Below are 70,645 nucleotides of genomic sequence, written 5' to 3' on the forward strand. Positions count from 1 at the left end.
ATGAGGCGTTAGGAGAAGAGGGAAGCTGGTGAAAAGAGGCTTGGGTGGGGTGAGGGAGGAGACTGCCGTTCCCGGCAGCTCTCCCCCGCAGCATCCCGGGACACGTGAGCGTGGAAAGGGCCCTGGCCAAGGTCTGGGGAACACTCGCTTCCTTTCCCGTTCACACCAGTTTCTGCGAGCGTCGCTGGAGCCCGTGGAGGACAAGGCCTGGACCGTAGGCCTGAGCCAGGAGCTGAGCCAGCGGCTGGGCAGCTCTGCTGCCGGCTCCTGGGAGGAGGTGTGTGTCCTGCCCGGCACTGGGGCTGGAGCTGGCGCTGGTACTCTGCCCACGCAGGCAGATTTCACTGCTTTCCTTTCCCTCGTCCCCAAAAGGCGTTTCCCCTGGGCTGCCCCAGCGGCTGGCCACAGCCTGGCATCGTGGCCGGCTCTGCCTGCTCCCGGAGGTGGTGGGGTCCATCTGGGGCCAGCCCTCTCCTGACGGGTCGGGCCATGACTGCATCTCGGGCTCGGCTTCTTCTCTTTCAGCTTTTCCTGTACAAGGCTCTTGGGACGGTGCTGGCAGCTTGTCAGGACCTCAGACACGTCCAAGGGCAGGTGCTGAGGTTCCTCCAGGAGACAAACCCTGTGGAGCTGTCTGAGGCCAAGGTGAGGTGATGCTCCTGTCCTGAGCAGCCCCTGGATTTTCCTGGGGGAGAGGGAGGGCTGCTCCTGGCCCAGCTCCAGACCTCCTTCCTTTCCCCGTTGCTGCTGTTTCCGGCTTGCTGCAACGTCCTGCCCGGCCACGGTCGCTGGCCACGGCTGAATGCCTGGACTGGAACCGACTCCCCGTTTCTCCGTGGTTGCAGGGAATGATTTCTGTTGTGTCCCACGCTGCCGAGAGCCACTTCCACCTGGTCTTGGGCACGGTGACTATGTTCTCTGCCGCTTTCACCAGAGACTGGTCCCGCCAGGCTTCCACGGGCTGGGAGGTAAAGGAACGAGGGGCTTGCTGGTTGGCTTTCCTTTTTTGGCCTTCTTTCCACTTCTACACCTGCAGCAGCCACCCTGTGGCAGCTGCCTTGAGATTAACCTTCTTGGAAGAGCTACCCGAGACCTGTGTTTCAGAGGGGACATCCTGGCCTTGGGGCCCCTGAGGGGTCTCTGGAGAGGATGGGGTTTGGCACCTGGTGGATCAGAGCCACCCAGCTGGGGCAGCTGCAGCAGTTGCTTGCTTGCTTGCTTGCTCGCAGCCACATTGCCCTGACTTAACTTCAGCAGGAGCTGGTGACAAGGGGGTGGGCACAGTGTGACACTCTGCCCCTTCCTCAAAGCTGAGGGCTGGGAGCAGGAGCCTGGTGAGGTCTCGTTGGCTCTGCTCCCCACCTGGGGGCTGTGGGGAAGCCTTTCTGGGCAGGGCAGGGCCCTGCAGAGAGAGCAGTGCAGCCTGGCCTGGGGAGGTGAGCAGACCGGGCTCATCTGCGCCACTGACCCGCACAGGCTGCACGGCTCTGAGCAGGACCGTGACAGGCTATGTCGGGTACCTGTCCGCAGAAAGGTTCCAGACAGCTCCCCGGCCTCTCGAGTCAGTGGTATAACAGCCAGCAGCGTGTGTGATGCTGGCTGCACCTCCTCCCTCTCCGAGAGAGAGAACTCAAGCTGCGGGGTGGGAACAACTCCCAGCCCCAGCACTCGCAGCTCGGGGAGCTGCTGGGAGGTGCTGGGGGAAACAAAGAGCTGGCGAGGGTGCGGGGCAGGGCCTGCCGCAGGAGCCCGCCGCAGGAGTCCCGGGGCTGATGTCTCAGGGCATCTCTGTCGACACAGGTACAGCGGCGGCAGAAGATGGAGCGAACCCGGACCATTCGTGCTGCTCTCATGCGCACCTACAGCGGCATTGCGCTGCATGCCCCCAAGGAGCAGCTGCTCACCTGTGTGGATAAAGAAATCATGGGCAACATCCTGAGGCTCTCCAGAGATAAAGAGAGGGTAGGAGCACAGGGCGCGTAGGGTGGGGATGCCCGGGTGCCCCAGCTCCGGCCCCTCGGGGCTGGGGTGTACCGAGATGGGCGGTCTCTTCCTAAAGACCTCCCAAGGAGGGGTTTGTCCTCAGTGTCCAGATGCAAGCCCTCTGTGGCTTCTCCCTGCCCATGCTCCTCTTCCACCTCTCAGCCCTTCAAAGAGTTCAAGGGGTGCTTTGCTCTCTTTGGCCTCAGGACTTGCAGCTCAAGCTCGCCCTGGTGCAGAGCATCACCGAGGTCAGTTGTGCCATCCAGGCTGTGGGCGACTGCGGCAGCTTTGAGCTCTCCTTAAAGCAGGAGGCGATGCGGACCCTGCTGGTGAGTGTCCGTAGCTGGAGCCGTCACACGGGGGAGTTTTGGGCTGTGCCGTCAGCCTGGTTTCCCCAGAGGCATGATGGCCTCTCGGCTTCACGCGAGCTCCTGGAGCTGTGTCCGCAGCTGGTGGGGCCCTCGGGTGCTGGTACTGGGTGGCTGTGGCTGAGGAGCAGGGTCCCTCCTGCAGTGCCTTTGTGCCTTTGGGGTTCCGTGGGGGAGATGGGGCAGCGTCTGCCCAAGCCTGGCAGCAGAGCCTGTCCCCGGGGCGGCGGGAGGGCTGTCCCGTGTCCCTGCCCGCTGCCAACTCTGCACTTGTCTCTGGGACTTGCAGGACTGGATAAAGAGGGAGCCCTGGGACTCCCTGGTGTATGGAGTGTTTCAGGCCCTGGAGGAGTTGAGGTGAGGTCTGTTCCCCAGGCTCTGGGCACTCCCAGTGTGCCCCAGCCCAGCTTGAGCATGGGGCCAGGAGCTGCTGGGGCTGTGGAGTGGGAGGGTGTTCCCCATTCCAGGTGTCTCCCAGAAGAAGGGAGCCCCAGGGGTTCCTTAACCTGGGGGGGGTGGGGGGGTTGCCTGCTGCCTGGGAGGAGGTAGGAATTGCTGGAGCTGAAGGCAGTGCTCGCTGGCATGGGCTGGGGGGGTTGGATTTGGGGCCCTCGATTAGGAGGGACTCAGTTGTGGTTTAAACCACCCTGGAGAGGGCTAGTAAATCCCCTTTCTGTTTTGTCTCCCTTCTTCCTCTGGCCAGCAAGCTGAGGCCGCCTCTGAGCAGGAAGGAAAATGGCAACCTGCTGGCAGTGTGCTGCCAGAGTGTTTTGTCCCATCCTTCCGAGGAGCAGATGAAAAAGGGAAGGAAGAGTGTGAGGGCAGCTGTGAACATGGAGGTACCCACCGGCCAGTGCCTGCCCACCTCTGGGTCAGGATCCCACCTCAGCACGCCCTGGCAGCCCCCATGATGCATAGCCTCAGCTCTCCTTTGCTGCTTTTAGCTTCTGCACAGGAGAGGCATGGAAGATCTGGGCCACCTCATAGAAACCCTTCTGGAGGCTGAGGCGACCTCTGCCTGCTTTTGCAAAGTGTTCCACGTGAGTAGCCACGGGGCAACAGGGAAAGCGTTGCCAGGGCAGAGAATCGAGACCTTAGTGGGTGATAGGAGGTGGATACCTTTCCTCCAGACAAATGGGGCTTTGGCTCCTTGCTCTGGGGCTGTGCATCTGGCCGGGGCTGGGGGTCAGGAGTGCCTGGCCACTGCAGCCTCAGGACAGGCAGTGAAGTGGGCCCTGGTGGAGGGAAAGCCAAGAGCCAGCCCTGAGCTGGGCGAGAGCAGCCCTGGGGGGAAGGCCGGAGCAGGGAGACGCCAGCAGGGAAGCAAGACCTGACACAGGGCAGAGGCGGCTGCATAGCGCGAGGCGGTGAAGGCTGCAGGGCCGGTGCTTGGTGGGGCGGGGGATGCGCCAGGAAGGGGCCAGAGAAGAAGGGAGAGGGAGAGGGATCTCGGGGAGAGAAAGATTCCTGTTGCGAGAGAGATGCCCCCTGCCCCAGGTCCTGAAGGGCTGGCTCACCTCAGCCAAAGAATGGGAGCGGGAGAGAGCCCTGCGGGTTTGCACCCACGTGCTGGGCGCTTGCAAGGAGCGATGTGAGCTCACGGTGAGTAGGGACCCTCCGCGTGCCCTAGTGCCCCATTCCCACCATTCGTGGCCCTGGAAAGGAGCCCTGCCCAGCTGGGTGCTGGCTTTCGGGGCCCCTGGGATTATGGGGCAGCCCTTCTGCCTGGTCGCTGCCCAGGGAGCAGGCTGGGCAGTAGAGGCGAGCGGGCGCTGGGACTGCCTGCAACCTTTTTCCTGCTGCTGTCCCCTGCAGAGAGGATGTCCCTACAAGCAGTTCGGCTCCCTGGTGGGACTGCTGGGGTCTCTGACCAGCGACTGCCTGGACACGTGCCACCAGAGGGCATGGGTCTGCCTTGGCTACCTTCTCCAAATGCAAGGTGAGGAGAGCAGGCGCTTCCCAGCCTTGCTCAGCCCGATCCTCCCTCCCTCCCTTCCTGGCCTGGCGCCACCGGGGTCCCGTGGAGGGAAGGGGGAGGCAACGTGCTGGGCTGGTTTTGTGCCCCCACCCTGTTAGCCCTCTGCCCCCCTGCCCATCTCAGGAAGGATCCCTGAGAGAGTGTTGCCGAGTCCCACCTCCCCGGGGCGTGCGTGAGGTTGGGTGGTCAGGGCCATCCCTCACTGCTGTCTGAGAGCAGGACGTCGTCACCAATGCTGGGGACTGTCCCCCTCCACGTCTGTCCCTCTCCACGGTCCAGGCAGGAGAGACAGAGGGTGGTCAGACAACTCGCTCGGATGAGGTCCCCGACGTTTCAGAGGGTGCCTTCCCCCTCGCTCCCTGCCTTCAGCCTGGAGAGACAGGCAGCTACCCAGGCAGTCTCCAAAGTCATCCCTGGCAGGGAAGAAATCTCCTGGGGAGCACAAGAGAGGAAGCCAATTTGCTGCCCAGAGCAAACTGGGCAGGGAGGAGGGATCTGAGCTGCAGGCCCAGAGCGTGCTGCAAAGGGTTGAGTTTGCAGCCTTTCCTCTTCAGGCAGCAGGGTCTGCCTGTGCTGAGGAAGTCACAGGGAGGTTTCCTGCCTCCCAGAGACGATGGCGGCCTGTGTGGGAATAGGGGACGCAGCTGCTAGGAGCAGAGGCTGCTGAAACCCTGAAGCCCCAGCAAAAGGTTTAAGGAGGAAGAGGGCTCTTTCCAGCCCGGGGTTTGTCAGCCATTTATCAGGCTCAGGAAATCCCGCTGCCCCAAGTTCAGGAGGGCCCTGGCTTTCCCTGTGGCCTTCCCTGCCACCACGGGGGTTCTCCTTTATTGGTATCTGGGGGCAGAGGTTGGCTTTCTGTAGACGTGACTCCTCTTCTCTCCTGCTGTTTGTTCCAGCCAAGAGCATGAAGGTGCCGCAGGCAGATGAGATCCGGTGCCTTTGTGAGGAGCTGAACAGCCCGGACACCGAGACTTTTGCGGAGACCTGTACCCAAATAACAAAGGTAACTGGCCCCGAAACAGTGGGGTGGGGGCCCAGCTCCTGGGCTCCTGCACGTCTCCCTGCTCCCCTCCAGAGTCTCTGTCTCCAGAGCGGGCTGTCCAGGACAGCTGTTGTTAGCAAGTAGCAGGAGGCTCTGAGGCAAGACCGTCCTTTAAGGCACGCTGGAGCAGACACCGTGATGTGTGCGTTTGCACACACGTGTGCGTGCGTGAGTGCTCTTGTCAGAATACCAATTTGGTATATAAGCAAACAACAAGGGGGTAGACACTTCCAAATCGGTTAGCTGCACCAGATGTAAACAGCACTGTAGGCACAGCAGGAGGGCCAAGAGACTGGCCCCTCCATGACTGCTGAACTAACAGTCCCGTCAAGTTGCCTTTCCTTTCCGAATCGCTGGGGCAGAGCTGTGATGCGGGCTCTCCTGTTCCTGACTTCTCTCCAGGCTGTTTGCAGGTGCATCCCTGCAGCACAGGCTGTGGACTTTCTGACTGCCATCCTGGACAGCTTGCTGCATGTCATGCCCCCACGTGCAAGAGCAGTGAGAAAGTGGGTGTTCATCTTCCTGGTGGAATGCAGAGAGGAGATAGTCCAGGAGGTAAAGGAGAGCTTTTTTTCCATTAGACTTCGTCTTTTCTCCTGTTGGCTGTTGCACTGCACCCTGTGCAGTTGGCATGGGCTCAAGAAATGCCGCCTGTGTGCCGAGCCAAGGGGCTCCTGATGGTCCGAGTCGTGCATTAGCACCCGCTGCTGGCGCCTGCTCCGGCTGGTGACAAGGCTATGGGCACTTCTTGTCCAAAGGCTGCCATTGGTCCGGGTCCTTCCCATGAGTGAGGCACTGGGAGGCACCAGCCTTGCCATTCCTCCCCTTCCTCTGGGGTCACTGTCAGTCCTCCCTGCCCTGGGACCCACCTCACCCTTCTCTTTCTTCACTGGTCCCCAATTCCATCTACTCTGAGCTTTGCTGGGCACGCTAGGTTTTCCACAGGTTGCATAGTTGTTCATTGCTCTCACTGCTTTCCCCGACTGTGGTGTTACCCAGCCTGTGAGGTGCCCTTCCTTTAGCCACTAGTTGCTGCCCATCTGTAGCCTGGGAGCCTCTGGCCTCGTGCTGTGCCTGCCCTTTCAAGGCTCCTGTTCTCCTCCGCTCACGCTCTGCTGCGCTCCGCTTGGGCTCTAGGGCCACCAGTGGCTCAAGCAGTGCAGACTAACTCAGTCTCAGGAGGGTAGAGGCAAGGAAAAGCGTCCCTGGAGAACGGGGTTCCTCTGGAAGGAGACACGTGCGCTTGCAGAGGCCCTGCAAGGCATCTGCGGGGTCTCAAAGAGCGTGTTTGGTCGTGGTCTTGCATCGCTACAGACACATGGGGAGAGTTAGCCAAGCGCTGAGCGTGAAATGGGTCCGTGTCCTCTGTGTGCACACAGGGCACGCAGCCGCTCATGGGGTTGGGCCTGGGCACATGCAGCGACCGAGGCTGTGCATGTGAGCGTGTGCATGCGTGTGCGTGTGTGCATGCAGGTGCACGATTGCCAAGAGCACACTGGGCTCCAGATGTGAGCCAGGGTCAGGCAGGGTGGAAGGCGTGAGGTTTCGAGCTGGATCTGGACTCTGTGTCGAGGCAGCAGGCATCGCTCATGTGCCGAATGACTCTGCCTGGGCCCCACAGGAGGGGGTAAAGGAGCCCTTCTTTCTCCTCTTCTTCCATTCAGGTGCCAAAAATCCTGAACACCCTTTACAGCTACATGCAGCAGAGCACCCACAGGCCCTTCCTGCTCCGTGCAGTGTTTCTCCTCACCCGCTTTCACCAGGAGCCTGTAATCAGCAGTCTCCTCCAGAAGAGTCTGCTCATGGACAGGTACGGGCACTACCCACCTCCCCACTGTAGTCAAACAGGGACCCTGCAGCTTCCTTGCCCTGGGGGGGTCCGGTTGAGAAGCAGGTCTTTTTTTTCTGCCCAAGCAGTCTGGAGTGTTGCAAGACTGCGTGCTTGTGTCTCTGCTGTGAGTGGGGCATTGTAAGCCGCACTGCAGGTGAGGAGGTTTGAGGGCACCGCAGGACCGCAAGGATACGGGCTCAGGGGTGAACGTCTCTTCCCTTGCAGTGACACGGTGGAGCTGTGGAGGAGCCTGGGGAGAAGCATCCTTGGGATTCAGATCCTGAGGTGCTTAGTGGAGAAATTAAACAGAGCAGGAAACGACCGCCTGGGGACGGACTCCTCCCCTTGTGAGCAGCACAGCTGTCAGACTGCTCTGGAGACTCTGACGGTACGTTCAACGGCAGACACCTTTCTGCAGCTCGGCATCTGCTTGCTAACTCACGCTTGGGCGCAAGGGAGTCAGGTGCCCTTTGCGGGTGCCCGTGGAGATTCGCAGGGCGCTGTGCTGGGCCGGCCTCAAGGAGTGCGGGGAGCCAGGGCAGTTTGGTACTCCTGAGCCACAAGGCTGTCGCAGAAGTGACAAGTGCGGACAGTGACCCCCCACCCTGGGCAGGCGGGGGAACCAGGCTGGTGGGAAAAGGCCTTCCCTGAACAGGTGGTTCTTGGTCATGTTTCTCTGCAGATCACCCGTGCCATCTCCGAGGTGGTGTTTGCCCTGAGGAGCACGGAGGAGCTCAGGCGACTGCTTCCCCACCTCCTTCCCAGCCTGCTCAGGTGGGCCAGTGAAATGCTGGGTGGGGAGAGGCAGCTTTTGCTCATGACCAGCTGGAAACAACTGCATGTGGAGAAGCCGTGCAGGTAAAGAGCCGAAGGGGCAGATGGAGGGGCTGGCTTCAGTTCCCCGTGCCAAGGCATGTGCCTTTGTGGGGCTGAGGGAGGGCTTCGCCTGCCCCACTTCCTAGATGTGGAAAGCGGTCGTCGCGGTTGGTTTTACTTCTGTTCCTTCGTGGAGCAACTCCAGCTCCCAGGCAGGAAGGTCTTACGCAGCTCATACTGCGGATGGCCGTCCTCTTGCCTCCTGCATACCCTTGTGTGCACAATAGCATTGCACTCCCTCAACGGACCCCCGCTGGAGCAGTGACTCTTGCGGGCACTGGTGTCATTCTTGGCCAAAGGCTGGTGGGAAGAGGTATGAGGTGTTGGCCTTGGTTGACACCTAGCGTGGAGTCAGTCTAGAGGCGTGGGTTTTCTTCTGCTTCGGTGGGTCTGGGGCATGAAGAAAATGCCAGTGTCGTTAGCTGCAGTCTGGAAGGCTGTGAAGCATCATTCCAGGGGTATTTAGCTCTGCTGCAGATCAGTCTTCCCCGAACCTGCTGCGATTTGAGAGTTCTTGGGGTTTCTGGCGGTGGTGCTCTTTGGACTTGTTTTGTTTGATTGGGTTTGTTTATTTTGCACTTTGTTTCTTTTGCCAGGATTTTCCTTTCAGCTATAAAGTTGGTGCTGGGCAAATGCATGGCGCAGAAATGGACGCAGCTGCTCGAGATTTGGGGAGTGTGGGCTCGCCTGGAAGTCCCCGTGGCTCACCCTGAGGGGGTGCGTCTCCTGACCAGGTAAGAGCCCCAGGGATGCATCTGGCCAACTCCTGCAGGGCTGTGCCCAGGGAAATGGCCGCTGGGACCCTCCCGGCGTGCCCGGGAAGCCGTCGGGAGCTGAAGAGTAGTGTCTGCATCAGCGCAAGTGAATTTTGGAGGCCCGGCCTGTGGCCTTCCTGGGTAACTGTGTCCCTCGCTTGTGACCCCTGCGCAGTGTCCTGCTCAACGCTGGAGTCGTCTCCCCCTGTCTGGTGAAGAACCTCTTGCCGTGGCTGAATTCCTGCTCAGTTCAACTGCGGATGACAGCTACAGCTTTCTTTGCTGAGGTAAGGCAGGAGATGGGGAAGGAAGGGGTCAGAGGACTTTTACCGAGATACTGCTGCTTGGGATGTCTTTTTTTGTGGGAAGATCCCTGGCGAACGGGTCCCTGGAGCGGGGTGGCCAGGGGAGCACCTGGCCGGGACCAGGTCCCCACGGCGCTGCCTGTGGTGTTGTTCCAGATCTCTCGGGACCGCAGGACGACAGGGACCTCCGAGCGAGGCAGGCACTAGAGCAATCCCTCCGCAATACCTGGCCCCAGCCAGCACCACGGAGTTAATTAAAGCTCATCAAAAGACACCGAAAGGGGAGTGTATCTGTTCTTTCCCTAATAGCACCCTGGCAGCTGGTGAGACAACGTGTGGGTGACACCGAGGCTGGGGGCTGCCAGCTGTGGGGCCCCTCTCAGATCTTCCCGGGCTGGGGACAATGGAGTCATGCCAGGACAGAGCCCAGAGCAGGGGTCTCCCCGTGGGGTCCTGGGGCCTTGGCGTGCCCTCCCACTGCCCATGGGGATCCCCTCGCCACCCCTCCCACCGCGGCACGACCACCTCCAGCACCAGCCCGCGCTGGTGCAGGGAACAGCCCGCGAGAGCCCCGACCGTATCGCCACAGCAGGCTTCGCCCTCCCGGTGTCCCATCACGCTGGGACCCCCCACAGCACTGCCCAGTGACACACTGGGGGGAGTAGGGGGCACTGGGGGGAACCGAGGGGGTCACAGGAGGTTACAGGTGTGTGGGCAGAGGGCGGAAGGGGGGCACTGGGGGACGAGTGGGGAATGGCGGGGGGACCTTAAAGGGTCAGCAGCGGCACAGGGGCCGAGCAGAGGGACGGAGAGTAGCATCTGGCTGGCCCATCGGACCCCTGCCCGTTAACCCAGGCCCCACTGGTGCTGTTCCTCACCCCCAGCGAGCCTCCGCACATCTGCAGGGGGCAGGGGCAGCTCCACACAGGGAGGCCACCAGCAGAGACGTGGTTTTGTCCCTTGGGCTGCTGTGCACGCTGGCCCGGCTGCGAGCCCACGTGAGCCTCAGCCCCCTGTCCCGCGGGTCCCACCACACGCGCGTGACCCAAACGGAACGCTCTGCAAAGTTCGCTCAAAGGAAGCACGTGCTTCCGCCTTGCCCAGTCCTTCCTAAAGGTGTTCCTTGGTAAAGGTGAGGATGTAAGCGGGAACGGAGCCCCTTTCTGGGTTGAACAGCAGGCTGAGGGGGGCTCCTGCTGTGGCGGGGGCACCGGCAAGGGCCAAGCTGGCCAGTCTTCCTTCGTCCCGGTCTTCAGAGGTGGCAACCTCCTGCGTGCTCTGGGCTGGCACAGCCTTGCCCGTGACCCAGGGGAAGCTTCCCTCTCCCCGAGTCCAGAGTCCTGCCCCATACACGGCACCCTGGGGCAAAGGGCAGAGGAACCAAGAGGTTCCCCTCCTTCGCAGGGTCCCCAGCGTCAGCTGTAGCATCGCGCCTATCCTTTGTAGTGCCCAGAGCCTCCTGTTTCGGGCCGAAATCCTCGGTTTTCGGGTCCAAACCCGCCTTTGATGACCCCCAGCCTTTCCTCAGGGCCCACAGCTCCATGCTGAGGCTCTCAGCCCTAAAGGTGGAGTTCGTTGCCTGGCAACCTCCACCCAGCAGTCCCTGGGGAGTCAGTGGGCCCAGGACAGCCAATCGCATTTGAGGAGGCGGGGGCAAGGCATGTGATCGATAGGTAACCCACCAGTCAAGCTTCGAGGCCTGCAGGAGAGGTGGCAAGAGGGGAAAAAGCCGGGCTCCCTGCCGGGTGTGTGTGTGGGGGGGGGTGTTGGTTGGAGGCGGGGCATGCCCGCTCCACCAATCACAGCTGGCAAGAGCAAAGCAGAGATGACTGATGAGCCGCCTGACCCATCACTGGATGGGAGGAGCGATCTCATGCAGCCAATCGGAGGAAACATCGCCTCAGGGAAGGGCGGGCCCCAAAGCAGGGCACAGTGGCAGCCGAGGGGACCGATCCTCCGAGGCAGCACTGCCTGAAGGGAGGAGACTGGCAGCCCTCCCCAGCTGTGCTGACCCATGGGAGAAGAAGGTGGGGCCTTCTCCTGGGGCCAGGAGTTTCCTCTAGGCACCTGCAGTGCCGAGGGCTCCGGCAGTCCTGGGAGCTGAGTGTGCCAGGCGCAGGGCAAGCGGCTGAGCTGGGCGTTCTCCAGCGGCAGGCATTTGGACGAGGGGGGCTCGGCGGGAACCCGTCTTGCCCTCCCGCTTCTTCTTGTGCTTCTTGAAGTGGAAGCACTTGTGCAAGGCTCCAGGAGGAGTTCATTTGGTGCCCGCCCTTGCTAATTGCAGGTGGGTGGTCTGCAGTGGGCAGGGAATGGGACAGGACTGCTCGCAGGAATGCCGTGGGAGGGGAGGTCCGTCGCTCAGGGAGACAAGGATGAAGGGTGGGCATTGAGGGTTGTGGTGCTTCTCTTCCCAGGTCACCATTACGCGTGAGGAAGCTCTGCTTCCCTGGCAGTGGCCGAACATCTGCCTGCCCTCGGGAAGCCAAAGGCAGAAATCAAGCAAGAGTCGGGATGGAGTTGCAGGAATAGTCGCCACCTGTCGACCCCAGCTGTCGCCCCAGTTCATTCTCTGTGTGGAAAGGCAGTTCAGGGTGCCAGGAAAAGGTAATTTAAGGGATCTCCACTGCTTATCGGTTCTGCTGACTCTCATGACTTTACCGGCATTGTGGCATTTGGTGCTAATGCCAAAGCTCTTGGGGAAATCTGTGTCAGGGTATTGGCATCTCTTAGGGCTGTGATCCTGTGGTAGAGGGGAAAGCTAAAAAAATGAGACACAACTGTAAGTAAAGAAGCAACATTGAGAGGGGGGGGAAAAATACATTTTCCCAAAACACTTTTGAGGTTTAGGGATTTGGTTTGAGAACTCTTGTTTTGGTGACACACTTGCTAATAAGTCCAAAAAGAGATTTATCTTTGCTTTCATTGAGATTTTGACTTGAGTGCAGTTAGTGATCTGCTGTAACCTTAAATCACTCCTGTCATCTGACCAATTCTCTGTTTTGTCTCTACTACTGAGCTGATTTTCTTATCTCAAATGTGGCATAAAATTTGCATGTACTTCCTGGAAATTGAAAGATTTAACAGTGCTTTGTGGAGTGCTATTCAGTCGATGGGCGCATGGCACACAAGAATTTAGGGGTAAAAGTTCTTTTAGAGGTTCTGAGGGTTATGGTCCTGCTGAAAGATTAGTGAGAAATTCAGCTACACAGTTGTCAGGACTCATAAAACTTGCCAAGACTGCAAATATGTGATGTCTGGGCTTTGGTGTTGACTAAGCACAGTGCAAACACAGGTGGATACAAAAGCTGGAAACAAGAGCTTAGGCATAAAAGAACCAAACCAAACCAAAACCCAAGATGATGGAAGAGAGAAAAATGTCCTGCCAAAAATACTCCTTTAATTATTCACCGACAGAAAAGACAACTTCCAGAAGAGATTGTCTTCCTGGATGCAACTGTGAGAAGAAACCTAATTACTGAACCAAAATAGTACACATATTGTAGGATGATAATAATGCATTAAGTATAAAATAAATAAAAAGGCAGAAGAAGCCATGCTGCATTTCCTTCAGATTGTGGATTGCCTCTCTTCCAAAGATACTAGATGTTTATCTGCCCAGTACTAACAGCACTTAAATATTATTTGCTGTTTGTAAATGAAGTATTTGAATTGGAAGTAAAGGCTTAAGATTATGAAGCTTTTCACTGCCAACAAAATGTCTAGGTGCTGAAGGAGCTGGCTGCTTGCTGGTCCCAGGGTGCAGGTAAAGCTACTTTCTGATTATCAGAGATGAATCAGAATCTCGGACATTGCCTGACTCTTCATCATCTCGGTATCGTGCTGAATATCAGTAGCAGGCAGGGAAGGGGGTTCTTGTGTCCCTGTCTGAGATGCCAAATTGTGATTTCTGCTCTCTGTCCCAGGTACGTGCCTGTGCAGGCAGCTAGATGGGAGCTTTCCCTCTGCAGAGCACGGCTCTCTGCGGTTTGCAGAGAATAATGTTTTCTACAGCCTTGTTTTCAGCTTTAGGCAGGTCTGGCTTCATTTTTTGGGGGAGGCAAGAAGGCTTGCCTTCTGGGAGTGTGTTTCACCACTGTCCCATTTTTGCTGAGGTCCATGAGTGTCCCTAGTTGTGAGTAAAGGAGCCCTGGTGGGACTGTGGGCTGGAGATGTGCTGCTTTTTGCCCCTTCTGCCCCTCCTCTGAAGATCTGATAGCAGAAGTGTCTTTGAGACAGGTTTTTTGACCTGCTTCAATGCAGTAATGGATTACTGAGAAGCAGCAGTACCAGGGAGTATGAATGCAATTTTCTCTTGCATGATTTGGCTGAAGATCAGAAATGTGCTTCACTGAATAGGAACATTGTTGATTAAAATGGCATGACTGTTGATGCCATATTACAGCGGTATCTTGCAGTGTTGGAAGCTCAAATCTATCTTTTCGTGTTAACTTAAAGCTTAAACTCTGAGAAGACTGTAGGAATTTAAAAATCACCCTCTGCAACCTATGCAGACCTTGAGGTATGAGCCAGACTGAGAGGAGTGAAGAAAATGTGTTCATGCTTTTTTATCCAGCTGAAAGAGCTCTGTATAGCTTTAAATGCTGTTGCATCTCATTTTTAGTTGAATATAAGCAGATGGTAATAGATTAGGTGTCAGATATCTTGTGAGGGCAACTACCTGGCAATGACATATTATTAACAGTAGTTTAAATGATTGCACTTGTTTCAGAACAAAAAGTGGAGTTCTGTCTATTTTTAATCTGAGTTTCTGAACTATCTGATTGGAACTTAGTACTGGGGAGGCCTTCAATACAATTTTTTTTATGATGATCACTAGGGTGTGATGGTTGTCGGTTATTTTTAGGTGGTGTGGTCAAATCAGAGGTGTTGAAAGCTTACCCCTCATCTAATTGGGGTGGGTTTTGTTTGTTTTCGGTGCTTATTTCTTTTGGAAAAGCTGAAGATTAAAATCTCTCTGTATATACCCATGCACCCCTTCTCCATGGTGTTTACATAAATGTTTAGGCTGTTTTCCAGGCTGTTTCCTTCGTGCAAGACTGGTTGGAATCACCTTAAAACACCCTTTTACCCAGCACCTGCGAGGGAGGACCACAGTGTTTGGGGACCTCGGTGGTCCCAGTGCCTGAGGATGGTGTGTGCACACACACACACATTTATCTGGGGTGTTCCTGCAGCTCCCTGGGACTGGGCTGTAGCCAGGGCCAGGGTTTGTGAAACCCCTTGTCTGAAGATTTCTTGGGACCACAGCACCCACAAGGGCAGGAGCAGAGGGACAGGGAAGAGAAGCATTTAGCAATATTTAGCAGGGGCTCTCACCAAACCAGGCTGATCCACTCTCCAGCTTCTCCCTTAACTTGGGGGGAATCTGCTACCACAGATGTTTCTGGCGTTTGCCGCATCGGGAGGATTGTCAGTGGGCTGCACTGGGAGCAGGTTATGGGAAATAAGAGCCTGTAATGGTCAGACTACAATGCTGGGAGATTTTTACAGTAATGCCCGTGCTGCAAGAATCCAAAGGTCAGAGAGGAAAATTGCAATACCAACTTCAATTAGTGACTAAGAAAGGGAATGACTTTCATGATGTGTCAGACTGTGCCTCTAAGCCCTATGAGAAGCTGCCACCCTTCTCCGATGACAGGTAGCGTCGTGGCAGTGGCTACTGCTGGGCCAGGAGCAGCAGGCAGATGCTGCGCAATAAAATGAGAGCAGAGACCAGGCAGGCTTGGTCTGTGAAGGATCTGCTATCCCATAATTCATTCCCTGCCCTTATTCACTGGAGGCTGAATGTGAGGATCTTTGTTCACTGGGGTTTTTTTGTTTTGGTTTTGTGGTTTGTGGGTTTTTTTTTTTTTCTCTTTCTTTTGGTTTGGTTTGTGGTTTGTGTTTTTTTTTTAGGGGAGTTTAGGAGAACTGACTATGGGCAGCAGAGAAGATCTGGTGATTCAAAGGATCTTTTTTCAGTTGTTCATGCTAGAAAGTTCTTGGGGTTTTTTGTTTTGTTTTTTTGTTTGCTTCTTCCTGCTGCCACTGAACACCTCTGGGATCCATTACATTTTACGGGGATTGTTGCTTTGGAAGATGGCAGGAGGTCCTGTGGCCCTTTCTGCCAGCCAGCCCTGCAGGAGCAGGGAAGCTCTGCTGGGAGGAGGCCAAGGAAGGGTGTCAACAGCTGCTGTAGAAATCCAGACGAGCAGTTCAGGTACATAGGAGGGATCAGGGGTACAGTCCAAAGGAGCCACGCAGGGATGTGCTTGAATGATGACTGTTCCCTCCCACCCCAGTGCTATGAAGGACATTTGTGCCCAGGTCTTGTACCAAGGGACTGTCATACCCTCGTGTACGGGGACCCCTCGTACACGCACCCTGGCACGATTAACTTTGCACAATCTTGGCCCCCTTCCCTGTCTTCAGGGGAACCCGAACTAGTAAAACGTTTTTGGCTTGTTTTTCTTCCTTGCATGGTGAGGATGGACCATGGCAGCATGATGTCCTTACAGTGTCACTTGGTGGGGAGACTTGGACTTGTCCTCTACAGGCTGGACACTAACTGTCCAAATGACTTCCTAGAGCTGGCTGCAACAAAGAAATGCAGTGTCATGCTAAGGAGGAAATGACAGCTGGATAGCTCCCTCCCAGAAGCTATAGCAAAAGAAGAGAATGAGAAAAATGAGGGATAATTGTTCCTGACAATGGTGTCTTTTAAAATCAAAATAGAGATTTTTTTTTTTCCTTCAAAATAGAGATTTTTTTTCCCTTCAAAATAGAGATTTTTTTTCCTTCAAAATAGAGATTTTTTTTCCTTCAAAATAGAGATTTTTTTTCCTTCAAAATAGAGATTTTTTTTCCCTTCAAAATAGAGATTTTTTCTCTCCTTCAAAATAGAGATTTTTTCTCTCCTTCAAAATAGAGATTTTTTTTTTCCTTCAAAATAGAGATTTTTTTTTTTCCTTCAAAATAGAGATTTTTTTTTTTTCCTTCAAAATAGAGATTTTTTTTTTTTTCCTTCAAAATTTCTCAGGAAGTTTTTGGTGATGTTGGACTCTCCAGTGCAGAATGATCTGAACACCGCTGCAGTGTCCTGATGACAGGACTTTTCCAAGCACTCAGCTTTAGAAATAGTCTATGGAAAGATGTCCATGTCCTGGGCATGAGATTTAAAAAAAAAACCAACAAAAAACCAAATTAAGAAAATAAAATTTGAGTGGAAAGTCCTCCTTTCTCCCCAGTGCAATAATTCTTCGTGGCACTTGGAATCATGCTCAAAAATGTTGAATCTCTTCCCCTTAAGTTTGAAAGACGGAAGAAAGATTTGAAAATAAACATGGAAGAACACCTGGTCTGCAGGAAAGTTTTTGTGGGGAAAAAAGTTATCAAAAGCAGCTTGGTGATGTGATTTTTATTTATTTATTTATTTATTTTCCTATTGCCATTTAGGTCAGAGGGACTAATTTGTATGATTTTCTTAAGAATGCTTTCATGTGTAAAATTTAGATCTCATAAATCAAGACTCAAACAGGACAATAGTAAGGATGGAAATGTTTTCTTTACTGGCATACTGGGGACAGACTTTATAGTAGAGAGTGTTGCAATAGGACAAGGGGTAATGGTTTTACACTAAAAAAGGGTAGATTCAGACTAGATATAAGGAAGAAATTTTTTACAGTGAGAGTAGTGAAACACTGGCACAGGTTGCCCAGAGAGGTGGTAGATGCCCCATCCCTGGAAACTTCAAGGTCAGGTTGGACAGGGCTCTGAGCAACCTGACCTAGTTGAAGATGCCTGTGCTCATTGCGGGGGGGGGGCGGGTTGGACTAGATGACATTTGAAGGCCCCTTCTAAGCCAAACTATTCTATGATTCTACGCTAACAAGTTTGGAACAATGTCATCCAGTTCTGGGCTCAGCAGAGAGGAGTGAAACATCACTGGAGTCAGGGTGCCACTTGTTTCTATTAAACATTTTGTTAGAATCTTTCTTTTCTTACTGTAGTTTTGTACAGGCATTCATCTGCCTTTTCCAGTGTTTAATATTCACATGCTGGAAGAGTAATTTAAATGGGTAATAGATACAGAGTGTAACCATTAAATCTAGTTCATAACAATGCAAACTATTGGATGGCAACAATTGCAAATATATGCCTGGCTTTGCAGGATGCCAACTCGTTGGCTTGGGACACAGAGCTCACCTTAAGTGACAATAAACATTTTATATTTAGATGTTCATTGCTGAGCCAGATGAACACAAAGAGCTGCAGCGTTTCATTTTTTTTTTTCTTTTTGTTTTATGTAGGGGCCTTATGCGGACTGACGGCAGTCCCGGAGAGAGATCCAGCCTCGCTCGAGTGGAGTACACCTGCAGCTTTTAATCAGAAACGACAGCTATAAAGCAGCACTATGTGCAATACCTCTGAGACCTGTACCCTTGCTGGTGCTCACACTTGCATGGAGGAGGAGGTGAGCAGGATGCCTAGCAATAAGAGAATGATAGCATTTGAAATTTCTGGAAGAAAAAGAGTTATTTCTGTCTGTTTTCTTCATTCCTGTCTTTTCTGCTCCTTCTGATAAGCAGTGTGGCTATGTTGTCGGAAGGATAAGCTGAGAAGTGGGTTAAATGAGAAGGTTTTCCTCTGGGGGGAAAAATCTGGAAGTGGCTTGGACCCATATTTTGTAGCTAAATGGATTGTAGCTGTAAAAACGTGCTGTAGCTAGACGATGAGTAAGGCTGTGTCACAAACTGGAAAAGTTGTGGCTGACTGAGGAAATCTGGAGGGGTTTTTGTGCTTGTGGAGTGTCTGTTTTTTAAGAGCTTCTGGAGAGCTGGATAGCTTCAAGAGTAATGTCAAGTCGTTTTGGGGTCCAAAAAAATGCTGAATTGCTGCAGGAGGAGTGTATGGGGTTTGCTGAATCTGAAATAGCTTGTGAGCACCACTGGAGGCACAGTGTTGTGGGGACACCCCCAGAGGTGCAGTGCCCTGGGCAGTGGGGTAAGGGTGTACTTGTGTGGCTGTCACCTTAGCCTGTTTGTAATTCTGTGCTTGTGTGGGAGCTGCCTGTGTCTAGGTGAACAGTACCTCAGTCACACCTTCCTTCTCATACTGTTTTAATGCTACCGTATTTTAATTTGTCTCCCATTATTAATTAATGGATTGACTCCCCTTCAAAGCAGGTTACTGCTTTTTTCCAAGTGCTGAACTGAAAATGGTGACCAAGTCCTGCATACAATGATACTTTCTGCTAGAAAGTCATTGGAATGATTCAGGCACCCACTTTGGTGCTCATCCATTAGGGGAGGACTTCACGTGTGCTGTACTTTGGGAAATGAGTGTGCATTTATTTCTCCATTTAACTGGATTTTTGTGTGAGTGAGATTTGTTAATATTGTTGTATCACTGATTTTGCTGGCTTGCCGTGGAAATCTTCCCCAAAAGAGTTAACAGCTATTTCTAAACAAGATCCTCCAGACCAGATACATCCTGAACAGCTGAGTTGACCTGGGAAGTGGTTGTAGCCTCAGGTGGAGTTGCCATTACAATCACAATAACTGAGCTATCATATAATCAAATTCTCCAGCTCCCTGAATTGCTGATCTCACTTCTAAGCTTTCTGTAAGTGGAACTTCTGAGTCCTTGATGTAAGAAAAGCCTCGGCAGCTTTTAGTTATCTTTTTGGCATTTTCCATCAAAATTTCTGACTAAACTTCACAGCTTCCAGCTGCCTACTTGGCAGTAGGTTTAGGGAGCTGAGCGAGCACTAATGCCAACCCCATGGGGGTCTGCGCTTGCCCTCAGGCTGTGATGGCTGGTGTGATGCTGGTGGTGCATCTGGTGCAGAAAAGGAGCCTTCCCACAGACACAGGAATAAGGCACGAGTCAGCTGGCACGCTCAGCTCATGCTGCTGTAAATAAGCTGAAGTTTTTTGAAGGCTGGCCTCAAAGTGACAGCCTTTCCATTGTCACAGGAACTTGAAAGTCAATAGTAAAGATTGTAAAGTAACAAAAGTCCATGATAAAGATTTCATCTTTGAAGACCGCAAACAGCAACCCGCGTGAGGAGTACCTGCTCTAGCCTGAAGTTATTGAAGAGAAAAGAGAAAATGTGTTAGTTAGCATTCAGAGGGTAACAATTTTCTGATTTATATTGATTGCATGAGCTAAAACCAAGAAGTACTGAATGCTTATCTGGGAAGTACAGCAGAAAATTGAACTTAAAGGGGATTTGGAGAATGTCTGTTGGAAGAAAAAAATTCTCTTTTATCTATGAAATTTCCTGAAAATAAAAGCACCCACACTCCATATTCCTTAATCTTTTATTCCTCTTTTCATTTCTACTAGTTGTGAAAACTAGAAGACAAACTAATTTGTTATCCTTGTTTAGCCAAAATGATTTCCTAGAGGAAAGAAATATTAAGAAATGTCTAATGTGCAAAACCAGCAGGATTTCTTGCAAACTAGGACAGGGTTTATCAGGCATAGCATACACATGGCCATTTCACCCTCCCAGGGTTTAACAGAGGGCTGAGATTTACCTGAACTCAAAGTTGAATCAGGAGAAATGGATTTGCCCCAAACCAGGAAACAAGGTTTGTAGTTGTCTCAATAGATACAGTGTGATATAGCCCAGGGGAGGTGGAAAACACTGCAATGGTTTCTGCTGATGTTATATGGAAGGAAAAAGAAAAGCAAGCTGAGAGAAAACCTATCAGATAAGGGAAATATCCAGTCATGATCCTACTGTTTGCAGTAGGGTAAACTGCAGCTACTCAGAACAAACATAAATGTCAGAAACCTATGGAAGAGATGAGATCATCCAAAGGTTAGGTACAAAACCAAAGCAGCTTCAGTGTATTGACATAAGCAGTCCTCATATTGAATGTTAAAACATTTCTCTTCTATCAGCTCAGTGCTAAACAGAAGCTGTAAAATGAAATGATAAAGTGAATCAGATAGAGCAATGTATGTTTGGCTGCTTATTGCTGACAACTGGCCCTGGCAAAAGCTGAAATGGTTTTGTGGGTATCAGCAGGCTGCTGCATTCCTACAGTATTTGCAGTTAATGAGATTATTGGGTTGTTGTGTGATGTATAAAAAAAGCTAATATTCTGTCTACAATGCCAAGATGTCTGGGCAAGTCAGAGACATGGAAAGATAAGAGTGAAGTTATGGGACTCATATATTGGGATGTATATTTCAGATATTTTATCCATTTTCTCTACTGCTTGCAGAGAATAGAGATGATTTATTATGAGGTCCAAAAATGCCATTAGTATGCTACATTTGAAATGCATGCCCTAATCTTATTTACCATTGTCCTGTGTGAGGAATTTTAATTATTCTCTAAGGTTTAAAGGAAAAATACCTCCTGGAAGAAAAAAGGAATAATGCTGCAGTAAACTGGCTTTCTCCAGTGTAAGCTTTCAGCCGTAACAGAAGAGAAAATGTGGAAGTGTGTTAGCAACATTCATTTTTCACTACATTACCTTGTGGAAGCAGTATACAAGAGCTATTAATATTTTATTACAGATATCTGTAACTGTGTTTGCAGTTGACTGATCTGACTGTATGATAAGAATTAAGTTAGCAAACAGGTATTTCTCAAGTACAGTCCTGTCTTTTTGTTTGTTTGTTTTCATGGCCAATTGTTAAGCTGTATCAACCAAGCCACTATGTTGTTATGCAGGGTTTTCCATTTCACACCATGCCTTTTCATGCACACGTTGCATGTGGTGAGGTGCTCAGAACAGAGAGAAACCTGCAGCCCAACACGGATGATGATCTCCTCTGCCTGCACTCCTCTCAGAAGCGATGGCATATAGATGTAGTACTCTTACTGAATACATAGTGGCTGGGTTGGTGTGGTGTTTGGGGTTTTTTTGTTGGTTTTTTTTTTTGTTGGGTTGTCATGTCCCCCCCCCCTGCCCCCCCCCCCTCCGGTTGCTTGGCTTTTTTGCAGTACTACGTTATAGGCCTGATCCAGCTGAAAATTCCCCCCAACAAAAAGTCTGCTTTTTGTCATCATTTTATAGATGAGCTGAAACCAAAAGATACTGAATACTCAGGTCCTGTTCAATACTTGCTCAAGGCTGGCATGCTGCCACAGAGCACAGCAGGGCTGGGAAGCGGAGCTGGCTCTGGGGCAGCCAGGGGGAGCATGGGGGCAGAGATGCTCTGTTGTGTGGGGCACCCTTTGGCTCTCTGATCTGACCTTGCAGATGGAGGGTGGGTTTCTGTGTGTGTGTGTGTGTTGGGTTCCCTTTTTTTTTTTCCAAAATTATACAAACTTAGGATAGATAACTAGATAAATTCATGTGTGTAGCTATGTTCGAGTCAGTGGGAGAAGGAAGAGCTCTTTTGTTGAGTCTAGAGCTGGTATTTGCTAAGAGTAACTATGGTGGTGCAATTATGAAATTTTATTGTTAACTGACTGTACCATATGCACGTTTTTAGTTTTATTATGCTAATAATTTTCACTGTTTTGAGCTATCTTCTACGCAATTTTCTGGTTCAAAAAATTTCCCCAAACAAGCATTTAATAATTTTTTTTCCACTACCTTCTTGAATCTCTATATAGGAAGAACCACGTAATTTTTTATTTTTTATTTTTTTTAGCGTTCAATCTCAAGCCCCTGGGATACAGTTAATTTCTCTGGCTCTGTATCACTGCTTTTCCAAGGATGTGAGTACTACATGGCTTGTTTGAAAAACAGCAGCTGACAACTGCACTTAGTTTCAGACAGCCTTAAACTTTTGTTCCTCATTTACTTGAGTCTGTCAAAGATGCATTTGATACGGAATACCTAATTCTGGTACAATCCTGTTCTTGTAAGGTTTAGAATGTACTGACACAGAGACTTTGTCACGTACGTAATGAGTTATTCTGATAATAAGAGAAGAAAATTACTTGGAAAGAAATGCCACATGTACGTGCTTAGAAATTCTTGTATTAAATTGAGTCCAATTTGTTATAAGTTTCAAATGTCAAAGAAAATAAAATCAGCAAACCCAGATATATGCGTATTTTCCACAGGGCTGAACAAAACCATCATAGAAACTTTGGAACAGAGTTTTGTGTTTGGACACCTTTCTATTGTACTGTCTCTTCTCTGTCAATGTTGGGCCATTCTTCTCTCATAGCTGAAGTTCACTGAGATGAGAAGGTTGAGAGCACTCCGCTCTTGTATAGCCACTTTTTTTCTCAGTATGTGTAATGGTCCCCAGAATGAATCCTAATAGCGTGATAATCTTGCTCTGAGCTCAGAGGTGAATTTTGGTCTTAAGTCGGATTTACCTAGCTTTCTTTGAATACTCAGGATGTGGAGAAAAATGCTGTCCTGGTTTCAGCTGGGATAGAGTTAATTGTCTTCCTAGTAGCTGGTACAGTGCTATGTTTTGAGTTCAGTATGCAAAGAATGTTGATAACACACTGATGTTTTCAGTTGTTGCCAAGGAGTGTTTAGACTAAAGTCAAGGATTTTTCAGCTTCTCATGCCCAGCCAGCAAGAAAGCTGGAGGGACACAAGAAGTTGGGAGGGGACACAGGCAGGGCAGCTGACCCAAACTGGCCAAAGGAATATTCCATAGCATGGGACGTCACATCTAGTATAGGAACTGGGGGGAGTGGGGGTGGGGGGATCGCCGCTTGGGGACTAACTGGGCATCGGTCGGCAGGTGGTGAGCAATTGCACTGTGCATCATTTGTATATTCCAATCCTTTTACTACTGTTGTCATTTTATTAGTGTTATCATTATCATTATTAGTTTCTTCTTTTCTGTTCTATTAAACCGTTCTTATCTCAACCCATGAGTTTTACTTCTTTTCCCAACTTTCTCCCCCATCCCACTGGGTGGGGGGGGGGGAGTGAGTGAGCAGCCACGTGGTGCCTAGTTGCTGGCTAGGGTTAAACCATGACAAATGCCTATCACAAGGTAAGAAATAACATATTAAGGGACCTTGAACCTGCACTTAGTAGCCGGATAAATTCCTTCTAACTGGTCCAGCTGAGGGGAGAGGGGGTCCCTTGCATGAATGAGGGTGGCAGAAGGTCTCTGATTTGCCTTAAAACCTGCTTCCTTGCCTATAGGCTCACAGAGGAAAGAGGAGTTAAGTTCTGAGAAAAGACAGCAGCAACCCATCATGCCTGGTGGGACCTTGTAAAGCAATTTACAGCCTTTGGCTGTCCGCTTTTTCACCATTAGAGAAATGCTATTTTCTTTTATTTCACCTTTACGTTTTGCAATGCGTGTTCCACTGTTCACTGCAGAAAATTATCAAACGTGTGTACAAGAGAGTCTGTATTAATACCTGGGCGGGAGATGGGGTTTTGTGGGCTTTTGGACCTCTCTAGGAGTAACTTGGAGCATCCAGGGCAGGCAGGGAGATGGGTTTATATTTTCAGTGAGTGCATCTGTTTGTGTAGGGAGCAAGTTCCCTGGGTGCAATTTTGGTGCTGGCTGTGGGAGCCAAGGGCCTGTCCTGGGAGCTGGACTTCTCCTAGGGCCAGCCCTGGGCCACTGCCAGCCGTGATTTGGGCATTGGAGAGATGCGGAGCAAGCACCTGAGCTAGGCTGTGGGTGTACAGAGCCTCAGCGGTGTCCCCCATGGTTTGGTGCTGGCGAGGAAGGGTGGCAACTCCCTGTGCTGCTACAATTGGGGTTGCATGTGGAGAAGCCTGGGGGTGTGCTGCCTGCCGTCCCATGGCGGGGGGGTCAGCCTGCTGCTGGCAGCAGGATGGGGCACCCCGGCTCACTTGTTGCATCTTCCATCCAGATGAACACCGTGTGGCCAAGGTGTGTGACTCGGTTTACAGGAGGTTAAAACTGTGGTGTGTGCAGCACGCTGGCATTGTTTCTTTTTTGCACATTGCAGCAGTATATTGTGCAAGTGAGTTACCAAAATATCCTGGAGCCCACCCACAACTTCAGCTGAGAATGGATTGTGTTCATCAGCTTTTTTTTTTTTTTTTCTTTCTTTCTTCATTCCACTGAGTCTACTCCCCCACAATTTAGTGAAGCAGGGATGTGCCTTCCTCCCCTGGCATAATGCAGCATGGCTCAGGAATATAGAACCAATTTGTCTGCGTGACAATATGAAAACTCAATAGAATTACAAAAATAGAGTTATTATTTTTTTAATCCCCCCACCCCCACCCCGCAATGCGAGTGTGTATTATACTTTTCTCCTCATCTGGATAAATACGCACAACTCACATAAATGACCCTCAACATGAAGTGAGAGTTGTTTCCTTTAGGCATGGAATTATTCATTTTTAACTTGATACTGGTGCATCAAATTGCATGCAATTTAAGGGTTGATAAGGTATTTATGTTTTTCCTTTAGACTGTAAATGAAACAGAGTTTTCAGACACATTAACTTCTTTAAAAAACAATTCTCTGTGAATTTTGCGTTTTTGAAGTATGCCAGAAAATTTCTTCTCAAAACAGACACTATGTAATACTTGCTTCTAGAAATCAAATTACATATTGGGAAGGTATAATAACAATTGCAACACACAAAGGCAGCACTTAATATTTTCCTAGTCTCACCTACCATTGATGATGACAACCTTTGTTTTTCCCCTTGGGAGTACAATTCATGGTGACCTTGTGACACCATTTTTTTTCTGGGCTGTCATAGAGGAAGAAATTGTGTCATCTGACGGAGGTGCTTCAGAACTTCTCCAAATCCAAATACTGTCCAGGCAAAGGTTTTGTTCTGTTATCTCCCTTTCTCCTCAGCCACCCTCAATCCATGTTGTACTTGTGCATGAATTACGTCCAGTTTGCAAAAATATTGACTGCTACAGAATAGCCCTAGTTAGTAAGCAGAACCACTAGGCCAGAGAGAACTGGGATTTTCCCCCCCCTTCTCCGTAGTGTTGATAAGTTATCGATTCCAATTCCAGCTGTATAAGGTGATTTTCTGCAGGTTTTTTTCATGCATCAGTCTGAGCTCAGGTCCCAAGGCCAATAATTTCCTGCTTTGCCATCTGTCAGTGTCAGTAGCCATAAAGATACAGTTTTTGGGGGTAGCTATTCACAGGGGCCATGGTGGCAGATGTGGAGGGCTGTGCTGCGTCCCCCAGGGTGGTTCCTGCCCTCTGCTTGAACGGTTACAGCTGCAGAGGCTGTTCCTCCCTGCTGCCTTGCAAATGCCATCTGACCTTGCCTGCAGGATGTCTGCCAATAGTTTGGGTTTGAGTATTTTAAATGGTCCTCTGGTTTGCCCAGTATGTCATTTCCTTTATTGGCGGGCTGCCGCATTCCCCTGTACCGCTCCTAGTATGGTGACTTCTCAGGATTTGACCCAGAGCATGCGTATTTATTCTTCTGTCAGCACCTCCTGTTCGACTCTGTTCGAATTTGACGAAGCAGAGCTTGCTGCTCATTATCAGGACAGCAGAGGGAAAGACTTGCCACAGAAAGCCCTTGTGGTGCAAAGCTAGTGGAGTTGAGCATCCTCTCCTGCCTTCTCTCAGTTTGCCACTCCTTCTGGCATTGCAAAAGGGCAAATCCCCTTTGTGGTCCCACATGTATGTAAGACCTATGACCTGTGCCATAGAGAACCGCACAAAGAAATAACCTGGGTGCTAAGCTGCTTCCCAAGAGTCAGATCCTCTCCAGAGGGGTTTCCACAGCCTTCCACTTGCCTCACTGCTGCGAGCAGTACACTTGTTCCCAGGTAAAAACCCTTTTGCCATTTTGCATTTGTGGAGTCCACCAGATTCAGATTCAGGAGGACTCTACGCATGGCAGTATTGGCATGTGAAGGCAGGACAGACCTCCCTATGGCCTCCTGAAGATGCAACAACAAAATATCCCAAGCAGCAGAGTTGCACTTTTGCATCACCTGTTGGGAAAGCTGTTACCTGTAAAGGTTGTAACTATAATGCACATTAGGGCTGTGAGTTTTTCTATGCTGTACAGATAACGTCTGGGAGCTATCACTGCAATGAATATGAAAGTGCAGCATAGTGCTTGGCCTCTCAGCTGAGCTGTTGAATCTGTAGTCCCACAGCAGGCAGCAACAGTAAAAATGGGGGGTTTGTGCCATTGACAGTGGCAGTGATTTCTCATCCCTTGGACTCAATAAAAACCTGACACTTCCTTCACTGACATAGTTAATATTTTCTCAATAGCATGTCAGCGTGCATGTGATCAGAATCTGGCTCCTCTGACTTAGAAACTGGACCGTTTCAGCAGCAAATTTTGCTAGGCAGCCATCCAGTTGACCTAAACCATTTTTAACATGGTAATTTAGAGGCAAAAGGCAGTTCTATATACTTTGCTACATCCTGAATCATCTGTGCTTGTTCTCCCTGTAGTTGCACTACGTCATTTTAGTAGACGTATTATAGCTGAAGCATTTACACTCAGCTCCAAAAGCTCTTTGAATATTCTTCTAAGAAAAGGCTGCTTTATAGGAAAATAGAGCACAAATTATTACCAGTCTGGAGCTGACATGGAGATTTGGCACTCCAGCTGGAGTGCTTTCTTTCAAGAGGTTTTTCTATAAATTCTGCCCTGTTCCTGATGAACAGGCAGTCTCTGTTGTCAGTGTCAAACTGTACACTTGTCAGACGTGATAAAGACAAAGGAATATATACAGTGTGCGCTGGCTGATTGCACATTGTCTGGAGCTGTAGAATTTTCCTACACTGTTACTGCTTTCAGGTGATTTATTTGTGCAATTTCTTGGGGAAAGTCATCTGCAGGTTTCAAAATGCATAGTGTTATGATCTTAGGGATTTATTCTCACTGTGTAAATGGGGACTATCAGTGTCATCTGTGAAACTACACTAAGATAGTATGGAAAAATAATCAAGACCACTTTTAGAACAGGGACCTCAGCAGAATGACTGCAGGTTTATATTAACACGCCTGGCATATAATGATGTGACTGGAGAGCAGTTGATAGTCTATCTAAGAAGTAGTACTACTTTTGGATAAAAATTATTGAACATTAGGGGCAATGAACAGAAGGTTTTAGAGGTGTAGTGTGTAGAATTTCCCATATCTCTTGAAAATAAATGTCTTATTTTCATGCTAAGTACTGTCTTTTTCATCTTCTACAGGAAATACTTCAACTCTGATGGAAATAAGTAGGGAAGATAATTGTAGTTTCTTACTCATTTTTGCCCTCAGAGGAAGGAGACCAACTTTTCTTTTAAGACTCTTCTTACTGTAATTGAACCAGGGTAATTACTATGCAAACAATACCTACTTTTCTCATAGCTTCAGGAAATTTGTGATCTCATTATTTGTTTGCTTGTTTGTTTTCCACTGCCTGCAAATCACTACCTAGATAAAGTAAAGATTAGCCTGGTGAACCCTGCCATAGTTTGGACAATACGTTCCATCTGCAGAGTGGTGAGGTCTTGGCTGCAGGAAAGGCTGGGCAGTTTAAGATGCCAGCTTGTTGCTCTCTGATAATTTGTTAGTCCTTGGCTGTGAGGAATAAGCACCTTTCTGGCTGATGTGGTGGAACAGACCATGGCTCAAGCTCTCTTCTGTTGGCTGGAAGAAACCATAAGGTATTTGCTATATTAATGTGTTTTTTCTTTATGCTGAAATTGCGTGCACTGGTGTTGAAATTTTTCCTTAAACAAAACTGATAGTGACTTGTTGTCCAGCTTTTGTATAATGGTGAAACTCTCCAAAATCAATAGACTTTTCTCTGGGCTGTGTGATGGAAAGCATTTCTAGACATAAAACAGCAGTGCTTAGTGTGGACAAAAAAATCCTTCCATTTGCAGGGCATGCGTAGAGGTAAAGACAGTGAAATAAATCACCAGTGTAACATGGACACATTGGAATAAGTTAATTCTTTTCTCTGTCAGTCTGTAGCCTAGAAATACGATGCCGTGATATGAGGAAGCAACTTCTTGTAGTTTTCCAAAACAGTGGTTTGAGTTTTGTGTTTCTCAGAAGTCCAGCTGCAAGCTCTGCCCTTGAGCTGCCAGCAAGGCTATTGTGGGGAGCAGCTCCTGTGGCTCGCTGGACCCTGGCTGTCTTGGTACCGGCTCCTTCAGAGGAACCAACTCCACATTAAACATGCTGCAGCTGTGGCAGATGACCTTCCCTTGCTGCTACCTTTCTTTTAAGGTGGACAGCATTGCTGGAGTGCTTTTTTTTCCAGCTGACACAGCATGTTTTATTTACTGTAGGAAGCAGAAATATCTATGTCACTTTTGGTCTGACTACACATTCCCCCCCCTCTTTTGTTTTATTGCCTTGTTGGTCATGGAAGTGCAACCTCCTATTGTTTTGTCTTTGTTGCTCTATAAATTACTGAATATTGCCATGTTTCATCAGTTCAGAGCCAGGCAGTTGTTGCGGTTGTAGCAAGCAGATGTTCTGCACTTTTATATCCTTTACTTTCAATGTACAGATCATATTTTCTGCTGATCATAAAAAAAAATGACAGGGGCACATGGGATTCTTTGGATGCTGAATATACATGACTGTTTTGATCCAGGTAGTGAATTCAAACAGAAATATTCTATTTATGAAGGAATCAACTGCTAAAGTACTAGCACTGGTGCCCAGTTTGGGGTCATGGTAAAACTGCAGAAGCAGAGCCCCCAGGAGAGCTCTGTCACTTACTGTCAAGTTCCTGAAACTAAATGAAGTCCAAATAACTAGCATTTAGTATTACTTAATATTTCTTTTCATCAGATCTGGCAGTATCTCTTCCAGTCCTACAGGTTTCTGAAATGCTGTAAAGAAATTAACTGAGCCGAAGAAATAGCTTTACTTTATAAAAACTGAAGGTGTGAATATCCTTTAGTTTTGCACTGCTATATGCACAAGATCTTTCTGCTCCTTAGTGCCTCCACAGATAATTTCTCAGCTGAGGCCCTCTCATTAACCCCCTAGGAAAGGATGAGGCCTTGAACTCCTACTTGCTGACCAGAGCAACCAGAAGTCTTACAAATAATGGGCAAAATGCGTTGTGTCCTTCGTAAGTACCTGCTAGTGTTGAGCATATGCTGGTGAGTTCAGCTTGGATAGGAGATATCCTTTAGCTATATACCGCTGTGTCTTCTCTGTCACTCTATGTTTTCTGCACCTAACATCCCCCTCTGTTTCCCCAAGGTGAGAAATTATTTTTCTTTACACATTCCCAAGTGTGCTGATTCCCAGCTCAGCTTGTCTGTAGTGAATCGATATTTGTGAGAGACAAAGCAAATGCCATCTTATATTACATGTGTACTAAAGAGAGAGAGAACAAGAAAGAAGCAGTATCTCCATATCTGTATTACTCTCACTCAAACCACAGACTTCTCGACCAGTTCAGGTCCCATCTCAAATGAGGAATGGACAGCTTATAAACTGTCTGCATCAAACTTATTTGCTGTGACTTGGTCCTTCCACAGGGAGCTAGTTTGGTCCTTCCTAACAACAGACAGAGTTGCAGAGAACTCGGCGTTTCCCTTGACTGAGTTGCTAAGTTTCAGTCTACCTGTATCATCAGAAATGTCCATCCTCTTTACTTTAGCAACTCTAAGCTTACTTTTTGAGTGACTAAAAAGCCCACTTTAGCACATTTTATATGCTCTCCAGTCCCTCAGGCTTCTCAGTTAGCAATTCCTTCCATACCCTTTCTCTTAACCAGTATAATTTTGCAGACTCCTCCACAGAAAATATGATCTCACTGTAATCTCCTATACCTTAAAATAAACCATAACCCTTCAGTCCATTTCCCTCTCTCCATCCTCTCTTCTTTTGCCCTAAAGCTTAATGAACTGCTTTCTGGTGTCTTATTATAGATACTTCCCAGTTTATCCTTATTTCTGCACTGAAATGCCTTCAGTAGTGACAGACCTTTGCTGGAGGTCTAACGGCATTTTCTTTTTTTCTGGTGATGTGCTATCTCTGGAAATCTCATATATGGACTCAGATTCAGGGATCTGTGCGCACTCAGCAAATGCAAGCTAAGCTTGTAGCATTTTGGACAACTCTTTGGAAATTCAGTTAACAAAATTCAGTCTCTTGCCCTTTCCTTGCTAAAGGTCACTTTCTCTCTTTTTTTTTTTTTTTCTTCTCCAGGCACTGAAGACAAGACCACCCAGTGTCTTTGTCACGGCTCAGCCTGCAATGTGAGTGTTGTTTCAGTGTGTCATCCTCACACCCTACTTCCAGGGCATCTGTGTTTTGCTGTTCTGTTCTGTGCAGCAGCATCTCTGTGTCCGCACAACTAAAATTCTGACTCAGGTTTCATCACCTCATGTTTGGAGTTACTTAGAACACTCACACTACATTTATATTTGTTTAAAATGCTGCACCTGAGATTCACTTCTTGCCTTTGTTAATTTAAGTACTTCATCACTCTTCTTGCCTCTCTCCACTGGCTTGCTTTCCTCCCCGTATACACTGTAGTTCTTCACTTTTTAAGACCCTTCCAGGCCTGCCCCATGAGGCTATGAAGCTGTTAACTCTTGTTTCTGCCCGGAAGATGATGCCAGTCTTTTTCACCCTCCTGCTTCACCTTTCCTTATGTTTCTTGCCAGGAGTGGGAAAAGTTCCTTGTAACCCCAGGAGGACAACTCGGTTGGGTGCCTCCTAGGCTAGCCTTGAAATTCCCTTTAGCAGTGATGCCTGTGTGACAGCAGACGCCCCAGTGCGCTGCCTTGTTCTGGCTTGTGTTTGTGCCCCGGTGCTGCTGTCTTCTAGGAAGTGGTATTTGAGGGGACAGAGCCCGCCTTGCTTTTGTCACCCAAAAAGGAAGCCTTGGTAGCAGTGCACTGCTATAATATGAACAATGCAGCTTACTCGTTATGAAGAGTCTGGGTTATCTACATGCATAAGCTTCTCCTAAACAAATTGTTTAGACTGAAAGTATCTACATTTTAGAAATGTAATTCTATAAATCAAATTGTTTTCACCGATCACACTTCCCTTTTATTGCTGTTTGTTATTTGAGGGCATATGATAGCTTTCTGTAAAATGTCGCCTTAATTGCCTTCTGGATATACCCTATAAATCCTGACAAATACTTTTAAAAGCGAAAACAAAGGCATATTTTTCTTCTATCAGAGCTTGCTCAACAAACCGCCTGTACCTTTTCCATGGGGCCTTGCAAAATGGTGTTATGTCAAGAAGAATAATGCTATTTAATTTATGAACCATTAATATTTATTGCACATGCAATCACTGGCATTTTGTGTGTGAGAGCTGGGCAGCAGCTAATAAAATTGGGAAGAGGCTATATATTTACCAGGACTACCCAGATAATTCATATAGGATAATTTTTGATTAATTTATTTCTTTGTGTTGACCAATTTCCTGGTAGCGGCCAACGAGTTGTTTGGGGTTTTTTTGGTTTTTTTTAAACTTATTTGCTAGCTCATAATGAATTGCTCAATAATTACTACAAATAATTCAAGTCCTTTGTTATTAGGGATTTGTAAGTGTGTTGAGGAAACTTGCTTATACCACTATACAATTAACAATCGGATCTCAGTCTTATTTCTGAGCGGAGATCTGCTTATTTCTCACAAAGATCAGGACTGGGGACTCCTTATACTGTATTTTGTATCAGTGCATCTGGAGACCCTGCTGTGTAATGGTGCTGCCCCAAACCACACATCCGATTGCCCCGTGCGAGGAATTGGTTTTGCAAAACCTTGTACCGGTGCTTAGCTTTACAATGAGTCCCCCTGCAAACTGTGTGTGGAATACTGGCCCAAAAGAGGGCTCTGGTGCCACAGTATCATCTTTTGAAAACAGTAGCATTAGTTTGGGGGAAGAAATTAGATACATCTGCAAGTCTTTGTAGAACAGGTTGCCTGAAAATAACTGGTAACAAGGTTTTAAAATTCAGGTTGTGTTGGTTGCTGCTGATAGGTGTCTGCTCTTTTCAGTTCCTGATGGGGAATAATATTATGTTCTTGAATCACGTTCTGGTTGCAATGTAAGTTTTATTTCCCTAAGTAGTATATGTGGCTTACTTTCGAATTAGCTGCTTCTAAGACGGTTCTAGCCAATAGATTACTCTGGGAGGTGCTCACAGAAACATGTGAGTATGGGTGAGAGCCATCCACATAGAACAGGTGGGAATTCTGACCCGTTTTGATTAATGTTTGGGGTGGGGGTTTTTTTTGGTGTTATTGTTCTCTAAATATTGTGATACTTGCATCTGTAACAAAGTGGAGTCTGTGACTATCACTGAAGAGATTGGTGGAGGAATATTATGCCTAATGCGCCAATACAAATACAAATTTGACTCCCATGCAGATTGGAAACCTGGAAAGCAGCAATATTGCAGCCAATTAAGAGTCACAGTTAGCAGCGTGCTAGTCAGAACTGAAGTGCTGCACCAATACAGTTCTGGCTGATACTGATGTAAGAACACAGAGATAATGGAAGCTTTTGCTACGTGCCTGTGTTATATAAAGGGATTAATTGTGATTGGATCTAGGGTGTTATTTAGATGAATTATTCCCAGTAAGATATTCACAGAACAAGAGGGACTTCAAGGTTGGTGAAGCACAACAATCCTATTAGCTGTTTTGAGAAGATCTGATTTAACTTTGTCTTCTAAATTCAGTCCTTGGAGTCTAGGAGGGGGGAAATGGCTGCTCAGGCCGTGGCCCAGACGACAAGGTAGCAAGCAGTCCTGTTAGGAAGAGGGTAGGCTGCGCAGAGGACTGCTCCCATACAGTCCTCTGGTGTCTCATTAAACTAAGTTCTTGCACATTGGCAACCAGGTGCAAATGTCTCAATATGTGTGTGGGAAACTAGTAAGTACAAGCAAGGGAGCAGATTTTAACTACTTTTTGGATTCCAAATATGTGATCTTGCAGAAAACTCTTCTTAAATGCATTTTGAATGTTGCCTGAATAAGGGCAGCCAGAAAGAATCTCTCGAAGTCTTTGGGGGTTTTTTTTCAGCACACTGGGGCTGGAAAAGATTCAGGGAAAACCTGGCATCACTAGCAATAGTAAGCTTCCAGCACCTGTGGCAGACCAGGGTCCCTCACTTGCATTTTGAAGTTGCACTGAAATGACAGTAGTTAAAAACTCTTGCATAGTGTCCCTGTCTGTGACAGAAGTCAGAGCTTTTAGATAGAAAACGAAGAGAAATTAGAAATATGTCATCTTTTAACTCCTGGAAGACACATCAGTTCTTTTGTGGAGCTGGTAGAGATTTGTTAGTTGAGTTTGAATAGGGAAAGCAATGCAGTGTAGTTACTGGCAACTTCCACACTAACATTTTAATGAGCTGATTTTTCTGATGTGGACAAGCAGAAGCAGCAGCAGCATTTTATTTGTTTCCATAGGGTGCATCAGAAGCACAAAGCTGTGCTTTTGAGTTATGAGGAAAGATGAACATTAATAAACAGGCAGGTCAAGAAACCCCACAATACAAAGGATTTTGTTCTTCCTTCAACATTTGTCACCAGATGCTAGCCGTCCAATAAATCTTGCTTTGAGCAATAGTTTTTAAGTCTTGCTTAGATCTGACAGCAGTAAAAGTCCCTTGTGAACTTTGAAAAGGCAATCTCAATCCAGCTGCTGGTGTTTAGGGCTACACAAGATGAAAAGTGCTGTAAATGACAGAATCTATCTTCTAATAGATTTGACAAATGTGGGGGCTGAACCTGTGCACGATGGGAGCTTTTTTATTGCCTTGCCAAAAGCAACAGCTCTTGTAACTTGCACGACTGAAATAAACAGTAAAAACATGCAGTGATGCAAGTTGCTGAGTAATCATGTATCCTTCCAGTGAGCAGTAAATGCCTTTTTGCTAACTAAATGCTATGTTCAAGAAGAACAAAATATAAAGAAGATGCAATAAACTTCAGAGTAAATCTGCCTCTTGGGTATCCAGTACCAGGCTGCAGTTACTGTGTGACTTTGGGTAGACTGCCTAGCTCAGGCTCCTCAGTTTCTTCATCTGAACCAGGTGGTTTGTAAGATCCTTCAGATCAATGGATGAGGGATTATTACTCATGTTGGGGTATTTTTAGGGACTTGCTAATTATTGCAGTCTTGGTAGGTTGATCTCTCCACTTGCTCACTAAAAAAGTTTGTTGCTTTTTCCACAAAGCCTAAGTAGAAGACAGGTGCTCTTCATCCGGCACTAGTAGTTTTGCTCTAGTGTGTGTGTATTTTTTTACTTTCCCAGAAAGTTAAAACAGTCCTCTTAAATAGTGTTTTAAGAACAGTGCTATCCAGGTAATATAATGTACGCTATAGTCACCAGCAGGTCAGCTTCTTGGAGAAACAGTCCTCACTGGGTTTATCAGCGTGACATCTGTTGAAAACAGGGAAATTCTACCACCAGCTGAATTTTCATCAGGGACACTTGATACCAGAGAGGAATATTGCAGGGCTGTAGCACACACTGTGGCTCCCAGACAGGTTGCATTGCTCCGCAGTGGCTGGGTGAGCATGACCTCAATGGAGACTGGGATCCTGTGCAACTGCTGGGAGTGTGGGGGCACCGGCTGTACTACATGCCACGTACCGCAAGCCCTCAAGCTGACCGTGGGGAGTGAACTTCGGAAGCAGTGGTGTGACAGCAAAGCCTCCAGCTGAGGAACGTAGAAATTCCTCAGGCAAACATTAATCTTTCAAGGGCACATGCTCTACTGGTAGCCAAGCAGAGAACTCCCCCTTTCTCTAGCAAAAGAAATCCACTTCGAATAACTAAAATCTGCGCTTAAACCTTAATAACACAATCCATGATATTTTTTGAAAAAGCCAGTTGTTCCCACGCATGCCTTTCTAGCTAGGATTGGGGCACTGAAAAGATTAAATCTCATCATTCTGCAAATCTCTGTATTAACTGACTGCAAAGGCAACAAACACAAACTGCAAAAGTGTCTCTTTTCAGCAGATACCCATGGCTGCTTCTTGGACAAAATTATCTGAATCACTGATGGGCACGTTTAACTCCAGTCGAAGCCCAAGCTGCCTATCGCATTCGTCCCCAGCGAAGGTCCCAGCAATATACAATCTTAGTAATTAGTCTTTGCCCTTGTCTCAGTGCAATTTTTTCCCCCCCCCTGCTAAAAGCTTGGGTGTAAAATGCTAGCTATACAAGTTTAACTCATGTTCATTTCCCCCACACTTTTTCCTCTTAATTCTCCCTGTCTTTTTAAGAATTCCCCTTTATTCTTTCTCCCTGCTGGTTTAGGATTTTGCAGCAGCAGAGAAAATATTTTGTTGTAGTGATTGTGAAGAGTATTTTCCATACAGGTATCACTGAACTTTAATGGCACTATACAAGTGGCACTTAATTTTTTATATGACCTAGATGTTTTCTGGTCTTTCCACTCAATATTTGATTTGGGAATCTGCAGCAGTGAGCTGGAGGAAATGAACGGTATGGTAAATTCAGCAGAGGAGGAAACTTTGGAGTAAAATACTGTAGCTTGCTCTGCTCTGGGGAGATAAGTCATTGCTCAGTTGCAGTAGGGCACATAGGGATGGTGTAACGATCCCTCAGGCAGAAGCAGGAACCCTTCAGTACACAGACATCCCCACATGTTCAGCTGTGGCAGTGAATTTTGGTCCCAGGACCACTTCTGTTTGACTGGCAGGGCTGTCCCAGCTGGTTGTGAGTTCCTGGTGCCACGCTGAGCCTTGGAACTGGGGCTGAAAGTGGTACGCAAACAGCACACACTGGCTTGGGCTGCAGTCTGTCATGTATGTCTTGTATGTCATGTCTCCTACTCCCAAGAGAGAAGGAAAGAATTGCTGCTGCTGAGCATGGCAAGAGGAGTGTGGGGAGCATGTGCAGATAAGCGTCTGGATTTTGGTCCCACCCGCAGAGGCCACGCCACTCTGTAGCAGTCTTTCGCTGTCTTCTCTTTCTTTGGTTGCAACTCACGTAGCCTGGGGTGTACACATGCAAAGACAATGGTGAGAGAGAGACGGCACGGGATATGTGGTGTTCTTCCCATTGTTCTTATAAGGCACTAAGTAAAAAAGTGAAAAGCATGATTATTTATTAATTCTGCTGTGTAACAGGCATATGTGACCACAGACTTGCAAAAGACATTAAATTTGCAAAGTCAAGCCCTCAGAATACTTGTGCAACCTTGATGCAGCCCTCTGTGTGCGTACAGTTAGGAAATGGCCTTTAACTACAGAACTGCAAACTGGAGGGAAGCATCAGAGTGGGAAGGATGAATAATGGACGTGAGTTGCAAGCTGTTTCTTGGGGCAGATAATAAAAAAAAATTGAGGAATGAGGGTGCAGTCAAAAGAATGAAGCAAGGGCATGTGGAGTGGACAAGTGGTCTGGGTTGTCTATATCTGGAGACTGCAGGGCACAAGAGTTCCACATATGAATGAAATGCTCTCTGGAACTTTGGAAGAGAATTTTCCTTCAGGAGACCCTCAATGGGATCCAAATGACCCTGTAGACAGGAGAAGGTTAACTCGGTACCAAAGGTGGGTATTGTATGGAGTGAAACATGCAATGCCAAAAGCTCTGAATTGGTCTAAATTATATGAGATAAAACAAGATAAAAATGAATCTCCTTCTGTGTTTTTGGAAAAATTGAAGGAAACTGCTCGAAAATATACTGATTTAAAATTGGAAACAGAGGCAGAACAGCAACAGCTGGCCTCGATTTTTATGGGACAATCGGCACCTGATATAAGGCGAAAGCTCCAAAAATTGGAGGGGGAGGACTCAAGAAATCTGAATAAAATGTTAGGAACAGCATGGAAAGTTTACAATAATCGGGAAAAGGAGGAGGAACAAAGAAAAGAAAAGAAAGAGAAGATTAGAGAATGTAGGTTAATAGCTGTTTTAACAGGGGGTGCAGTAAGAGGAAGAGGACAAACCCGAGGAAGAGGAGGTTTTAAAAACTTTGGTGACCAGGACCCTAATGCACCTTTAGGAATAAATCAGTGTGCTTATTGCAGAGAGAATGGACATTGGAAAAAGGACTGTCCTCAGCTGCAAACAAATCAGCAAGAGGCTGTGAAAATGATGACTTTGAATGAATGAAGGGGACCGGAGGGGAGCCCAGCTGAACCTCTGGTTACAATTAAGCTGGGAAATGATAAAGTTGAATTTTTAGTAGATACAGGAGCAGTATATTCTGTTTTGAATACTCATAAAGGGAAATTAGGAGACAAAACAGCAACCATAATTGGAGCGACTGGGAAACAGGAAAATAGACCGTTCTTTCAACCCCTTGATTTAAAATTTGGAAATAAGGCAATTACACATGAATTTTTGTATGTGCCAGAATGTCCGCTACCCTTGTTGGGTCGAGATCTGTTATCCAAATTAAATGCACAGATAGTTTTTGAGGGAGGAGAAATTCTTTTAAAGATACCGGAGTCAAAGACAGGAGAAATATTGATGATACAGGAGAAGGTTAAGACTCAAGAGATGCCACAAGAAGTTGATGATGCTGTGATCCCTACAGTTTGGAACACAGAAATACCTGGAAAATCTAAAATGGCACAACCTGTAAAGGTGGAACTGAAGGAGACTGTGAGGCCAGTGAGATTAAAGCAATATCCAATTAAACCTGAGGCTAGATTGGGAATCAAGAAATTAATTGATAAATTTTTGAAATATGGAATTTTAGAGGAATGTGAATCTGAATATAACACTCCAATTTTACCGGTGAAAAAGCCATCAGGAGAATACAGATTAGTACAGGATCTGAGAACAATAAATCAGATAGTGAAAGATATACACCCTGTAGTGGCCAATCCATATACACTGTTAACAGCTCTAGGGGAGAATCATCAGTGGTTTACAGTGCTTGATTTGAAGGATGCTTTCTTTTGTATACCCCTGGAAGAAGGAAGTCGGAAATTATTTGCTTTCAAGTGGGAAAATCCAAACACAGGACGAAAAACACAATTGACGTGGACAAGACTGCTGCAAGAGTTCAAGAACAGCCCAACAATTTTGGGGAGCCAATTAGCAAAAGAACTTGAGATGTGGAAACAAGATGGTCCCAAACCTGGACATTTGCTCCTTCAGTACGTAGACGACATACTGATAGCTACGGAAGAGAGACCAGCGTGTATAAAGGTAACAACTGATCTTTTGAACTTTTTGGGGCTAAGTGGATACAAAGTCTCTAGAACTAAGGCCCAAATAGCAAAGCAGACTGTAATATATCTGGGTTTTGAAATCTCCCAAGGACAAAGACAGCTGGGAACAGAGCGGAAAGAAGCAATTTGCAGTATCCCGGAGCCGAGAAATACCCATGAATTGAGAACCTTTTTGGGAATGGCTGGGTGGTGTCGGCTGTGGATAATGAACTATGGTCTGTTGGCTAAGCCATTGTATGAAGCTCTTAAAGGTCCACCATTTGAATGGGGTCCAGATCAGCAAAGGGCTTTCAAGAGTTTAAAACAGGCCCTGATGACAGCACCAGCCTTGGGACTTCCGGATTTGACTAAAGACTTCCAGTTATTTGTACATGAAAAACAACACATTGCACTGGGAGTGCTGACTCAGAAGATGGGAAGTTGGAAGCGACCGGTTGGATATTTTTCCAAACAATTGGACTTTGTAAGCAAAGGCTGGCCTGCTTGTTTGAGAGTGGTAGCAGCCACTGTGATGATAATACAGGAGGCTCGAAAAATGACTTTGGGAAGAATGATGGTGGTATATGTGCCACACATGGTGATATCAGTGTTGGAGCAAAAGGGGGGCCATTGGCTATCCCTGAGCAGAATGATGAAATATCACAAGATGATGTGATTTTAAAAACTACTAATTTGACTAATCCTGCAGTCTTTCTGAGTTCTGTACAGGAAAAAGGACAACTGGAACATGATTGCCTGACTACCATTGAATATGTATATTCCAGTCAAGAGGATCTGAAGGATGTACCTATGGACAACCCAGACTGGGAATTGTACACAGATGGTAGCAGTTTCGTTGAAAGTGGAATTCGCTATGCAAGATATGCGGTAACAGCTGAAAAATCAGTTATAGAAGCCAATACCTTGCCGAGCACAACTTCAGCTCAGAAGGCGGAATTAGTGGCTTTGACAAGGGCTCTAGAATTGAGTAAAGAAAAGAAAGTAAACATCTGGACTGATTCGAAATACGCATTTGGTGTGGTCCATGTCCACGGGATCTTATGGAAAGGGAGAGGATTATTATCCTCTCAGGGGTCCAACATTAAATATAAGGAGGAGATTTTGCATTTATTACAAGCAGTACAGAAACCTACTGCAGTAGCAATCATGCACTGTAAAGCACATCAATCAGGGAACACAAAAGAGATTGTAGGGAACAGATTAGCAGATAAAACAGCTAGGGAAGCAGCCAAAAGGAATACTTTACAATTGGCATTGATTCCCACAAGAACTATTGCATTACCAAAGGAAAAACCTAAATATTCAGAAGAGGATGAGAAATTGGGGAAATTATTAAATGCAAGGAAAAATCTGGAAGGATGGTGGGTGACATCAAAATGACAAGTAGTGGTCCCACCATTTGTAATGAGGGAAATAGTGCAGACAAAACATAAAGAATGTCATTGGGGAGCAGAAGCATTAGTAACCTTTTTGAGAAGGCAAGTAGTATCAGTGAAAATGCTAGAAATAGCTAAAATGACAACTGCTACATGTGAAATATGTTTGAAAAACAACCCAGTAGTAAAGAAAAAGGTCCAAATGGGGATATTGAAATCAGGAATGGAACCAGGGGACTATTGGCAAATAGATTTTTCAGAGTTACCTCGACAAAATGGGTATCGATACATTCTGGTGGGGGTTGATACTTTTACAGGATGGCCAGAAGCCTTTCCCTGTCAGACCAACCAAGCCAAGGAGGTCATTAAATGGTTATTACAAGAAATCATCCCGAGATTTGGAGTACCTATTGGAATCTCTTCTGATCGAGGTTCCCATTTTGTTGCAGAAGTGGTCCAGGGTGTTAGTAGAATTTTGGGAATTACATGGGATCTACATACACCTTGGAGACCACAATCTAGTGGAAAGGTGGAAAGAATGAATCAAACATTGAAAAGACAAATTAGTAAAATATGTCAAGAAACCAATTTGAAATGGCCTCAGGCACTCCCATTAGCCCTTTTACGAGTTCGGGTCCAACCAAAGAGTGGGACACTGATTAGTCCTTATGAGTTATTGTATGGAAAACCTTATGAATCTCCTGAACCAAATTTGAGCATACATTTAAAAGGAAAACAAGATGTGTGTGACTATTTACTTTCTTTAGGAAAAACTTTAACTGCGCTGCGGAGTGCGGTTGTTTAGAGCAGACCTCTGTCTTTGGAAAATCCGGTACATGACTTCCAACCAGGTGATTATGTCTATGTGAAGACATGAGCTTCTGAACCTCTACAAGAACGCTGGAAAGGACCCTTTCAAATATTGTTGACTACTTTCACTGCTGTCAAGATTGCTGAATCAGATGCATGGATTCATTATTCAAGAATAAAGAAAGCACCAACAGGGAATTGGAGGTCTAAGGAAGTTGGTCCTTTAAAACTGAAACTTTATAGATAAGTTGCTATGTACTTGGGAAAATAATTGTGTAAAGCTTATAATATTAGGGTTACTATTAGGGATACTGTCAGGGGCATTGATCCTCTTGTGTGGTATAGGCTGTGAATATTTCCTCATAAGTTGCTGTAAGCGTAAGATACAAAGCAGATGTAAGATTATAAAAGTAGAATCATGAATTGACATGGTAAAGGAATAAGTAGTGTGAGGTAAACAAAATGAGGCGATTATTGCTTAAATTATTAATCTTGATATCAGTCGCTCCTGGGATGTTGATTCAGGATAATCTAGTTTTACAATTGATTCAGGGTTTTGAAGAAGAAAATCAATCATAAAGCTATGATTATCCAAGTTATTGACATCAAAATGGACAAACAATCCCAGAGCTTCTTTTAGCTTATAGTGAATAATTGATAAATTACAGTGAAAGTACTGAAGTGATTTTCAAAACTTTCAAAGGGGGGAAATGTTACCAATACTTGATAAAAGTTGAAATTTTACTTAAGTCAGGTTTGGTTAAAAGGTAAAAATTGTAGAAAATAGGGGTTTGAAGCTCACAATAGCTATAGAAACTAAGGAACATACAAAATGTGCAGTATGCAATCATAAAAGAATAAGTCTTGTCTAAGATCGGTTAACCATAGAAATTTTGACAGATTTGTTAGGTTGTAGTGTTTTGTTTTAAGAAACTAAGAGAGATTGTTATGGACCTTAGTTCCGTTGCTTAGAAACCCCACTTTGATCAAGATTCCAGTTAGTGGAATTAAGTAAGATTAACCAATGAATGTTTTAGTATAAGAATATTGATAAGGTGGTGTGACTGAGGGCCAATCACTAGAAACGTTAAATTCAAGAATTAACATTGAATGTACTTTCATGTAAATCTAATACATGATGGCAAAATCGTACTGCGCAGAATCACATAAGAGAGGTCAACTATCGGACAAGGTGAGGAAGACTATGAAAGACCACCAGAGGGCTTCTGAAGACCACCAGAGACTTCACCACGCCTGCATAAAAGGACATTTACATATGCTAATGATTTATCGGACAGTTGATGATTATGTATGACATTTCCCAGGCATCTAGTGAATATCTATAACAGGTGTGTATTTAACCTGCATGATCAAACCAGACAGGTGCACACACTAGGTGGAGGGATCCCCTGTGTGCCCAGCGCTGCAATAAAGGAGTGCCTGCTTCTTAACTTCTCATTGCCGTTAAGGAGTTTTATTCCGGTTTTCGGCGACGTTACCACCCGGGACGCCCCCCAGCTGTTTCCAGTGTTTTAAAACACACCGCAGAGGTGATTTTTTATGGAGTTCACTTGACTGTCCTGTTCCCATTATCAATACCTTCAGTATACAAAAATCAGAAAGTCAAATATCAGAGCCTAAGTCAAAATACCAAACAGAATCAATCAGAGATCGAATGTCATATCCAGAATCAATAGTCAAATACCAAAGCCTTAATCAAATTACCGAGACCAAACCAAATGAGTATCTTTGCCTTCAACCAGCGAGACGAATACCCTTTACCAGAGGAGTACTTCTACCAGAATACCAGATTTTTAAGGATCCTTTTATATTTCTTCCTTGCTGACTTCTCTTAGTCGGGCTTACAGGTAAGAGTACCAGACCAGAATACCAGAACCAAGTTAATCAAAAGAATGCCTTTAAATAAAATCTTACCAGTGGCCTTGGCTTGTGAGCCCAGGGAACGGGGATCAAGGGTCTCCCCAAGAAATCTCAGTGCCAGCTGGAGGTCCTGCGATCCCAAGTCCATCGAGTCTCAGAAGCCTCGTCCCATCTGGGTCACCAAAATGACACCGAAAAGCTGGTCGAAGAAACTCTCAAAGACTCGTTTTGGCGTTTTAGAAAGCAGGCATTCTTTATTGCAGTGCTGGATGCACGGGGGATAGTTCCACATAGTGTCCATACCACAGCTTTAGCACAAACAGGTTATACAGAATAAGTAATTGCATATTAATCGAATTAGTGTACATATACATAAAAACGATCCCAACTGATTATCTTAGTACTGCCTACATCCGATCATGCGCAATGAAGGATCCCTTTGAGTCGAAGGGCTGCTTTTGCGACCACCGACCCATTGAAGTTCTTGCTGGCTGTCCTTGAAGTCTTTATTCTTGTCCTTGTTCTTTGATCTTGAAGCTTAACGCAGCTTCAATCACATGTGGTCAGTTTCAGCATTGTTCTCATCTAGTGTACAGGAACATCTCGTCATAAGAGCAAAGGACTGCAAAACTTATGAAGATTTACTAGTTAGTCCCTTGACTACACTCTTGTAATTATCTCCCCAGTTACCCTTTGTCTCTTGTTTCAGCCATAATTTTAATGCATGATCATTTATCAAATCTCACTTAGTCATCTAGCAGCAAACCAGTTTTCATAGAAGGTACAAAATATTAAAAACATAAAAGTTTGAACGAACCACATGAAATGTATGGACATATGCTATCAAGTTCAGTTATACACATTCGATTTCCAAAGTTCTTCCCCAAAACTATTACCGGGAGTCGCTTATCTCGCACAGTTTCTATCGGGTTGAAGTTCCCCCACTTCGAATTAAAGGTCCAGTGTTCTTTTCTTCTACAGCACATGCCCAAGGGGGGTGTGTGTGTGTAAGTGTTTTGGTCGTGAATTGAGTCAGTGGTCTGATCTGCCCCTGCTGCCTTTACCTTTCCTCCGGTTATCCAAGATTTTTGCTGACTTCGTGCCTATTAGCAGCTTTTCAGCTTCTCGGCGCCTCCTGGGGTAGGATGGTCCCTTCTTCTCAGCCTTTTCGTTCTCCTTCAGGGGCCCAGTCGTTAGCAAGGCATGCCTTGTACAGACAAAGGATCTCTTATTTCACAAGACCTCTTCTTAAGTAAATCCCTCCTTCAGTCCATGGCTTCTCTCTCCAGTCCATCCTCTTTTGTTACTGTGAAATATGTTCATCTGATTCGTGTCACTATAAACAATGCTAGGGCCGCATAATAAAATGTGACCCTCACTGTCTATGTAACCTTTAACCATTTTGTGGATCCTCGTCTAACCGCAGGCCGGGAGGAGACAGATGATATGTGCATAGTTCGTTCTCTTTTTGCCAGCCCAGAGCCGGTTTTGTTGTTAACTATCCTGGAGGAGAACTGAGGCATTTGGATGTGTGTTTGGCCTCAGGGATTGCAGTGCATGGGATCTCGATGGGCCATTTGTGGTGTGCATTTGTTGAGGGGGAGGTGTCTGTTGTGAACTTGTTTGGGTCCTGGTGACCGCAGCCGGTGCTGTGCAAGGTGAGACCAGTTTCTGGGAGAACTACTGCACCCCCACAACCAGGAGGTGGAGAAGAACACTCCTAGTATGAATATGTAACGAGCGTTGGACTACAAAAGAAGCTGTCTTGTTTTTCGCGGCGCGCGTTGTGGTAGAGCAGAAGGTCCCGGCGCGCCCAGCGCTGTTTGCTTGCCTTTATTCATTGAATAAATTGTTAACTTTGATTGGAATCCTGTTTGGGACTAAATTCATTTATAACAGTTACTCCTTTGGAATCCAGTAAGATGGAGGCCTGCTGCCCCTCTGCTGAGAGAAGCCTCTTGACTGAGGTAAGCACCGCTGCAGCCCTTGGCTGCTCTTCTCGGGATCTGCTCCCTCCCTGTTTCGGGGTTGTTTGTGTGTGTGCCGGGTTTTTTTTTTTTTTTTTTCCTTTGTGTGGCGGGGGAGGGTCCGCAGGGCCGTCTCCTGGGAGAAGCTGCTCGAAGCTCCCCCGGCTCGGAGCCGGACCCGCCTCTGGCCCAGGCCGAGCCCCTCAGCGACGGCGGTAGCGCCTCGGGGAGAAGAGATTTCAGAAGGGGAAGGCCCCGTGAGGGAGTCGGGGGAGTGGGATGTGAGAGGAACCCCTCTGCGGATGCCGAGGTCAGGGAAGGAGGAGGGGATGCCCCCGCAGCCCGCGGGGAGGCGGCAGGCTGTCCCCCCCAGCCCGTGGAGGGGAGCGGGGGAGCGGATGTCCCCCAAAATGGCCGCGACTCCCGCGCTGGAGCAGTCTGTGACGGAAGGACTGCACCCTGCCTGTGGAAGGGACCCGCGCTGGAGGAGTCTGTGAGGAACTGCAGCCCGCGGGAAGGACCCACGCTGGAGAAGTTGGTGAAGGGCTGTCTCCCGCGGGAGGGACGGACCCCCCGGCGGAGCAGGGGCCGAGCGCGGAGTCCTCCTCCCCCTGAGGAGGAAGGAGCGGCAGAGACAAGGGGTGAGGAACCGACCCCAGCCCCCGTCCCCGTCCCCTGTTCCCCTGCGCCGCCGGGGGGAGGAGGTGGAGAGAGCGGGGAGTGAGTGGAGTTGAGGCGGGAAGGCGGGAGGGCTCCCCGGGGGGAAGCTGTTCTCAGGCTGGGTTTTGCTTCCTCGTAGCCTTGTTGTGATTTGATGGGTAGCAGGTTACGTTGATTTGGTTTCTTCCTCAGGTTGAGCCTGTCTTGTGACCGTGACCGCAAGCGGGGAGTGATCCCTCCCTGTCCTTGAATTTGAGGAGCTGTAAGTCAGGTCTTCTGTTCTTCAGGGGTGGGGAGGAGATCTGACTGAAGGGTGCTAATTGTACTTTGTCAGTGGAGCTAGGCTTACAGATGAGGATGGGTTCTCTGAATGACATGCAAGAGGCGCCTGGTGACTCTTGGAAGTAAGTGTAAAAAGGCCATCCATAGAAATATTTTGGCATTTGAATGTCTGCTGGGAAAAGTTGCAATTTCAGCAGAAAAGAAGTATGTTTTTTTGATAGGCGCCCTTCAGTGATATCTCAAATCTGTAATTTAAGCACTAAGAAACGCAACGATTACTATTGTATTGATTTGATACTTTGTTTTCTGGTTAGTTCTTTGGCTTCAAATACAGGCACGCCAATACATGCTAAGCTGGAAGTTAATGTGGAGAGGGTGGTTTTTACTGAGATGTGAAAACTCCCTGTTCTGTAACCAAATCTTTTTATGGGAAGCATTGTGGTCTTGGACTTGGAATGAGCTGAAAGTTAGTGCTTATTTCCACTTGGAGCTTTATTTTGGGTTTTCAGGCTTAATCCCAAACTGGTGATGATGCAAAGGTAAAAAGATGAGAGAGCGTCTTTGTTTTGCAGACTGCTGAGAGGCTGGGCAGTAGGCCTATGAATGTATTTTGCTGACTGTCTGGTTTTGCAGGGTTTAAATGACAGAACTGCTTGTGGAACCCCATTATCGGTGGGCTGACCGGCAACCTCAAGGCAAGGCCAAAGCCGACCATCATCAGTGGCCCGAGACCTCCTGAAGAAAGCTTAGCAGATGAACTAGCAGCAGTGGACAGTCCTGAGGCATTGGTGAAAACATCTTTCAGGTCTGGCGGATATGAGCTTACTTTTGTTTATCCTTGAGAGGATATGTTTTTAAGATGAAGTCTGCAGTGTGGGTTTGGTGGGAGAAATCGGTCCCAAAGGATTCCGCAATGCTGCGTATCTGTACTGAACAACAGTGAAAAAAGAGGTCCATAAGTAATACTGGCTGGACTTGTCCTTTACTTCTCTGACCTCGTTAGCCTTCCTAAAAGATGAAGAACTAGACAGATATAAAGTCTGTAACTAGTCAAAATGGTCAGGAGAGACAGCTCACTCTAGGAAGATGTCTTTGAAGGTTGGCACTGTTTCTTCTGAAAGTGGTTTAGTGGTGAAGACTTGCGCTTTAGGTCAGATGATGTGCTTTATTGATGCGAGGGAGAGCTAACCCTTTTCCTGTTGATGTGATGTCTTGAGAACTGTCTAGCATTAATTTATTTTGCCAAGGAGAAGGATTCTGGCCAGGGGCTTGCAAGCAAGCGATCGCTGCTGTTGTAAAGTGTGTGATAGATCTATTGCTGGGTTTTCCTACCTCTTATTTAATCGTGTGGACGTACCGTTGTCCGATGTTTCTTGGAGGCATGTTTTCTGAAAACGATTTTCTCAAAGTGAGGTAAACTGGAGAAGCCGAGTGATCTTTGACCAAAATGTGAAAATTGGCGTGCCCAGCAAAAGCGGAGTGAGTGGCAGAATTTATTTTTTCCAAGTGTTTTTCGAGCCTTTTTTTGGTCGTTGTTGAAAACCTACGCTCTACTTTTCTTTTCTAGTACACATACATGTGTGCAAGCATGAAATGGTTTTTGCTTTGGATAAATTTCTCTTGACTCCAGTGATTTTGATTATACCTCAGTCTGTCAAACTTATTTCAGTCTTTGTAGAATTGTGATTTTGAAGGCGCTGAAGTTCAAGTCATTGTATTAGGTGGTAATTTCAGATACCTTGTTTATGCTGCTTGACATTTAAAAACATGTTACCACAAAGTGAGTTTGTCAGTCTATATAAATGAATCCTGTAATTCCATGGAGCGTTTTCATCCTTTAATATTTCCATTGAAATGATTCAGGACAAGTGTTTCAGAACCTTCTATGGTTTTATGGTTTTATGGTGAGCCCTGGTATTGAATGGCTTTTAAACACTTTGTGTCTCTGGTATTTAAAATGTGTAATTTCAAGAGATCTAACTCTTTTTCAGCTTTCACTTCTGATACCAGATTCTGGGTATCTGCAGTCCTTAGGTTGCCGTCGTCACGATAATTTCAACCTTTTTATATGCCCAAATAATGTCAGAGCGTTTCAAGTGGCATGATTTGATCATGTGAGTAGGGGTGACTCTTGGAAGAAGTGAGCTTGTACATAGCATGAAGGGTTGGAAAATGTCATTAAGCAAAATAGTTTTGCTCATGCAGTTTAAATGGCTTTATAAACATTACCGAACCTTTGTATTTCACCAGTAGAGCAATTACTGTACAGTGTGGCATTTTTGGAGGCTTTTATAGATGGGAATCCAAACAAATTGTTGTTACAAAGTAAATTTTAATTGTCTAGTTTCATAAAGAAAGGAAGCCCTGTGTGCGCTTGAGCTGTGCAGGGGAGTGGAAGAGAAGAGGGTACGTTGCAATTACTGTCTAAAGACACGAGAAAATAAGAACACTGTGGTGTTTTGACTGAGTTTGGGATCTTGTTGATATTATGGTGCAAACTGGGGCTTAGGAGGCAGTAGCATCTTTTGTATGATGGGCTGCATGTTTGATTCATCAAGGTCGTCTGTGGGTGGTGATCTTCAAGTGCTTCCGAGACAGAGTTTGCCTGGTGTGTCTGAGGGTAAGTGATTGCCTGGCAAGCATGGGCTTTCCTTGTTTCTTGTTTACTAGAGGCTAGTGGAAGATCTTGCTACCCTGTTGCCTTTTGGGGACTGAACTGTACTTTCCAAGTTGTCCGGTTCAGCATGTCTTAATTGGGAATCTGGTGGCTGAATCTCAGGGGGTGCGTGGGGCCACGTTGGGCTTGCATGAACTGGTTTTACAGAGAGAAACACCAGGCCTTGCTTTCGAACGTGACTGCTACGAACTGTAAAATGCAGCGACTCCCTTGCTAGTTCTGATTCACTGCTGTTGGAGCAGTGTATGGCGAAACTATCCCTTCCATGCGCAGCTAGAAAGAGAATGCCTCTCCAGTGTCAAAGGAGTGATGCTTGCTTGTGATTGCATATCTGTTTACGTGAATACATACAAGCAGCATGAAATCCCAGCTGCCACCTCTTGTATTAGATCTTGTTTTCTACTGTGCGGTACTTATTGTTCTGTAGCTTGGAAAATTAGGAGGAGATCTATGTTTGATTTTGTTCCGCTTCCAGATATGAGCTTGAAATGCATTTAAACCTTATGGAAGGAGGAATGTGACTATTTCAATCATTTTGGTTGTACTTTTCCTGCGGTAATAATCCATCTTTAAGATGTAAAGCAAAACCCAAATGAAACCGACCCCCTCTCTATACCCGGCATAAGTCTAGTGCACGATCCCTCCCTAATGAAGAAGTGTTCCGAAGGGTCTTGATTGTCTTATACAATTATTTTACTATCTCTTTTCTGAAGATACCAAGAACCAGCCCCAGATTGGTCTATGCAAGGCTGATTACCTTTCTAAAGAGAGAATTGAAAGAGTTTGTAGTATCATCTTGTTTGGAATATTGCAGTGAGGGAGCAGTTGTAAGTAATTTTGTGTCTTGACTAGTTCTACTTCTCCAGTGCTTAAAATGTAGATTTAAAATCCATTCTCACTGGCATTTAGTCTGTTTGCCTAGTAAAGGCAGGGGAGGCCCCAACTGGAATTACGTTTGAAAATACAGTGGACTATGGAGAATGGTGGATTATCCCCTTTTGACAAGGGAAAAAAGTATCATGAGACACATAGAAGTGATTAGCTTCTTGGCCCACACTTTATGCAACAAACCCGATATATCCACTGTCTTTCTTTGCACCAAGATGCAAGTTCACAATTACAGGGGCTGTGATGCCTTTCTTTTTGAATAGCTGTGCGTGGATCAGCATCCATGTACGTACAATGGTTGGCAGTGGCTGTGGACTGATGCCAGTGTGGAATATTAGGTGGTGGGCGTACGGCCTTGTCCGGGCTGCGTGATCTGGTTGTTGGCTGGAGATGTCAGCGGTTGCCGACACTGAAGCCTGTAACTCGGAAACTCTCTTCCCGGATCTGCTTTTTGATCTGCTTGGTCCCTGTAAAGAGTAGTGGTGGTATTGTTCTTGGTAAGAATTAACAGTGGTAATTACTGAGCTCTTTGGGAGACTGTGTAGTAACTTTACAGCCTGCTTTAGCTTCTGTGTGCCGCTGCCTGGCAGCGCTACCCAAGCAGGCATTTTGATAATGCTGGGCTGGCACCCAGCAGAGGGAGCAGAGAAACGAGAGACAGTTTGGGTGCTGTTCTCCCAATACCACCTAGAAGTTTGTGGAAGTGCTTTATATTGGAGGGTAAGAGAGAAACTGCTGCGTTTGTCCCCAGACTGCTGCCTGGAGTGAACCAAGTCACCAGGGTGGCACTGTTCCAGCGGAAAACTCGATGTGTCCAAGATGTCATCATTTCTGCTAGACTTGATTGGTTTTGATGTACGGGAGAGACGGGCTGTTCTTTTGAGTCCGAAGACCCAGGACACTGGATTGGGGTATATGACTGCGGTGGTGCTTATGGGTTGTAATGGCTGTGCTGGATCTTGTGGCAGGAGAGATCCCATGGTACAAGGTGACGGTGACATCCAGGGAGGAGTGGAGATGCTCGCCTGAGACAAAATGTTCAGTGCAACCTGCCATCCTGGTCCAGGGCCTGTGTGACAGCTGAAGTTGGTCTGGAATCATGGAGTAGTCCGGCTGGCTCCATCTAGCACATGGGGGCTTGGGGCAGCAGTGATTCCAAAGTGATCAGCCAGGGTAGCAGGCAGCTGAAGAGTCAGCAGGTGAGGCAAAGACCCTCTGTCCTGTAGCAGACAAGCCTTACGGGATACCTATGTAGCTATACTGAACTAGGAAGTGATATATATCATCTGTTACTGAGGCCATATGTCCTGGGAACCAGAAAGGCAGATTGAGTTCCTTCAAGGTCAGAGTGTTTTTAAGCTCAAGGCTTGCATGGGTTCTTAATTGCTGTCACCTTTCAAAATACTTCTAGCTTGAGACTGGTAACACCCCTGCTTACCTTAATAGCTGCTTTTCCTGTGTCAGCTGCAAAGTTTCTTTATCTTTCCAAGGAGGGTTTGCTTTGCTTCCCTTATCTGCTTCTGTTCTGCTTTGGGAGTCTTAAATGGGCCTGGCAGCTAATCTTCCTGTATTTCGGGTTCGGCTGTGAGTGATGTAAACTGTTGCTCATGCCAGCGACTGGCCATTTGATCGACAGGATAGAGAGGATGCTGCAGCGCTCCAAATGCGAAAACTTCAGTCACAGCACCGCGTGCTGGGAGTCAGCCCACGAGGCTCAATCATGTGGGTCAAGGTGGCATCAGTGGGAATAAGGGGTACGAGCCAGCCTTCCCCCTACCTTGCCTGAGTCCTAGCAAGAGCCCATCTCTAGTGAGCTGGTGGAGAGGGACCTACAGGACTCCTTTAGCACCTCTCACGTTTTGACACTCTCTGGGCAGCACCGAAGCTTGGCTGTAGCTCCCTAAGCTAGTATGTGAGGTCTGAAAATCAGAGAGGGAGGTGATGCTATGCGGGAGAGCTGTGACCATGACCGCAGAAGAACAGGAGTCGAGGGCTAGTCGTGGGGTAGAATAAAGCCCGCCTTCCCTCCCAGGTCTCAGTATTTGTTTATTGCCTTTTTCATTTGGATTTTCTTCTTCTTTTTTTAAAGAACACACAAAAATGAGAGATGACTCTCACTTGCCCTAACTTGTTAAAAAAAAAAAAAAAGAAGACATTTTCTCATTGTTTTTTGTACCCATCTACTGCAGATTCAGGTCTCGCTAAACACTAAAATGTAAGCAGTCTCTCTGAAAACCACCCTTCTCAACATCTTTTTCAATCCAGACTTGTAATAAGGCACTTTACTTGCATTAAAGTTAAATTCATCGGTGTTGTATTCAAACCTGTTGCTTGTTCCTGTTATTTACTGGTAGTCATTATGACGAATAAGAAGGGAAAAATGTTCTGTTCCTTAAGGAAATGGCTCCCATATCATTTGTCTCTCTTGTCTCTTCTTTTAATTGTGGCTCCCTTCTAGGTGCATGTCATGCTTTGTGAGAGCTGTGCACTATTTTCTTGGTGGATTGAGATTTATGAGTCAGAGGGAGAATGATCAGAGGAGAAAGATTTATGCCAGTTACTGTTCAAAGGCTGCATTCTCTCTCTCTTTGCGTATATCCACAGGGGTCCAGGAGGAAAGTGTTTTTTCAGGCAGTTGAAAGAGAAATGGACTTCTCTGTCATTTGGGTTTGGGGGTTTTTTTGGTGTCCCAGTCTTCTTGTTCTTCATAGGATAGATGTATTATTGATGACAAGCAAAGCCGGAGATTCTGTCCCTGTAAATATCAGACACATGAAAAGACCCAAGTTGAGAAATTCACATGGACTGTGGAGGCATGGAGGCAGCAGTGTTTTGGGATTACCATATTCCCCAGTGGATATCTGCAAGTGTTGCACAAGAAAGAAACAACACAGAGAAAATGTAGGATGTGACTGATGCGCCGCTATCCCACGTGCTGCCGAACAGAGACAGTCTGTGACTTCTGTGTCCAGAGCGACTGTTTATTAAGGAGAAAATGTACAATTGTTTTGTATCTCCTTCAAGTGGCTTGGATTACGCAGTTTTGCATGCTCACAGCAGCATAATTCCTCTGGGAATGTCCACCCAAGGAGAACCGATGTGGATGTGCAGAGCTCTGAGGTGTCCTGAGAGTTGTGGGGTGGCAGGGCTGCAAGGCAGCAGGAGCATTTCTTTGCTCCCACATGATGCAGAGGCTGCATGCAGAAATATAATAGCAAATTATAGATCTTTGTGGGTCCCAAGCAGCGTGAAAAATCTGCCCGTTGTCCTTTTAGGCAGTAGTGGGGTGGAGGAAGAGATCTCCATAGCCATACCTGGTCTATGGGTTTTTTCCATGTGGGCAATGAAAGGATGTGCCTTGGCATTTTTGAAATCAGCATTTTCTACTTGTGTGTTTTTCCATCCAGCCTGAATTTTCAGTGATATTAAAGCATCTTTTTACCTTCCCTGGTAATGGAAAAGAGTCTACACTGGCACATATCGCATTGTACCCACCTCAGGAACATTGCGCTCGGTGAAAGACCTATGATGTAAATGAGCATCAGACTGGTGGATTTACGGGCAAGGAGTTGCACATACAACTGGACTGCTGTAAAACTTAGAGATGTTTTAAAACTAAAAAAGTGTTTTTAAAACCTGAAATCTGTTGTTTGTTTTGAGTGGGCCCATGTTTAGAGGTGGAAATTTTGAGTACAGTGTAAACCAGTTGGAATTACAGAAATGAAGGATCTCACCCAACTGGCTTACCAGTGGTGGAGATGTAAGGATAAAAATGAAACAAATTGCAAGTTAACCTCTTAACACTTTGTTATACGTGTGACAGACAAATCACTGATCTACCTGTGCTGATTCCCATTTCTCTATGATTCATGTGCAAAACCTCCCACTCTGCAGAGTGCGTGAAAGATGGTCAGCCTTTCAAGCCATATCACTGTGTAATCTTTGTATTAATCACAGAACAATAACTTGAAATAACATTCAGGGTAGGTGAAAACAGCATTGGAGTCTAGCCTTTCTGTTGTCATCTTCACCTCTGGAAAGAAACTAAAAGTCTAAGGTGTGTTGCAGTGAAGCTTACAACTTGCAGTTGAGTGAGTAGGTGTATACTTGTTTTCTCACGTTGAGGTATGTTTCTTCAGCTATGACGTAAATAACTGATCATTTGAAATGAACACGTGCATATGTATTTTATAATCTGAGGTGTGTAGTTACAGGACAGTAAGTTCCATGCTGGTGGATAGCAGTATAAAGATAATATACAGCAGGTTTTTCCAATAGCTCACCTAAGTTTATGACTAGAAAACTGGCTTCCAACAATTACAAACTGAGATTCAGAAGAAAAGAAGCCATCACTACAGTGTGAAGTATTTTCAATGCTAAACTGTGTGCCTGTGTTTTTCCTTTGGAGGCAGGGCTACAAACCATGCAGAAACACACAAGCATACTTGAAGAGCTGCTGACATTTACTACTTCCTAGTAATTTCTTCTGGAGAAACAAACAAAACCCCCATCAAGCCAAAACACACCCTAAGGGGCAATACACTTGTATTTGTCAAGTATGTACAAGTGGAGAAGGACTGTTAAGTACTCAGCTCAAAGGAGTCCTCTTAGCTGCAGATTTTTGAAAACAGTTAATAAAAGCGGCAGCTCTTGCTCTTGAGAAGAGTACTGTCCAGTTTCAGAAGGCAAATCCTCTTCCGCTTTCTCCCTTCTCACCCAGTAAATTCACTGTATCGCGTGCATCTTAGTCCTGTGTTTGTCCACGCTGTGGACAGAGGATGCAGCACCCATCCTGGATGCACCAAATGAGACTGTTTTACCCACCTCGTTAGCCTTTGCACAGGCCTTGTCTCACAAGTGCCAGATTCTGTATGTGTGGGTACCTGTGGGAATCCGATGTATACCTAAGGATTGACCAGTTGATGTTGCCAAAATGAGACAGTATTCAAAGCGAGCTGTGATGAAAATAGCCCTACTAAGATAAGTTGCTTTAAATGACTATGCCTATATGAATGAGTGAGTATTGATAAGCAATGCAGGTAATTAAGAAAGTGTATAAGAAAGGTCTCTGTGCCTACAGAGTGTCTGGCACAGGATGCACGTTAGGCACCTATCCATCAGGTAATTTTAGCAGAGCTTGAACTAAAGCAGACTCTTTTTATTTTCTTTAAAACACTGAGCTTTATTTTTGTTAATACATCTGCCAAGGTTTTGATTAATTTTAGAAGTTCTGATCTCTAATTTGCCTAGTTCTTCAAGCTAAAGAGAACAAGCTTAATCTATGAATATTTACCTTCTGCAACGTGGTAATGCTTTCTACGTCAGCTTTTATGGTATGCAATTTAATTATGGAACAGCTGCATAACAGCTTGACTTAAGATCAGTTTTACAGAAACAGGACAACTTTAGGAATACAGATACGTAGAGCGTATCAATGATGGTTTACTAACTGAAGGGGACATGCAAGAGCATGCTGTGAAATATCATTCACAAAGATATTTCTAAGTGTACTAAGGTGAAATCGTACTGTACTCGGTGAGCAACCTCAAGTAGGATCCATGGTTGTAGTGCGAGGCAGAGGGGCATATGTGTAAAAGCGATGAAATCATACCCCAAGAAGTTATAAATAATAGGGAAGTTTGGTTAATGGGTGTAAACGGTGAATATTGGCAAACATAACTGCAATACTCTTTCTTGGGAAACGGAGAATGAAAGTAGCTCTGCTGCTATTTCGTTGCGAGTTTCTTTGACCTGTGAATCAGCCTGTTGAGCCACAAGACAGCTCTGGAGTAAATTATTGGAATTAATTTTTTTCAGTTTTTCCCTGGTGCTGTTCAGAGCAGAAGGGATGAGATATATACATAGGTATGTATGTTCCAGTTTTGATAAAATGCATTTAAATCTTGAGTGTGTTAAAACTTTGGTCTCGTGGGGAGCAAAGCTTGGGTCAGTTAATGGGTTCTTGGGTTAGATGATGTCTGTCTGGCATTTGATAGCATTACTTGAAAACCAAATGCATGATTTATTTATCCGCTTTAGAGAAGCAGACCTATAGGAACATAGGAAGGCCGAGAATTACATGGACTGCGAAGTATTTTATTTGGGCTTTTGTCCAAAAAACCCCTGCCTTTTCAGTAAACTGCTAAGATGTAAGGGCTCAAAAAATCATCGAGAGAGTGAGTCACCCAGACGGAGTGGAATTCTACCAACGATGCGTTCTGTGGTAACTCTAGTAATATGAGAGGTAGTTGTACCCATTTAGCAGTGCTATTTTTATTTCTTTAAAAAGATGCTGTTGCCTCGTACTGGGAGGAATCCAAGTCCCATAATGGCCCAACATTCCGAAAGTCGACGTGGGGAAGATCAGCTAGTGCAAGTAATTAATCAACAGGCAATACCTGGTGAGGGTGTGTTGGTACGGCTGGTGGAAAGCGCTCTCTCTGTGTGCAGTGGACAGTCTCAGCAGTAGCCCGCTTCTTTGGAGGCAGAGAATGACACTGTCGCTCTTGGCATCTGTTTTGTCTGGGATGTTTTTAGAGGAAACGCGTTTGAAAGTGTACTGGCCTGCTTGCACGTGCTGGAGAGGTAGCTTATGGCTGTTGCTTCCTTGGTCAGGAGAAGGAGGCAGCAGTGCTGTGCGTGGGGTAGGTGTGTAAGCAGGGGGTGAGCTGGCAGCAGGGCTCCTGCCTGCGTACTCCAGCCCCAAGTGTAGCCCTGGCCACAGGTGTCCAGATGTAAGTGTGGGGGCACAGCACGGAGGGAAAGGCCTTGCCCCTGTTGCCCCGAGCTCCTGATGCACCACTGCCTCGGCAGCCTCTGCTGCTCGCTCAGAGCCCTTCCGCAAACCCCACGTGTCCCCCACGTCCTGTCCCAGACTGCTTCCCACAGGGAGAATCTTCCCGCCCCGCTCCTTCCAGAAGGTGGAAGGGGAGTGATTTCGGAGACTATAGTCGCTAATACAGACTTGCCCAGCGAGTCGTCATCGCAGGCGTCTTTGCGCCTCGCCCTGTTTGGCAGCCCCTCACTGCAGAGCCCCTCGCTCTGCTGCAGAGCCCCTCTTCTGCCCCCTCCCAGGCTCCCGCGCCTTCCAGCTCAAAAATCCTGTCTTCTCTTCCAGCCTCAGCTCCTGGCACCGATTTCCAACACTCATCTACCAGCTGTACTTAGAAAAATGTCATTCAGACAAGAGCCCCGCAGCTTAAAAAAAGAGGACAAGGCTGAGAAAGATGGACCCCTTGTAGACTTTGTCAGGCCCTTTATTCATCCTGTGATTAAGGTTGGGGTGACAGAGGTGTCGAACTCTGCAGAAGAACATTGCTGCTGTGGCAGAAGGTGCTTCCGAGGTAGGAGACATCTGGAGCCCGCACGAGCGCTGTTTGGAGGGGGGGCCAAGGGAAAAGGTGTTGGAGAAAGAAGGATGTGTTTCTGCATCTGGTGACCTCTGTGGGATTGTGCTTGTTGTCACAGGGTCATTTACTGTGTTGTTTCAAGGATGAGGTCTTCGTGCTTTTAGTCGGTTAGGAAAGCAGCGGTACTTTGGCTTACACTTCACCTCTTGTTTTTTCTTTCATACTATCTGCGCAGAGAAGGCACAGGCTGGATTTAAACTGGGGCTGCTGTTTTCTCCTGGAGATTGGTGAAACTTTCCTTGAACAGAAAGCAAAAGGAATTTGTTGGAGCTTTTGCAATAGCAGTGATGTGTCAAGGTTAGAAAAAGTCTAACTGCGAGCGGCAGAGGAATGCACTGAAGACGACTCAATATGAGCGATAGAAGTGATTCACTTTATTTGCACAGATAGGTCATATTTATACAGCTTACGATAATTATGCCTACTAGTCCTAATATGATTGGTACATTGCTAATGTTTATTCGTTACTAAAACACACCTACTTGTGGTTTGCAGCTATGTAGGTTCCGCAATTTTCTCATGGGAACTTTCTCAAAGTTGTCTATGAAACCTTGCCAAGGTCACAGTGGATGCAGTTACTTATCTCATTCTTCAGCATCCAGGTGTTGCTTGTCAGGACAGGCTCTTCTTATCTTCTTTTTTCCCAGCGCACAAGGACACAGTATTTTGTAAACTTATGCTTCGTTCCCACATAGCGGCTGGATTGCTCACATGCCTTTGCCCAGCCAAGAAATCCTCAACATCTAACTATGCATCAGGCTCCAGGGTCTGGTGGTACAGGAGAAAAAAGTTTGCCTGAAAATCAAAAATGTTGTCTCTAGAGTGCAGGAATGCGTTTTCCTTTTGACTGTCATGGGAAATGCAAAGCCAGGAACTGGCCCAGCAGTTAACTGATTTGGGGCTTGATTCTTCACCCTTATGCTGAGCACCTTATTTCAGAGGGCCTATTCGTGAAAGCAGCAGTAGTGCTCACAGAGGAGGATGCTGTTCTGTTCAGTAGAGTGGGCAGAACCATCCCTTCTGAGGCTGCCTGAGCTACTGCTTGCTTTGGAAAGCAGCACAGCAACCTTCCTTCCCCTCTGCTATTTTCTTTGTGGGATTTATTTATTAAAAGTGAACCGAAGGATGTGCTGTGAACAGCAGATTAACATGGCTATGCAAATGAAGGCCTCTGGTGTTTGATAACTTACTGAGTGAGTGTGATTGCCTGGTCACCAGCTGTTAGAGTGAATCCTGGCTGAGAACAGGCAAAGGGGAAAGTCATCACTAGATTAAATAAGAAAAAAGCAAATAAACCCATCGATAACTCGCCAACAAAATACTTACCTCCCTGTCATCCTCAGGAATCCATTTCTTGTAGTTCTGCAATTCACTGTTTTCTCTAGCTGAAGAAATGGTGTCATTATATTGAAAAAAAAAATGCTGAAAGGATATATCCATTAAATAAAATTTACATAGAATGTCTTTGTATATAATGTTTTTTTTACCCAGGAATATGAAAGGTACCTTCTTCTAAAACAGCATGGTTGTAGATTAGTTCATGTATTCCTAAATACAGCTAAGTAAGCTGTCAACTTAAAGATTTGTCTAAGTTAGTAGCATTTCTCTTAAATACAGCCTGTTAATGTTAGCATAAATGAACGGAAGGAAGGAGATAAAGAACGCTGTGCGCAACTGTGACACAAGCTATGTTCAAGTGAGACTACTAAAAGAATTAGTAGCCTCAAACAGAAAGGGGGGAACTGATAGCATATTTCCATACATTCTGTATGGTATGTCTAAATATTTTGATGGTTTGAATATTTTGTACCAGCCGTGGAAACTGGTTTGCTGCTAGGTGACTGTAAAAGTGAGATTTGGTAAATAATTGAAGTTTGATTTCACCGGAGCTCTGATTGTTAAAGTCGCTTTCCTTCGCCGTTTTTTTAAATGATGGCTGCATCAGCCGGACGGATGGCACTGTCGAGGGGCTGCAGCTGAGCACCCCTGGTGCTGCTCCAAGCCTGGATGTCTCACCTCTCCAAGGAAGCTGCACCCAGGAGCACTCTGCCACCTGCTCTTCCAGACCCGGTGTTTCTCATTCAAACTGAGATGACCCGTCGCGTTGAGCCGCGTGCAAGTAATTTCTATAGGATTGGCTTAACATGCAGTAGTGCTGTCTGCCTGCGCACGGTTGTCTTCCACCGCTGGTCAATGGGAGTCTCTGCTGACAACTAAAAATGGAATTGAATGGAAGGGAATTGCAAGTCAAAAGGGCCCTGTAATAATTTTAGAGTGCCTGAGGCACCATGCTGAAGCCCTGGCATTATAAATAAGGGTAATGTACTAGAGACTGAATTGCAATCAAAGCAGCTGTAAGAACGTGGAGTGTGCGCTGAGCTTCTTTAAGGTGTGTGGAGTTAGATTATGATCTGTAGGCAGTGCAGGCAAATCCATATTTGCTCACGGACGTATGTAGGGACCCTAAAGCCTGTGATTAGAAAGGCCGAAGGGATGTGGGGAATGTGAGATGAAGGCTCCAGAGCCAGGAGTGAGAGAGCTGTATTGGAGCAGCCCGACCCTCTGGTTGTCTCAAAGTGTTTCCAGGGGCTGAACGGTGGAAGGGGCTGACTCTGTCCTCCCGGCTCACCGCGTCTCATCTCCTGGACCGTCTGCGTGATGATGCAGTCTGCTGACCTCTTGCTGCATTTCACGGTAATTACATCTACCTAAAATACTCTGTTTAAAAAAAACCAAACCAACCGCTGTTTATGAATAAGGTTGGTGGGAGGATGGGAAGAATCCGAATGTCCTGGGTGAGCTCACTGTTCCTGACATAAACTGGAGTAAATCCAGTACTGTCAGTGGGCCCGTGAGTGTTAACAGCAGCTCATGGCAAATTGCACGGGCTGCCCCAGAAGGGCTGGAGCTGAGTCGGAGGGTCAGGCAGGGGAAGCGTAAGGGTTGGCCTTGGTGCCTGCTGAAGCTGGGCAGATGCTGTGGGCCACCCTTGGGACAGCTGGTACAATGGCACGGCTTGAATAGCTCGATGGTGAGGCGTGATGGCAGGGAGGAGAGCGAGCGCTTCTTGAGTTGGGACTCACTGTCTGATTTCAAGTGCTGGTGGCTGAATTTACCAGCTCAGTGCCTTTATTCCCTTATAACCCTCTCAGCCACCATGGGCTGTGTGTGTCCTGCTTTGTGCCATGTGCAGGATGACAATCCCTTTTTCTGCAAAGGTGAATGGGCTTGGGAAGAACACCAGTTAAAGGGTGCCACGTACTGCTGCGTTTTGGGTGCAGACATACCCACAAATCTTGCTCCCACCAAATTGCATCCTGCAGGGAGAGTTTTGCTGGTAAATGGGTGTAAATGGGTGCAGGCAGACAAGGGGAGGAGGGTCCCTGCCTGGCCCGCAGCTCCCTCCCTCGCCATTCTTGGGGTGATTTGGGGTTATTTTGCTGTGTCAGTGAGGCAAAGCTGGGCTCTCTGGGGCTGAGGTCAGTGGGACCTGAGGAAGGCTGTGATGGTCTTGAGGCTTTGAAGGGCTCTGCAGCGAGCCCCGTCCCCACTGGAGGGGACGCTGGTGGGGTTCAAGATGAAGGCGTTGGAGCCCTTGCTGTCGTGTGTGCCTGTGTCCCCCCCGGCCCCCAAGGTCTGTCGTTGTCGCAGGGGCTGCGTGCTGCTTTCTGTGTGGGGCCGTGCCCGTGAGTCCTGCAGGGACCTGTCTGTCCTGGCTTCCCCACCAAAGGGCTGCTCCCCCTGGGGAAGGGGAGAGGGGAGTCGTCCGTGTGCCGCCCCACCGTTGCCTGCCCCGCTGGTGGTGACTCGGCCCTGGGGGTGGCTCGGTTCCCCTCGGGGCTTTCCCCGGCTCGGATCTGGGGCTCAGCAGGGCTTTTGCACCTCTCGGGTGCTGTTTTTTGGTGCCCCCTGCTCTCCCTCCCCCTCCCACACAGGCAGGGAGCGGTTCTGGAGAATGAGCTTTTAGTTGAAAAGACAAGAGAAAAGGTCCCATCCAAGCTGGTCTAACCCCTCCCTACCCCCCTCCCCGACCTCCCCTTCAACAAATACCCACGCCTCCTCTCCCACCCCCCACTCCCCCCATCTCCATCCCTCTCACCCCTGTCTAATCCCCACCCCCCACACACACCCCCACGTTGGCTGCAAGAGCCCTGCGCTTGCTGGGTGGCGTTGGCAAGGAGCTCTGCGCCTGCCTCTTCCTCCGCTTGCCTGCCGTGGCAGGTGGGGATGGTGGCAGGTCCATCCCGGCATCCTCTCACAGCTCCTGGGGCTCCATCCTGATGATGTTGAATATTTCTAGGCTCAGCATGATGTTGCTGAGCTCGGGGATGCAGTAGTCAGGGGTGAGCAGCTCCTCAGGCAGCGAGAGCGAGCTGAAGTCGCGGTTGGGGGTGGCTGCTCCGGTGCCACCAGTGTCCCCGGGCATAGAGCTCCTGCTGGGAGCATCCTGGTTGACCCCCACTCCATCCGGGGAGCAACCAAAGAGCACTAGGGCCTCTTGGAGAGGCACTTTCTCAGACGCTGCAAGTTCACCTACAGGCTCCCCAAGGGCTTGATTGTGGGGGTCAGCGCAGGGGCTGGGGGGGACGTCACTGCCTGGGGGTGCCCCCACATGGGTGGCCATGCCACAGGTGTTGATCTTGGCCAACGGCCCCTCGATGTCCTTGTGGCCGGGGATGGGTGTTGGCATCGCTGGGGGGGCTGGGGCCATCCCTCTCCCCTCTCCGCTGGTGCCAGCAGGGTCCCCAGGCATGGGGCCGCTGCTGGGACCATCCTGGCTGACCCCCACTCCATCCAGGGAGCAATCGAAGAGCCTTAGGGCCTCTTCCAGGAGCATCTCCTCGGACACTGCAAGGTCGCCTGCGGTGTCCCCAGTGGCTTGATTGTGGGTGGCAGCGCAGGGGCTGGGGGAGACATCGCTGCCCAGGGGTGCCCCCACAGGGGTGGCCGTGCTGGGGATGTTGATCTGTGCCAACTGCCCCTCGATGTGCTGGTAGCCGGGGATGGACACTGGCAGCTCCAGAGGGGCTGGGGCCACCCCACTCCTCTGATTTTTGTAGGGTGCGAGGTATTGTGGTTGGCCCTGGGGGGTCCCTGGGGCTGTCCAGGCCAGGGGGGCCCCGCAGCCCCCGGGACCCCACAGGGCAGCACCCAGCAGAGAAGCGGCGCCTTGGCCGAGCGTGGCGGTGGCCGGTGGAGGCAGGTGGGTGGTTGTCCACTGGATGCCAAAGACCCGGGGATCGAAGAGGCAGCCACATGGAGCCCTCTGCAGACCTGTGTGGGTGAGGGGGAGCCGTGCTGGGCCGGGGGGACTCTCCAGGGGCACCCGCCGAGCCGGCCCCCGACGGCCGACATCCCCCAGCTCTGGGCCAGGGGCGTGGGGAGCTTGTGGCTGGGGCGATCCCCATGGGGTGAGCTGCTGTGCCGGTGGGACGGGGTTGCAAATCAGGGAGGAGGCTCGCGTCTAGGAGGTGAAATGGGAGAGGTGGCCCCAAATATTTGGGGAATTCTCTGCAGATGAGCTTTCCTGGGCACGCACCGCCCAGGCGAGGGCAAGGATGCTCACCGGGGCTTGCTGAACCCCCATGCGAAAAGTGCCGGGGGAACGGGTGTGATGGGGATGGCGAAGGTGCCAGAACAGACTGGGGTGCCATACCTGCTGGTGGTGCCTGGGGGGCCTGGGGTGCCTGGGCTGCAGGGAAGGGCTGCTCCCACGCGGGCAGGCGGCACAGGTTGGCTGAGCCTAAAAGAGAGAGACAGGAGCGATGGCCGGCGGTCACCTCCGCTCTTGGTCCCCAAAAGCATCCCTGGCCTGCAGGGGTTGTGGTCGGTCCCTACCTTGAGGGTAGAAGGTTTTGGGGAGCACGAAGGGCTGGAAAAGCTGGGGCGCCGGGGGGCCCCAGGGCCCACGCGGTGGGAGCTGCACTGGTGGCCGCGCCATGGTCCCTTCTGGCCGTTGGCTGCCAAGGACTCTTTGGCGTCTCCCCGGAAGGAATGCGGGGGCTCCCTGTGTTCCGCCCCACCCCCAAGAGCCTCCCCAGCTCGTCCTGGGGAGGGAAAGGGTTAAGGGAGGCTGGGGTGCCCCTGGGGCCTACAGGCGGCTCCCGGGGTCTGCGGGTGCAAATCCTCTTTGCTTTCAACAGTATTTTTCCGGTGGGGGAAGAAGAGCAAGTTGATGCAGCCGAGCCGAGCGGGGACCAAGCTGCAGCCGCAGCCTCCTTGCGCCAGATGGCAAATGCATTTGTGACTGTTGCCCGTGCTTCTGTTCGCTGCGTTGACCGGAGCGAGGCAGAAATAGGAAAAAGGACCTCGAGGGCGCAAAGGAAGGTCACGCGGTGTCGCTCGGTGGCACGCTTTCCCCCAGCCCTTGCTCCAGTAGTGCTGTCAGGTCTTTTAGTCTCCTGATGGGAAAAGCAGCAGCTCTGGATCCCCCTCGGAGGGGGCGGCGCTTTCCCTGGGTGCGTGACACCCAGGAGGAGACGGTACCCACCGCCGCGTGCTCCCAGAAAAGCACTGGATTCTGCCCAACGTCCGGTGTCGGGGTGCTGGGGCTGTTTGCGCTCTACGGGACCCCAGGGATGGGGCTAGTACATCCCCTCCTCGTGCTTGGAGGATTCGGCACTAGCAAGGACACCCTGGTACCAAGGACACAGGCCTCTCGCTCCCGCTGTGCGAACAGTGTGTGGCCTGGGGAGTCGGGACAACTGCCGTGAACCGGAGGCCAAAGATCTCTCCTGGCCTGTATCCTGTTAATCAAAGAGATTGCACTCTGTTTGTGAGGCACCTCTGGCTGCAAGATTGTGCAAGGCCATCTGCTGCGTAACTTGTGGCAGGGACCGATGCTGGGGGTGTGAAGGCAAGCGCGCTTCTAAAACCATAAAACTCCGTTTCATTTCAGAGCGCAGCTGAGCCGCCCCGCTCCTCAACACTCTGCCATCTGCACCGCTGTGGCTGGGACCGGGCGGTGCTGCACATCCCAAAGGCCACCAAGTCACACCCGCGTCCCTGCTGCTTTGCCGGGAGCTTCTGCGATGCGAGCGATGTTCTGGGGGCTGATCTCTTGGACTGCAGCTACGCCATCCCTGACGGGCAGCTGGTCAGGAGGGTTGTGTCCCAGGTGGAATTCCAGCTCTCTGACGAGAACCTGGCCAAGGATGCTTTCCTCCTGAAACATGTCCAGAAGAACAAGATGGGCTTCGTCAGCATCAAACTGCTGACGTCCTTGAAGAAGGTAGGCAGCCCGTCGCGTTGGCCAGCCGGGGTGGGAAGTGGCCTCCACGTGGAGGATGCCTGGGTGTCTGGGTGTGCTCTGGCTGTCTGCGGTGAGGTGGACGGGGAGGTCCAGGCTCTGCTCAGGCTGCCTGTGTCCCGGCAAAGCGCTGGTGGTGCAGAGCTGGGCCCTGCTCTCTGCCTTCAACGTGCTGCAGCAGTTTGCCACCCAGGGAGGGTGGCTGGGGAAGCGGTGAGCAGTCCTCAAACCCCAAGCCCAGGGCTGGCTTCACCTCTTCTGCCCGTGGTTCCCCCAGGCTGCTGTGAGAGAGGAGAGCTCGTCCTCCGGCGGTGAGGCTCCTTTACGTTTGGGTTTGGGGCTTTCTCTTTTCTTTTGTTTTTCATCACGACTAGATGAATGAGCAGCGCAGTTTATTAAAGCAACGGTACAGGTGCTTTTGGATTGCCCGTGATAAATAGACTGTCTGCAAAGCACGTGCAGGTGGCAATACAGTTGCCTACAAGCGCATGAAATGATGAAAGAAAAGAGCTCTAAAGAATTCTAAGTTTCCCGGGGAAGCACTCGGTACAGCCGAGTGTTTGAATCTCATGCAATAGGCATCCCTGTGGCGGGGGGGGAGAGAGGCTCAGCTCATCGACTGATCCCAGAAGTCAGCGATGTCCTCCCGACTTGTCTGTGATGGTGTCTTCCCTGACATTTCTCCTCTCTTAAGCCCTTTTATGTTTTCTGAGTTTTTCGGTGGAGCTTGAGTGACTCTAGTCATACATACCTTTCCTTTGATTGGTATAAAGTTCTCTCGGTTTGCTTTTAAAGGTATACGCTGGAGAAAATTCAGAGCATGTGCTCAGTGGGGGGGTGGTCGCACCTTGGAGGTGGGTACCTTTGGGGGTGGAGGTGTGTTTTGGTATTATAATGAGCAGAGTTCACCCAAAAGACCTGCTGTTGTGTGTGAGTACCCCAGAAGTGGGCACGTGTGATAGAAACCAGAAGTGTAGGGCGTTAGCTCGACAGAACCGCCGTTATTTTACCTCCTTGCTTCAGTGGATTCAATGCAGGGACCAAGCGCTCTCATTCCGATCGTTCCGGTTGCCTACCCCTGCGATCACAGAGCCTGGCCGCGGGGTCTCGGCTCCGCTCCACCCTCCGTGTTACTTTTCAGAGTCAGCGTACCAAGCTTCCCCGGTGTTGCTGACGTCCAAAGTTGCAGGTCACGTTGCTTAGGGAGCCACCATGGAACCGATCCTTTACGTGTGCACTGCGTTCCTCCCCGGAGGTTCACCTTCCCTTGAGGGGCGGCGGGGGGCGTGCGTCGTACCGACAAGTCACCTCCAGCAATCATTGCACGGGCTGTCGCTGTGCCCAGGAGGCCCGGGGGTCTCTCCCTGCCCTTGGCGGCCATGCCCTGGGCCCAGCTGCTGGGTGTCCCTGGCGCCTCCTCTGCCACTCGGCTCGCAAGGAGACGCCTGGTGCTGTTCCTCTTCTGTCGGGTCATGGCAGGAACCAAGCGTGCAGCGCAGAGACCGCCCTTATTCGCTGTCCCCTCTCTGCGCCAGAGCTACAGCCTATGTGGCCCCGCAGCCAGGAGGAGCAGGGACTTGATGTGGCTGGACACAACCCCTTTTCGTGGGGCGTAAGGGGGGTGATTTCGGCAGCCGCAGCCTGGTGGCAAGCCAAAGCGTAACCAGAGCCATAGGTTGGGATGGTGGGTGCCAACAGCCCGCCACGGAAGTAAGTCAGGCTTTGAGAAACAAGTGCGCGGAGGTGACCCCGGTGTGGTGGAAGGAAAGGTTGGTGGTATTCAGACGTGGACCATTTGGATCCGTGACCAAAGGCCAGCCAGGCAAAGGACAGACAGCTCTTCCAAACTGTCAAAATAGCCCATTGCTGCTATTGCCATCACAACCCCTTGTCCCACTGAAACCCAGCTGTGCAGCCTTTCTATTAAACACACCCGTTGGCCGTGTTTATAGGGGATACCAAAGGCGCTTCAGCCATGGGTGAAACTTCCACAGCTCACCTGTGACTTGAACCTTTCCGAGAGTTCTTTGCCTACCTCGGTTTGTGGGAAGATGTTCAGATCTTATCTGAAACCCTGGCAAGTCTCCTTTTCCTTTAGGATTTAGTATTTTGAGTACTGAGAGATTAAGAGAGGTACTCTCCTTGCCATTTTGTGCGTTGGTGCCAAAATGGATCTGTACCTTCAGACTCTGTAAATGAGGGCATCTAGGCCACAGACGTTCCTTTGGTTGTGGTGCTGCCAGAGGTGAAAGACAGGGGTTTGGTTCCCTCTGCAGGAACTCTGCAGAGATGTAGAGAGCATGCACGGTTTCCTCACCGTTCCTTACCAAGGCACCAAGGGACATTTGCTACCACACTGTCAGGGGAGGTTTGGACTTGACGTGAGGAGACATTTCTTTCCCAAGAGGGTGGTCACACCCTGAAACAGGCTTCCTGGAGAGGTGGTGGGTGCCCCATGCCTGTCAGTGTTGAAGAGGCTTTTGGACAATGCCCTTAATACCATGCTTGAACTTTTGGTCAGCCATGAAGCGGTCAGGCAGGAGGACTAGTAGGGACTTGTAGGTCCCTTCCAGCTGAACTATGTTACTCTCACTCAGAATGTGAAAAGAGAAAAAGAAACAGGTTTTTCCCACTGTGTTGGAATTTGACAGAAAGTAAATTAAAGATGCCTTGTCCAAAGTTGCACAGCAGTTTAGCAATTGCATTTCAAACCCGTGTTTTGGTAGTTGAAGAAATTACACTGCCAATAGAGCTGTTTAGGAAGAAAAAGGAGTAGTTTTGCGGAGGATGTGTGAAGGGCTCTAGAAAAATATCTTTAAAGAGTCTGTGGGTGTTTCCCATGGAAAGCACTGATTTTGTTTGAAAGCTAAGGCTCTTTCAGCTTGGGCATCTTTTAGTTTTAGAGCAAAACCTTAGTATTTCTCAGAGGAAACAGGAACTTGTACAAATTGAGTCGAATCCTCAGCTTCCTATTTAAAAATGTCTTTAAGGGAAATGTACTATCAGGCCACAACTGTGCAATGGCATTAGTCCCTAAATTAATCCCAGATGCATACCAGTTCACAAGGAAGCCATCTACTTGGTTGTCTGCTTTATGAAATCTCCCCTGGCCTGTAAGGCTCACATTGAATCCCATCCTACCATCACCTTTAACACACTTGTTTTACCCATGATTTATGCTTCATAAAATGACCTTCCATAAGTGTTAGCAACTCCAAGTCAGCACCAATTCTTTTGATAAAAATAACCTGCTACGATTGTCTGAGCAATCATAGTTAAATTATACCACCACTTCCATACAGTTCTGTAACAATATTCCTCTAGTGGTTCTGATACAACAGAGCTTCTTTATCTAAACAGTTAATGGCAACACCCATCGATAAGTAAGGAACACATAGATCAATATACTTTTCCAGGGGAAAATATTTTAAAGACTGTCCATTAGTAGAAATCAAAAGGCAAAACCCCTCAAAGTCTGGAGGAAGATGCAAAAGTGCTTCTTTGCAAGAGGGTTTTCGTCCACTCTTACTGAAGTCAACTGAAGGGAAGATCTGAATAAAGCCACGGTGCCTTCTCCCACCCGACTCTGACCATTCACCGAGATCCAGTGCTTAGCGCTGTTCCCAAACAGTTTCCACTGAGACTGGATGAACTGTCAGATGCTACCAAGATTTATAAGCTTAAGCTCCCAGTCTCTCCTGCCCTTTCCACATCCACTTCTTCCCTTTCTGATAAGGCATGAATCATCATCAGAAATCACTCTCCAGCCCATTAACAAACTAAACATTGCACAGGCTCGTAGAAGTACACGGGTGACTATTGTTACATCTGCCTCCATATTAGAGGGATCAGCACTGTAAAAATACCTGCAGTCAGCAAATATTCACGTTGCATTTATGAGCATCTTCATTCCAGTACACCCATTATGAAACAATATTATCGTGGTAGGAAGGCTAGGTAGGTATTCCAGCAAGGAAGACTGCTTTGCTGCTATATTAATACCTTATATTATAGTGCAATAATCCTGTGCTCTACAGAGTCTCAGACTGGTTCATTGGAGCGGGGCGGGGGGGAAGTGTATGGCTTTAAACAGCTTGCAGTATTGGGTCAAAAAAGGCACAGATGTTGCAGCAAATCCTTGAAACAACATAAACTCACTGTGCTCATCTGAGCCTATCCAAAAAAGTATTCACCGTGGCCAGACCAAGGGTTCTGTGCTGTGCCTGGCTAATTCAACAGCAGGGCACCCTGTTTGGGAGAACCACTAATCCTCAAACGTAGCATTAAAGAAGATGAGACCAAGGCTACAGAGACTTTTGTGAAACTGAGCATAAGAAAAGAATCATACCTTCCTGAGCCTCAAAAGAATTTCTGCGAAATCTTAGATATTTCTGCGATGACTTCAGGAGATAATCTTACAGCAAGTGACTCCTAACAGAGTTTTCAGATGCCTTTAGGAATAAGGAAGGACTTTAGTAATCTCTCACCCTCATATGCAGTCTCGAGAAAGCATATGCCTGAGAAACAGAGGAAAACCAGAGTGAGGAGATGGGGAAGTCGAGAACGTTATTCGCAGTAGCTGCTCTCATTTGACCGGATCAAGACTGGCAGAGTGTTAGCAGAGGTATGGAACAGATGTAAAAGCCTCAGACGTTTCTGCCCAGCGGGTAACACTGTGGGATGTAAACGGTAAGGCTGCGTGCATTTTTTTCGCAACACAGTAAAAAGTGAAGTTAAAAATACCAAATCCACCAGACCGAAAAGATTTCCATCCTACTCAGGTGATGAGAGGAAAAAATCCTCTCAGGAGATTGAAAGAGAGGTACTCCATAAACACGCGCATCTGTGGTTCCCAAGCCCATCGTTCAAAACTTCTGTCATCAGTTTATTTTCTCCCATGGGTCTTCTCCAATTCAGTAGCTGTCACTCCAGTGAAAACCGCAACGCAAAGCTGACATTTATTGAAGGTGGGCAGGGCCCTGTGAAGTCTACTGTGGCACTGCAGACAAATCTAAACATCATCTTTACTCACAAATTTCCATTCAGATCAGTGAAAGCAGAATTGCCTCTGAGGTGTGGGAATAATAAAGAGAAAATTCTCCTTTCGGTTGCACTTAAGAACAGGCTTGCAGAGGCACTGGTGGGAAGCCTGCTGGAAACCGAGGGGCCATGTGGAAGTCAAGGAAAGCAGAATATGCTTTCCACCACCTAGAGAAGGAGCATCTGGATGGGGGAGGAGGAGCAAGCAAGAGAGGAGGAGCTGAGACTTTGCCAGAAGAAATAGGAGGCCCCTGTGGTGCTGACCGCCCAGGAGTGCTCCGGGATGTCACGGGGAGGCTGGCACGCTGGTTCGAAGCACAGACCGCTTTCCCCTGCTCCTTTTCCACGCGGGCACCAGGACACGGTAAAGCAAAACCCGGGCAAGGTCAAGCAGGACTCGAGTGGCACGAGTGAAAGGGACAGGTGCCCGAGTGATCTTCTCTTCTGTCCTGCCAGTCAGAGGTAGGGGTGTGTAACCGAAAAAGCCAGTCGAAGAAACTCTCTGAGGCTCAATTTTGGAGTTTTAGAAAGCAGGCATTCTTTATTGCAGCGCTGGATGCATGGGAGATCGTTCTGCCTATCGTGCATACCGTTACCTACAGCAAGGCAAGCTTATATTGTTCTAATCGTATACTTATTTATGTTATCCTTGACATAGTGTCCGCCCTTTGGGCATGCGCAGTGTGGCTCATCTCTTTTTCCTAGTTAGCTGACCTCGGCAGGTTTTAATGGCTGGATGCACCAATGTCTGTCCCAACGGCAGGTGGGGGACAGGGCCCTGCCCTTCGTGAGACCCCCAGCCCCTGGAGTGGTGGCTGGAAGATGGGTAGGTCAAAGGACCCTGATGGGAGCCCTGCAGGGCCTCATCCATTGGACCGACGGGCACCTTCCCTTGTCACACAGAGCATCTCATGGGCTGGAAAAGGGATGCTCTGGAGAGTTTCTGGCAAATCTCTGGAGAAAAGCTTCTTCCCGCCCCTCTCCCAGGGGCTTTATCGGTTCTGGTGCCCTTCCCAAGGACAGCCCCACAGGTGGGTGCAGCCAGCATGGCAGGAAAGAACAGGCAGCAGCCACAGCGGTCAGCACGGCGGGAAAGCCAAGGATAAAGCCTTATCACCCAAGTGTGATAAAGCCTTAATAACCAAGCGTGCTGCTCCTCGGACAGGAGTATTCCTGCCTAAGCTCACCACACATTGCATTTCCCTGTGGCTTTCGGCAGGATATGAATGGCTCTTCAGTGCCGGTGGTCGCTCCCCTCTTTCAGTGAAAATTGCAGATTTTCTTCCTGTTGGACCCGCCTCAGTTCCAGTCTCTTGGGGGTTGAAAGCTGGCACAGCATGGGTGCCAGAGACGTTCCCACAGCTTGGCTGGCGTCCACAAGGAGGAGTCTGTCTTTAGCCACGATGGTCATTTCCAGGGAAAACAGCTTGTGGTATTGACCAGGACCCTACGCGGACAACAGAAGAGCAAGGATGCGGCCGTTTGCCACAAGTCCAGTGGAGCAGGCTGCTCAAACACAGCCCACGGTGACTTTCTGTGCCGCTGGGCCTGTGGGGACAAAGGATTAAGCCTGAATTACCTGCATGAAATAGAGCTATCGCTAGCCTCGTGCAACGGCACCCAGGAGCTGGTCCTGAAAACCACCAATCCAGGACACGGAAAGCTTTTAACCGCTGTGGCTATTCTGGAATAGACTGTGCCGTGTGCATCCATTTCTATTAACAACCCTTCTCCTGCAGCCGCAAAGGAGTTTGAGAGCTTGCTTATGGCTAAAGGGGGTTGGTGACCTGGGACGGTGGCTGAGGCTTGGGGCTTGCATTGCCTGTGACCAGCTATGAGCACAGAGTGACAGAGGAAAGACTTTCCCTGGGGAAGAGGCACCAGGGAGTGGCTGAGGTGGAGGAAAGCTTCGCCCCGGTTTTGGCTGTAGGTGGAAAGCTCTGGATCAGCACGAAATTCTACGTCTCCTGTAGCATGGCACAGGTACCGAGTCTTCTGTTGGTACCAAGTAGAGGCAGAATGTCAGGCAAAGTGGCTCATCGAATGGGAATGATCTAGGGAAATTTACTTGGCTATTAAAAGCCCCATTGCTCCAGAAGTTGAATCTTTTTTCTCTAGTCCTTTTTTTTTTTGGAAGGGGGTGGCGGGAGGGGCATGGATAATTTATCTTCATACCTACAAAACCACGCATTGTAGCAGTCAAGATGGAATAC

The 70,645-nt window shown here is 48.1% G+C and overlaps 1 protein-coding gene across 1 annotated transcript; it reads left to right on the forward strand.

The window, feature by feature from the left end:
* The first annotated feature begins 45 nt into the window (after nucleotides 1–45).
* LOC142028363 (maestro heat-like repeat-containing protein family member 2B) lies at nucleotides 46–10,378 on the forward strand. Its single transcript, XM_075022254.1, has 18 exons — nucleotides 46–277; nucleotides 526–645; nucleotides 846–968; nucleotides 1,801–1,962; nucleotides 2,190–2,312; nucleotides 2,641–2,708; nucleotides 3,055–3,190; nucleotides 3,296–3,391; nucleotides 3,849–3,953; nucleotides 4,167–4,290; nucleotides 5,226–5,332; nucleotides 5,774–5,926; nucleotides 7,036–7,181; nucleotides 7,428–7,590; nucleotides 7,885–8,060; nucleotides 8,675–8,812; nucleotides 9,009–9,120; nucleotides 9,295–10,378. Exons 3-18 carry the CDS (start codon nucleotides 849–851, stop codon nucleotides 9,343–9,345), a joined length of 1,980 nt encoding a protein of 659 aa, XP_074878355.1. The 5' UTR covers nucleotides 46–277; nucleotides 526–645; nucleotides 846–848; the 3' UTR covers nucleotides 9,346–10,378.
* The last annotated feature ends 60,267 nt before the right edge of the window (nucleotides 10,379–70,645 follow it).

This window comes from Buteo buteo, unplaced genomic scaffold, assembly GCF_964188355.1.
Source record: "Buteo buteo unplaced genomic scaffold, bButBut1.hap1.1 HAP1_SCAFFOLD_285, whole genome shotgun sequence".
Taxonomy (NCBI): Eukaryota; Metazoa; Chordata; class Aves; order Accipitriformes; family Accipitridae; genus Buteo; species Buteo buteo.

Bases quoted from the DNA above. Each gene is read 5' to 3' on its own strand.
- LOC142028363 (XM_075022254.1), top strand. From the start codon at position 849: ATGATTTCTGTTGTGTCCCACGCTGCCGAGAGCCACTTCCACCTGGTC. The intron at 2,313-2,640 runs GTGAGTGTCCGT...TGGGACTTGCAG, and splicing joins AGGCGATGCGGACCCTGCTG to GACTGGATAAAGAGGGAGCC. The intron at 7,591-7,884 runs GTACGTTCAACG...GTTTCTCTGCAG, and splicing joins CTGCTCTGGAGACTCTGACG to ATCACCCGTGCCATCTCCGA.